This window comes from Haliotis asinina, chromosome 1, assembly GCF_037392515.1.
Source record: "Haliotis asinina isolate JCU_RB_2024 chromosome 1, JCU_Hal_asi_v2, whole genome shotgun sequence".
In the NCBI taxonomy this organism is placed as follows: domain Eukaryota; kingdom Metazoa; phylum Mollusca; class Gastropoda; order Lepetellida; family Haliotidae; genus Haliotis; species Haliotis asinina.
The window spans coordinates 96102786-96174874 of record NC_090280.1 but is presented as its reverse complement, the minus strand read 5'-3'; the positions used below and the strand labels follow the sequence as shown (position 1 = coordinate 96174874).

The 72089-nt window shown below is 39.1% G+C and overlaps 3 protein-coding genes across 3 annotated transcripts; 2 read left to right on the top strand and 1 right to left on the bottom strand.

Moving 5' to 3' along the window:
- The first annotated feature begins 21558 nt into the window (after nt 1-21558).
- Nucleotides 21559-22800, top strand: LOC137277332 (A disintegrin and metalloproteinase with thrombospondin motifs 9-like). The gene has a single exon (XM_067809022.1). The coding sequence runs from the start codon at nt 21559-21561 to the stop codon at nt 22798-22800; it is 1242 nt and encodes a 413-aa protein (XP_067665123.1).
- Nucleotides 22801-41440: 18640 nt separating this feature from the next.
- Nucleotides 41441-55304, bottom strand: LOC137255856 (required for meiotic nuclear division protein 1 homolog). The gene is made up of 12 exons (XM_067793435.1): nt 55204-55304; nt 52491-52900; nt 50367-50478; nt 49619-49691; nt 48916-48955; nt 48213-48313; nt 47650-47759; nt 47132-47196; nt 46224-46300; nt 45569-45689; nt 44047-44163; nt 41441-43207 (listed from the first exon to the last, which is right to left on the bottom strand). The coding sequence occupies exons 2-12, from the start codon at nt 52878-52880 to the stop codon at nt 43109-43111; spliced, it is 1305 nt and encodes a 434-aa protein (XP_067649536.1). The 5' UTR covers nt 52881-52900; nt 55204-55304; the 3' UTR covers nt 41441-43108.
- A 1003-nt stretch (nt 55305-56307) lies between these two features.
- Nucleotides 56308-70453, top strand: LOC137255847 (E3 ubiquitin-protein ligase RNF185-like). Its single transcript, XM_067793423.1, has 5 exons — nt 56308-56557; nt 56919-57050; nt 65319-65373; nt 65880-65997; nt 66493-70453. The coding sequence occupies exons 1-5, from the start codon at nt 56406-56408 to the stop codon at nt 66588-66590; spliced, it is 555 nt and encodes a 184-aa protein (XP_067649524.1). The 5' UTR covers nt 56308-56405; the 3' UTR covers nt 66591-70453.
- Nucleotides 70454-72089: the final 1636 nt, after the last annotated feature.

Genomic DNA, 72089 nt, shown 5'->3' with positions numbered 1-72089 from the left:
TGGACACAAAAAAACCCAGCCCAACCCATTACAACTCACAATCGGGAAACACAAAGATGGGCGAATTACTTCGATCAAAGACTAAGACAACTATACAAAATGAAAGCAACTCCCAAAAACTTAAGATTAAGACAACAACTACTACGTTACAAACAAAGAACCTTGACCTACAAAACAGACGCGAAAAAACAACATTTATGGAACCAATACCATCGTTCGAACTTTCGAATAAATTTACAACAATATCTTGCAGGAAACACGCAACAAGGAACAAACATGTCACAACAAAGCAGCAACACAGTAGCAGGCCTAGGACACGTGCAGGATGACGTCACAGCAGATGACGTAAATGGGTCAGTGCCAGCAAGACAAGAAGTAGGTCAAATAAGAGACAGAACAGACCACTATGAAAGATTCAACACCATCAACGAAACGTACGAAAAAAGTATGTGGGTAATTCTACCAATCTACACCGAAAACGCATGCGAATATTACCGCAACAACCTCCCCAAAAAAGTTTCGGTAACCCGGGGAAACAACAAAGTAGAACAAACCCTAGACTACAGACAAGGATGGGAAGATAAAAAAGCAGACAATTTCATGGGAAACCCCAAAGACTACAAACCAGACAACCTAAACCAAATAAAAATAGAATGGGTCTCACCCTTCTCATTCATACCGTACAACAGATGTGCGGCGAGCATGACCAATGCAGAAATGAAATACTTCGAACAAAGGGCAATAAAATACAGAGTGAAAAGGTTCGGGTTCGAACTCAGCGAAATGCAAGGACATTTCGATGCACCACCAGTGACAGAAAACCAACCGAGAGTGACCATACCACAAGACTTCAGAATATTAGCGAACGTAGACAGCGACCACAGTCTAACACCACTAAACATATCAACAAAAATGAAAGACATAAAAAAGCTCAAAGCACATACGATGGAAGGATAATGGAAAACGTATCCAACAGAGAAACACACAACAAAAACTTCACGCAATCACTACCAACAGACCTCAATGACTGCCTACTGCCAAGACTAATAGTGGGAGGGACATTCCCCAAGGAATGGTTGGAAGAAAACACAGTAACAACCGAAGATGAAAACATGGACTGGAACAAAATAGGAAGAACAGAAATGGATCCAACAATTCTATACGATATCTACAATGACCACGAAACGGTAACAGTGCCATCAAGCACAGAATTCGCATACGAATTCCACAACCAAAGCAAAGAATGGATCCTAAACACAGTGATGTACGAAAGAAGACACAGACCATGCAAAACAGAAAACAACGTACCACTATCACAAAAAACATGGGAACAACTAGGACTACAAGCAGCCGCAACGCAAGAAAACTGGACAAACGACTGGGATCTGTCTAAAGTAAGAAAGCGATACAGAACAGACAACTTTCATGCCACAACAGGATTGAATTACCACTTCCCAGAACAGTCTCCACTAGCGGCACTCAGTATATATCCAATGTTCATCAACAATGGAAAAAGCATACAGCTAGTCAATGGATTCGTACAAGCACGAATCACATATCACGCAGAGGTGGAATTAATGGTACAAAACTACATACCACTATTCCCCAACTTCATGCCTAGGATACAATATCACCTAATGGAAAACCATTACAACAAAGACAAGCTAATACACAGCAACAGACAAGAAGAAGAAGACGAAAGACAAATAACAATGGGACAACACTTCATACCAGGAGACTGGCCATTACAACCAGCTATAGAACCAAGTTCGCTAGACGCAACCAGAAACATAGTATGCGACACAACAGGAAGACCAATAGCGAACCAACTAAAAATGCAAAGCAGAATAGAAAATCCGCAAATACTAAAGGCAAAGGAAGCAACCGACCTAGAAGAACTAAGTTCGGACGAAGGACCAGACAACAAAAAACCCAGAAGAAACTAAAGAGACATTCGCATACAATAAAAAAAAAACTAAGACTAAAAACAACATTCAATGTTCGCCTTACAAGTTATAGTATTACTATAGTATATATAAACCTATATTTCTTTACGGGAAGTTCGCTTCAAATCTAATACTAAATATATGAAGCAAACCCCGAACCCTACCGTTATCTTTCAAATGTAATAAACCAATATTTTTATCGTGAGGTTCGATTCGAGTCCTATGTTAAACACACCACACGAACCGCGAACCTATAAAAAAACATTCGAAATACCCATAAAACCGCAACAAAGGAAAACTATACACGCGGGTTCGAGACCGAACACCAGCGTTCGAACCGCTACTTTGCTTACTCTATTATTAATTTAAACACACGTATCTTTCACCGAAAATTTTTGATTTTGCAACATTGTTTCCTCGAACAATCAACCGGTTGATCTCATTTGGAATTCTTCGCTGCTGCTGTATCCCTCCATGTTTCTATGGTGTGATACTCTGTCGACGTTATGGCTACGGTGATCAGCGTTAGAGTGACGGTTAAAACGAGTGCGGCCGCTTTTATAGCCTTCCTTCGGTCAGAGGTCATCTCCATGGCTCGTCATGGCAACGGGTGACGTCACAGACCTATATCAAACACTGCTAGGAGTACAGGTTGATTTCAACAAGTCAGTAGATCATCAGTATCCAAACCAGCACAACTTGACCCACAAAAAGAATGTCTGTTCAGGTGAATTTTCCTGCCTTTTCTGCAGACAGTAATAAGACTGACACTGATTCTGTGTTTTACGCTGGTCTTACTCTACAAATGTTTCTGTCTTTTAACATTTAACTTATCTTACATCTGTGCTGCAGTCAAACATTAACAAGCCACTGTCAGATCAAACACTACTCACACTTACGAGACTTAGGCTCAGAATTCAGTTTCATGATCTAGGGAGAAAATTTTCAATTTCCAGGCAGTTAGCATGTAAAATATTTGGAGTACGTATCTCATTTTTGCCAGAAAGCTAAAAGATGACATTGTTTGGCTCCCAAGAGATGTTATTAGGTCTGCAATGCCAATGTCCTTTAAGACTTTTTATCCACACACCACCTGGATTATTGATTGTACAGAAATTTTGTTGCAACGTCCATTTTCATTGAAGGTTAGAGCTCAAACCTACAGTACATTTAAAAGTCACAATACTGCCAAAATTCTTGTTGCAATTGCTCCCAATGGGTATATTATGTATATTTCAAGATGCTATGGGGTCGTGCAAGCGATGTGCATATCACCAAGAACTCGGGTTTCCTAAACTATTTGTTACCTCGTGATGAAGTAATGGCAGATAGAGGCTTTACAATAAGCAATGAACTTTATGCTCGAAGAGTGAAACTGAACATTCCTGCTTTCATGAAGGGTCGTAAAAACTGAGTGCTGGAGAGTGTATAGAAACACGAGGAATTGCATCCGTAAGAATACATGAAGAAAGGGCAATTGCCATATTGAAGTCTTACAGAATATTGAATCAGGTTCTACCTCTTAATTCTGTTCAAAAGTTGGATAAGATAGTCAAAGTGTGTGCAGTCCTGTGTAACCTCAGACCAGACCTTATCAAAGACAAAGACTATGTAGTCATGTTTGTTTCAGATGTCCAGTAGGCTGCTTAATCTAATTGGCCTTTGCAAGCTGTTTGTGAGATTGCATGAGTGGTACAATTGTGGGTACAATCTGTAATCAGTTGATTATGATGTTCTGTCAGTTATCTTAGGTTTTGTCTACATTCATTTTGCCTCATAGATCACCTTTATTTTGCTTATTGGAGCAAAATGACATTGATTGGACTCAAAACTTGCATGTATTTCATATGAAGTTGACATAGTTTTGCTTGATGATTTTATGCACGGTTGGAATGGTGACTACGTATTAAATGAAGATGGTGATGTGCTGTTTATAATTTAAGTCTATTTTCTCAGAAAAGAGAAACACAGCATGAAGAAACAAATCATTTTGAACTATTGACATTAGAAATATGTACACTTTGGGGAATTCATATTGTCAATGCCTGTAATGCCAATTGATAGTAATGACTCCTTTACTTGTAATAGCAATAACTAAACAGGCTTGGTGGACTATATAATAGTCTTTGATGTATTTGTTAATGTTTACATTTCCTGTTCCTATCACATGACCTAAATCATCTATCCATATAACATTACCTACAGCTAACTGTGCCTTTGCATGACAGGTGGAACCCATCCTCTGTTTAAGATACTATTGTTTCTTTTTTGAACATTGAACATGATGCAGTTGTTTATAGACATTGATGTTTTGTATTGTGCAGGTGAAGACTTTATTCACTTTACAAAACAGATGCATACACAGAAAGTAAAACCTGTGTGGTTTGATAAAGATTGTTTTGAATTGAAATGTAAATGTGTTTTCATCTGTATTTGTTGAAAAAATACAAATCTAAAGATAATTTAAGATGATATTTAGAAGCAAAAGGCATTATTGAAACGTTTGTAAAGATAAAAATGTATTTTATAAAAATAAAATAGCGCATGAAATTAAGTGTACAACGGATGAAAGAAGTCGTAAAGTATTTTGTTGTGAAAGTGAAGTTTATTGGGTTCTCACGACTGCAACAATATATTTTTCACCTCACCTTGATATTTGTTATCATTGTATTATGTTTAAAGACCATCCTGTAGATTTTCAGTGAATGCAAACTTGTAAATCTCACTTTATACCTTAACCCTTACACTGCCACATTCATAAGATCATATATACAGTGACAGAAAGAACCAGTGTCAAGTGGCCACCACTTTGTCTTTGAACCACTGATATTTAATACAGACATACCAGTTAGTGGCCACAAAAAGTGAGAAGTTTTTATCACTGATAAATCTCCACTTGGGCCACAAGAAACCATCCATCATGCACATAATTATATGCATATGTTGCTCGAAAAGCTTTCATTTCCTTGGAATCAAATGAGTGAGACTTAATTAGGTAGTCAATAATATCTTCATGTCCTATCTGAGGCCAGTTTCAAGTATTATTGCTAACCCACTTTGAACTTCCTTCAGGTAGTGGCTCTGTAACAGAACTACAAAAATAACCATACCCACTCATCACATTTTCACCTTACCTCATTACAGATTGAGATAACTCTCTGACCTAATATTCAAACAGCTGTTACTTCTAGTTGCAAGAGAACACTATTTTTCAAAATCTCTGTGAGATAAATATGAAAATAAAACAAGTACCTTTTCACAACACAAATAGACAAGCTTAATGTTGAGATACAGTCGGCTTAACAGTTTCACGTTAAATGCAACGTCAATAAAAGGCCCTACGTTTTCGTGCAACATTACAAACGCTGAGTTATGATAAAGTGCACATGATATTGACATGACCTGGTCATTTATTTAAGCTTTAGTACTTTTAACATTTCCTACCTGTAATGTTTGTTTTAGACATCAGAAATCCTTAAAACGAGATGTAATTTGCCCAGTAAGAGACGTTTTTCCGCGGCGTAAGCGTTGACTGGGCACCGTCTAGACTTGTTTACAACGTCAAATTTGATTGCCGCGGGGTCACAAATAGCACAGACCAGTTTAATGGCTGCCACAAAATGGCTGCGCCCATGAAATAAACCGTGGAAAGGTCTGTAGTGGGTGTTTTAAGCGAGTCTAAACTTTGGATGGGTAGAAATACTTATTTATAAAAGTGGGTGATGTGGTCCGCATCTCATACCTCCGGAAACCTTTCAGCAAGGAACTCGACCTCAAGTGGATGGAAGAATTGTTCAAAGTGGCTCGACGTTACCGGAAGCAGGGTTTCCTCAGTATAAACTGAAAGATTTTCATGACGAACCCTTGATGGGGTCCGTTTATGGACACGAGTTTCAAAAGATCATCAAATCAGCGGATGTGCTCTGGCAAGTCGAGAAAGTTCTTAAACGTAAAAAGGTGAAGGGGAAGACATACGCTCTAGTGCAGTGGCTTAGCTGGCCAGTGTCTTTCGACTCATACGTGGAAGAAAGTGAGCTGAAAGAAGTCTAAGTGCCAAAAAGCACATGGGAAAAAATGTGTATATCTCAAGAGCTCCGATTCCCAAACGACATCCTTTCAAGATAATAAACATCCACTTTTAATAGAAATTATACTCATCAGCTATGCAGTTCATCAGAAAAGCATTTTATAGCATCAGGAACGTCAATAAACCGTTCGGGTTTAGGTTTTTCAGCACACAATGTTTCGTATAAAGCCCAGTTAGCCTTTTTAAAATTCCGCCTGATGATGGAGGAACATCAGATGGAGTTACAGATTTTTAGTATAGTAGGAAAATGGTCACTTCCACAGAGGTCATCGTGGACTGACCATTCGAATTCATTTAGCAGTTCTGAATTTGTGAGTGACAAGTCGAGAGCAGAATAGGTCCCTGTACCAGGGTGTAAATATGTGTTGGAACCATCATTATAAATACATAAATCATTGTTAGAACAAAAGTCCTCTAACAATTTACCTTTAGTGTTTGTAGTTACACTACCCCAGAGTGGGTTGTGCCCATTTACATCTCCCATTATAATACAGGGATTCTGGAGTTGGTCATATAGAGCTTGAATATCAGTTTTGGCAAACGTCGAAGACGGCGAAATATAGAGAGAGCATAGCGGAAATGCTACATGTAAAGTAATTCTCACTGCAACAGCATGCATATTAGTAATAAGTGGAACAGGGCTTTGAATAACGTTTTGTCTGACAAGAATGGATGATCCGCCAGTGGCCCTATCACCCAGAGGTGAAAAACTATGATATGCATTAAAGTGACGAAGGTCAAATGTATCTGTTTGCTTTAAATATGTCTCTGGGACACATAACGCTGAAGGTGTAAAATCTTGGACTAATAGCTGTAAATTATGTAAATTAGTCCTTTATCCTCTGCAGTTCTACTGTACAATATTATTGGAATAAATCTTTTGGGGGGATTTATTGGGGATCTACCCACAGCTGTTTAGGACCAGGCATCTTAGTTGATACACACAGCGTGGCTGGCTGAGTCAGGAAGGCAGAGAGAGACAAGGCAGTGCGGTTGAACTGTACATTCCTGAGCCCTGATCTAGACCGCACATGCTATATAAAACCTGCACGTGTGTTGCGGGTATTCCCTTTAGGCACTAATATACAATGGAATTTGGTCAAGGTTGTCACATACATCACTGCTATCTACTATTGTTTAAGAAATGTATGTATGTATTGGATTTATTCAGGCAGAAAGCTGACATTCCGTACATTTTCAAAACATTATAATAAGAAGAATCTGTTCATTTTCAAATCACTTTAAGAGGTCTTTGTAGAGATTTTCCTGCAATTCAGTATATATGCACATTGAGTGTGTTATCTAATTCTACCAATACAGTCATGCAGTCATATTCAAGCAGGGTATTTGGCCTCAAAATTATAAGGAATTTGGACTCACTGTTTTGAAACTGATAAATCCATCCACTGCAGTTAATAGCACATTTTCGGCACAGTAATTCCAGTTTTTTAAAAGTGATTTTCACATATTCTTTCCATTTTGAGTACAAATTCCAACGAAAATAACACTTAAACTTGCTCCATATAGAATACACAAAATGCAGCTTCAAACCTTCTCGGAAGTGCTACTAGAATGTTCAACAACCAGCGTACTCTGTCTGCCACACTGTATGAATGAAACCTATGTTTGCGATAGATTCATGTGAAAACAAACCCTGCTTGAATAAACTGTGTTAATTTCATCTGAAAGATGGTAATTGAGGCTTTACGACAGCGTAAACAGTTTCCTGTAGAAAACCCAGATAAGATAATTGTGACACTTCAACTAAACATACTTTTCAGTTTTACAGCATTCCAGACTGGGTTTGTTTACTGTGACCTCCCTTGTCAAGATTTCTACAGACAGTCATTAATCTTCATTTATGGTTTGCCAAAAAGTAAAGTGTTAAGATAACACCAATTATGTTAATACAAACAATGTTAGAGTGGAGAAATAGTGTGAGTTAAGCTTCAGATGGAAAGGGTTGCTAACATGGCCGCCATCTGTAAATGATGATGCCAGCCATAGCAACAGTTAGTACACGCATGCGCAAGCCATGACTGATTACTCTCCTCGCTCTCAGCAGAAGGCAGACTAAAGAGCCTGCCTGGGCCAGATATAAACAGCTGTGTACCCCGCACTCTTTTGGAGGGCGACAATCCATGTGCCCTAGAATGGACGTTTTCAGAAACGTATGTCCTCGAGAGACCTATATTTATTGAACAACTGAATTTTATTTTGTGACCCTTTAGGAGCTCTGTCACTTTGTTGTTTTGAAGCATTAGGCTTAGGCTTACTTTTAACAGTTAGCTGAATATCAGTTGTCGATTGAGACTTTGAGTGTCACTGAGATGATGATGATGATTTGTGATCAGAAGAAGACTTTGATGTACTAGGAAGTGATTCCTCAGTCTGAGATGACATACCAGGGGACAAAAGCTGTGGAGAGTCGCAATTGACCCAAGTCAAGGTACCTTTGCAGCTTGTGGATGATTTTGACGCAGTCATAACTGGACATTGTACGAGCCGTCGTCATTTCTACGTCAAGCATTCTACTAGCCATAACTCACGGAGGCGAATGAACGACACAAATTTAGCGTTAGACTCAACTCCTTTAGCAACTAGCCTCTTCAAATGAAACAATCAGCCAAAGCCATGGCTGAAACAGGCTTTTTATACACGGGCCGATCGGACAAGGTTTCCTATTTCAAGTGTGTGCTTGGCGTACATCGTTGGATACAGAGTGATGACCCGATGGGTGAACAGGTTGACTCCTCATGGTCCTTACATTCACATGGTGTGTGTGACCCGTGAAGGACCCGAGATAGCATAGGCCTTCAGCAACTCATAAAATCCGACAATGCTTGTCGTAAGAGTTGACTAACGGGATCGGGTTGTCAGGCTCGCTGACTTGGTTGACACATGTTATCGGTTCCCAATTGTGCAGTACTGTAAGTCCCTATGGTCCCTAGTATGGTGATCTTCCTTCGGCTGTTAGCAATCAATAGCCCATTTTTATATTGTATTGTCCTCTGTAGATAAATTGTTTTAGGTATTTTGGTACGGTCATCTAGTGCCATGGCTACTGTTAGTCACATATGTGTTGTGCAAGACGAATTTTCAGGTTTATGTGGTTTTTATGGGTGCATATAAATTTGTAAGTATGGTTATAATCTTGTTAATATAACCTACCTACAATGTAAGTAATGTCAGTAAATATTTTGTGAGCATTTCTAAGATTAAGTGCACAAGTAATTTTCGATGTTAAATCCGGAGAAGGGTCTAATATACTTTTTTATTGTAAAATGATGCAGTGTTTACAAGTTACTTATTATTGTGTTTCTTATTGTTTAAGCTTGCACCTATTCAGCTAGGACACCAGTGTACATCTGTCCAACGTCTAATAAGCCGTTATGCAAGTATTTGAAGGACATTCAAGCAATTGTCATGGTCAATAAAACTGAACACCAAGAAGTGTTCACAAAGTAATAAAGGCTGAATTGAGTCGAGGATTTTTTTTTAGTTGTCCCTACTTTGAATCCTACAAAAAAGCAAAACAAGATTACATTCAGTGCTCAGAGGGGTGGGGTATAAAATGAAGGGACATGCACGTCAACGTTTGTCAGACGATGTAATTGTTGAAAATGGGGGTTATTTTGATTTACAAAGACAGTCTTTAAATTTGGTGTTGGGTGGAATACACACATGGTTCTTTTGTTAGACCTAGCTCCTTCAACGTCAAATCAACTCCGAAAAAGTTTTTACCTATTTTCTGGATGAAACTGAGCTGTACAGCAGCTTTTCATTTCAGTCAAATTATTGCGGTAACCTCACCATGACAGTGAACAAAACATTGTTTTGTCTGGATCATAGGAATCGCACTGTCACCAGCCAGAACCTCAATAGCACCAACAGCACTTGTTTGAGTATCAATGAAGTCAAAGATGCTATTGTCAAACTCATACAGGGCGAATCTACCTTGACGACTGAGGCTTTCAAGCGAAAATATCAAGACCTGCATTGATTCATAAGTATCATAAGTTTGTGTATTTGTATTGGTTTATTCTACAAATACAATGTTACTATAATCTTCAACCTAATCTCTCACACTCAGTACAAGTCAGGGGACGGTGCTTTAACGTGTTCCCTTTCATGTGTGAATAAATGAATGAATGCTGTGCGACTATATCAAATTCCAAACTGTTTAGCGGGGAGTTAAGCGGTACAACCTTTGCAGCTTGTGGATGATTTTGACGCAGTCATAACTGGACATTGTACGAGCCGTCGTCATTTCTACGTCAAGCATTCTACTAGCCATAACTCACGGAGGCGAATGAACGACACAAATTTAGCGTTAGACTCAACTCCTTTAGCAACTAGCCTCTTCAAATGAAACAATCAGCCAAAGCCATGGCTGAAACAGGCTTTTTATACACGGGCCGATCGGACAAGGTTTCCTATTTCAAGTGTGTGCTTGGCGTACATCGTTGGATACAGAGTGATGACCCGATGGGTGAACAGGTTGACTCCTCATGGTCCTTACATTCACATGGTGTGTGTGACCCGTGAAGGACCCGAGATAGCATAGGCCTTCAGCAACTCATAAAATCCGACAATGCTTGTCGTAAGAGTTGACTAACGGGATCGGGTTGTCAGGCTCGCTGACTTGGTTGACACATGTTATCGGTTCCCAATTGTGCAGTACTGTAAGTCCCTATGGTCCCTAGTATGGTGATCTTCCTTCGGCTGTTAGCAATCAATAGCCCATTTTTATATTGTATTGTCCTCTGTAGATAAATTGTTTTAGGTATTTTGGTACGGTCATCTAGTGCCATGGCTACTGTTAGTCACATATGTGTTGTGCAAGACGAATTTTCAGGTTTATGTGGTTTTTATGGGTGCATATAAATTTGTAAGTATGGTTATAATCTTGTTAATATAACCTACCTACAATGTAAGTAATGTCAGTAAATATTTTGTGAGCATTTCTAAGATTAAGTGCACAAGTAATTTTCGATGTTAAATCCGGAGAAGGGTCTAATATACTTTTTTATTGTAAAATGATGCAGTGTTTACAAGTTACTTATTATTGTGTTTCTTATTGTTTAAGCTTGCACCTATTCAGCTAGGACACCAGTGTACATCTGTCCAACGTCTAATAAGCCGTTATGCAAGTATTTGAAGGACATTCAAGCAATTGTCATGGTCAATAAAACTGAACACCAAGAAGTGTTCACAAAGTAATAAAGGCTGAATTGAGTCGAGGATTTTTTTTTAGTTGTCCCTACTTTGAATCCTACAAAAAAGCAAAACAAGATTACATTCAGTGCTCAGAGGGGTGGGGTATAAAATGAAGGGACATGCACGTCAACGTTTGTCAGACGATGTAATTGTTGAAAATGGGGGTTATTTTGATTTACAAAGACAGTCTTTAAATTTGGTGTTGGGTGGAATACACACATGGTTCTTTTGTTAGACCTAGCTCCTTCAACGTCAAATCAACTCCGAAAAAGTTTTTACCTATTTTCTGGATGAAACTGAGCTGTACAGCAGCTTTTCATTTCAGTCAAATTATTGCGGTAACCTCACCATGACAGTGAACAAAACATTGTTTTGTCTGGATCATAGGAATCGCACTGTCACCAGCCAGAACCTCAATAGCACCAACAGCACTTGTTTGAGTATCAATGAAGTCAAAGATGCTATTGTCAAACTCATACAGGGCGAATCTACCTTGACGACTGAGGCTTTCAAGCGAAAATATCAAGACCTGCATTGATTCATAAGTATCATAAGTTTGTGTATTTGTATTGGTTTATTCTACAAATACAATGTTACTATAATCTTCAACCTAATCTCTCACACTCAGTACAAGTCAGGGGACGGTGCTTTAACGTGTTCCCTTTCATGTGTGAATAAATGAATGAATGCTGTGCGACTATATCAAATTCCAAACTGTTTAGCGGGGAGTTAAGCGGTACAACCTTTGCAGCTTGTGGATGATTTTGACGCAGTCATAACTGGACATTGTACGAGCCGTCGTCATTTCTACGTCAAGCATTCTACTAGCCATAACTCACGGAGGCGAATGAACGACACAAATTTAGCGTTAGACTCAACTCCTTTAGCAACTAGCCTCTTCAAATGAAACAATCAGCCAAAGCCATGGCTGAAACAGGCTTTTTATACACGGGCCGATCGGACAAGGTTTCCTATTTCAAGTGTGTGCTTGGCGTACATCGTTGGATACAGAGTGATGACCCGATGGGTGAACAGGTTGACTCCTCATGGTCCTTACATTCACATGGTGTGTGTGACCCGTGAAGGACCCGAGATAGCATAGGCCTTCAGCAACTCATAAAATCCGACAATGCTTGTCGTAAGAGTTGACTAACGGGATCGGGTTGTCAGGCTCGCTGACTTGGTTGACACATGTTATCGGTTCCCAATTGTGCAGTACTGTAAGTCCCTATGGTCCCTAGTATGGTGATCTTCCTTCGGCTGTTAGCAATCAATAGCCCATTTTTATATTGTATTGTCCTCTGTAGATAAATTGTTTTAGGTATTTTGGTACGGTCATCTAGTGCCATGGCTACTGTTAGTCACATATGTGTTGTGCAAGACGAATTTTCAGGTTTATGTGGTTTTTATGGGTGCATATAAATTTGTAAGTATGGTTATAATCTTGTTAATATAACCTACCTACAATGTAAGTAATGTCAGTAAATATTTTGTGAGCATTTCTAAGATTAAGTGCACAAGTAATTTTCGATGTTAAATCCGGAGAAGGGTCTAATATACTTTTTTATTGTAAAATGATGCAGTGTTTACAAGTTACTTATTATTGTGTTTCTTATTGTTTAAGCTTGCACCTATTCAGCTAGGACACCAGTGTACATCTGTCCAACGTCTAATAAGCCGTTATGCAAGTATTTGAAGGACATTCAAGCAATTGTCATGGTCAATAAAACTGAACACCAAGAAGTGTTCACAAAGTAATAAAGGCTGAATTGAGTCGAGGATTTTTTTTTAGTTGTCCCTACTTTGAATCCTACAAAAAAGCAAAACAAGATTACATTCAGTGCTCAGAGGGGTGGGGTATAAAATGAAGGGACATGCACGTCAACGTTTGTCAGACGATGTAATTGTTGAAAATGGGGGTTATTTTGATTTACAAAGACAGTCTTTAAATTTGGTGTTGGGTGGAATACACACATGGTTCTTTTGTTAGACCTAGCTCCTTCAACGTCAAATCAACTCCGAAAAAGTTTTTACCTATTTTCTGGATGAAACTGAGCTGTACAGCAGCTTTTCATTTCAGTCAAATTATTGCGGTAACCTCACCATGACAGTGAACAAAACATTGTTTTGTCTGGATCATAGGAATCGCACTGTCACCAGCCAGAACCTCAATAGCACCAACAGCACTTGTTTGAGTATCAATGAAGTCAAAGATGCTATTGTCAAACTCATACAGGGCGAATCTACCTTGACGACTGAGGCTTTCAAGCGAAAATATCAAGACCTGCATTGATTCATAAGTATCATAAGTTTGTGTATTTGTATTGGTTTATTCTACAAATACAATGTTACTATAATCTTCAACCTAATCTCTCACACTCAGTACAAGTCAGGGGACGGTGCTTTAACGTGTTCCCTTTCATGTGTGAATAAATGAATGAATGCTGTGCGACTATATCAAATTCCAAACTGTTTAGCGGGGAGTTAAGCGGTACAACCTTTGCAGCTTGTGGATGATTTTGACGCAGTCATAACTGGACATTGTACGAGCCGTCGTCATTTCTACGTCAAGCATTCTACTAGCCATAACTCACGGAGGCGAATGAACGACACAAATTTAGCGTTAGACTCAACTCCTTTAGCAACTAGCCTCTTCAAATGAAACAATCAGCCAAAGCCATGGCTGAAACAGGCTTTTTATACACGGGCCGATCGGACAAGGTTTCCTATTTCAAGTGTGTGCTTGGCGTACATCGTTGGATACAGAGTGATGACCCGATGGGTGAACAGGTTGACTCCTCATGGTCCTTACATTCACATGGTGTGTGTGACCCGTGAAGGACCCGAGATAGCATAGGCCTTCAGCAACTCATAAAATCCGACAATGCTTGTCGTAAGAGTTGACTAACGGGATCGGGTTGTCAGGCTCGCTGACTTGGTTGACACATGTTATCGGTTCCCAATTGTGCAGTACTGTAAGTCCCTATGGTCCCTAGTATGGTGATCTTCCTTCGGCTGTTAGCAATCAATAGCCCATTTTTATATTGTATTGTCCTCTGTAGATAAATTGTTTTAGGTATTTTGGTACGGTCATCTAGTGCCATGGCTACTGTTAGTCACATATGTGTTGTGCAAGACGAATTTTCAGGTTTATGTGGTTTTTATGGGTGCATATAAATTTGTAAGTATGGTTATAATCTTGTTAATATAACCTACCTACAATGTAAGTAATGTCAGTAAATATTTTGTGAGCATTTCTAAGATTAAGTGCACAAGTAATTTTCGATGTTAAATCCGGAGAAGGGTCTAATATACTTTTTTATTGTAAAATGATGCAGTGTTTACAAGTTACTTATTATTGTGTTTCTTATTGTTTAAGCTTGCACCTATTCAGCTAGGACACCAGTGTACATCTGTCCAACGTCTAATAAGCCGTTATGCAAGTATTTGAAGGACATTCAAGCAATTGTCATGGTCAATAAAACTGAACACCAAGAAGTGTTCACAAAGTAATAAAGGCTGAATTGAGTCGAGGATTTTTTTTTAGTTGTCCCTACTTTGAATCCTACAAAAAAGCAAAACAAGATTACATTCAGTGCTCAGAGGGGTGGGGTATAAAATGAAGGGACATGCACGTCAACGTTTGTCAGACGATGTAATTGTTGAAAATGGGGGTTATTTTGATTTACAAAGACAGTCTTTAAATTTGGTGTTGGGTGGAATACACACATGGTTCTTTTGTTAGACCTAGCTCCTTCAACGTCAAATCAACTCCGAAAAAGTTTTTACCTATTTTCTGGATGAAACTGAGCTGTACAGCAGCTTTTCATTTCAGTCAAATTATTGCGGTAACCTCACCATGACAGTGAACAAAACATTGTTTTGTCTGGATCATAGGAATCGCACTGTCACCAGCCAGAACCTCAATAGCACCAACAGCACTTGTTTGAGTATCAATGAAGTCAAAGATGCTATTGTCAAACTCATACAGGGCGAATCTACCTTGACGACTGAGGCTTTCAAGCGAAAATATCAAGACCTGCATTGATTCATAAGTATCATAAGTTTGTGTATTTGTATTGGTTTATTCTACAAATACAATGTTACTATAATCTTCAACCTAATCTCTCACACTCAGTACAAGTCAGGGGACGGTGCTTTAACGTGTTCCCTTTCATGTGTGAATAAATGAATGAATGCTGTGCGACTATATCAAATTCCAAACTGTTTAGCGGGGAGTTAAGCGGTACAATTCATTCGCTATTACTGGCATAATATTACCTCTTATTAACTATGATGTATGGACAAACCATGTCAAATTTCCATCTGACAGGGAGTATCTCTAACCTGTTGCAAAGTTTGGTTTCTTTTTTTTTCAAGAAAACACCCACTAATGTAAAACGCAACTCAGATCATTTATGTATTGAGATTTTATTCCACTAGTGAACAATATCATACCCAAAGCTCTTGCAAACGAGTTTATCTACACGATAATGTCCACCCTTTATCCCTCCATTCAGTTTGAATGTCTTAGTAACCCGACCATGTTGTCACTGTTTTTTGTGAATGTCTTCACTGGATTACACCAATGCATATTTCAGTAGTGGATAATGTCATACTAAGAATCACATATGCGGCTGTTATAAACATTTACCACAATTTGAAGCGCCTATTATAAGGTCCCTGTGCACCAATGCTCAATATGGTAAGTTCTGACACATTATCATGTCCACTCACAACATCTGAAGATCAACATTTTTTCTGACTTGACACTTGCCGTTGTGCATCAGACTACTCAAAAATGTCTTTAACACCGTCTTACATTCAAAGGTGCCATCATACTGTCTTGGTCCATGAAAGCATACCGGCAAACCACCTTGACAACGTCGGCATTGCCATTTAGGACGGTTGACCATTGCTGATGCCTTTGGCGACTTCTACGGTGATGTCTTTGGTGATGCCTTTGGTGTTGCTGGTGCACGTGATGTTGTAACTGACTTTGATGGCTGCATCGGGACAAGTTCAGCTTCCCGGTTTTCATGATCGGTGAAACAAACTCCTGGAGATGTTGCCGATGGGTCAGTAGATATATCCCATAAATCAAGATCCCAATTCTCAGCTGAATTGGGGAAAAAGACATCTTGGTTTTTTCTGCATTCTGTGCGCCTGTCTGTTGTAAGACACCTAGCTTCTATCACAACTTTATTTATTAAAAAGAGGTTTTATTAAGAAGACTTGGTGACGTCTTAGAAAATGACGATCGTTTGTTAAACAACTTTTTAATTCGGGTGTCCCAAATTATGAGACACATCATCAGAGTTGGTCTGTCGATTTCATGACGCTGTGCAAAATTTGGTTTTGTTGCAATTATTAGATTTTGTGTTAGTGAGCCATTCATCGGTCTCAATTGGAACTGTAGTTGTATTTTGATGCATGATTCCATCTGCGTCAAAGTTTCTTCATCAGTTCGTCTCTTGAAACACTGGTGACCATGGGCTTGAAGCGTTTTGTGTTGCGGTCTTATCAGCAAGTTTCGAAGAACGCTTGAGGGACTCGGACATATTTGTTGGAGTTAGTAACTTCCAAAAAGTGTACGATATGTAAGAGATCGCGCAAATATAGCATTTTGAGAATTTTGAGCCTTTTATACCGTTTTCCCTTGTGCGTCAAGACAGAAAAGTGTAGTTCATGCGGTCACGAAGTCAAGGACACATCCATGTTGATACAATGGGTGACGTCAGAGAACTTATCCGGTTGAGCTGATTTTTTTTCATTTTACTCGGGTGGTGACGAACACGACTTGATGTTAGGGTTAGGAAGTAGATACCCCAAACTGCTACTCAACAATGCTGTTCATACGTTTGAATTTCCTTCATCCAAAGACAAGTTAATGCAAGTAATCATATAGATAATAAAGATTTGAGAAAAAAAGCTTCCGTCTTTGCTACTCTTCTGACAAATAGTCTCCCGGGCTCTACAGACCTAGCCCTCTGGGTGGGTTGTGCTTCTACCGTGTCTTCCATTGTTATGAAAACATGACCCGTGGTTTGTAGCTTTATTACTTTACCACTGCATGGTGTCAAACATCTGTTTGTTATCAACCATCGAATTACTAATAAATGTTATTGGAAGGTTCTTGTTGTATGCATAGTAACATCTTTCTTGTTTTTCGCTCAAAGTAATTAAGAAACCAGTTCGATATATTTCTATCCAAAATACTTACATATAATGCCTGTAACTCAATGAAGTTATTTGGAAAAAAAACCCGAGGAAATGACAAGCTTTTTCAACGTTTTCTCACAGCCTCGACATGAAAAGGATGTCGTAACACATCTCCATGCTGCTCTCGACCGCCCTCTCCCCCCCTCCCACCCACCCCACCCACCCCTTTTCAACAATAAACAATGAGCCATTCCCACATTGCTCACTCTCGACTACATGTCAAGGGAGGGGTCGTCCTAAAGTGTCTTACTCTTTCAGCACGAAAACACACACACTCACTCACTCACTCTCCAAGATATATCACATACCGACATCGTGAGAAACGTGGTGAATTAAACATCGAATGTACTCAATGTTATTCTTGTTCAATTCAGATCACATCTGACCGCTCTCAGCCTCGCGTAGTAGCATATCACCATATATGGAAAACGTACTACTGCAAACTGTGCCTTGGGGTGTAATGACGGATCTCATTTTAACACATATTTTAATGCAGCATTATGTTTCACCACGTGTCGGAAATTTGTGAACCTACTCCGATTCACAGGCTATGGAATGTCATTTGGTTTTTTGGTTTTTAGTTTTTTGTTGTTGTCAATAACGGTTGAAACAGGACAGTGCAAAACAGCTGACTTTTTTCCATTGCGTGTGACTCATGGAATATACAGGACAATTTTAATGGATAGCAACTTCTTGACTTTATTTTCACGACGTTTCTGGGCTTATCCCAGCCCCCTCATCAGGTTGAGCTGAACAGAACAGTAAGGCTTAACTGTTAACTCTGCCCATGACCTCACAATGCTTATGACGTCACAATGCTTTGACAACATGATACCAGTAGCTAACAGGAATGCTATGGCAACATAATAGAATTAGTAGTGAATGGTTACAACTAACAAGACTCATAGAATGAATACATCTTATTCTGTATATATGGTAGTGGTATTTGTTTAGATTAGAAATGACAGATCCTTATTATACCTAATTGTAAGTTTGGGCATGTACAAAGATTTTTTGATAAATGTATTGTATGTATAGCATGTAAAGTAATACTATTAACAGTACATAGAAATTATTTTTCATCCATTAGTGCCCTTGTCGGTCTCTTTACTGCGCTTTTTTGGTGATGCACCAGGCACTAGGGAGGTAAACCCCTAGATCTCTGTTGATCTCCGGTACTAATGTTACAACGAAGAATTGACGTTGGACACCAAGATTTTAGAGTGTTGCCAGTTGATAGAGTGATTTTTATTTTTAACAATGTGTCCTGAGAGTGCAGATTTAAGGTCACATTTTTCATCTGAAGTTTTGTGTTCTTTTAGTCTAATGTTGAAAGGTCAGCAAGTTTGTCCAATGTGGCTGCTTCCACAATCACAGGAAATTTTGTATATACATCCTCTGGAATTGGAGTCATTCTGGTTATTGCCACCAATCCCATTTGCTCTCAGGATGGTTTTTAAAGTTTTATCAGAATAAAATGTCACATCCAAACTTGTAATTCTGAGTACAAATGAGAGAGGTGGCAGCAACCAGCACTCCGTTAAAGAATTGCACAGGTGCAACGTGATTACAGAATGCCCTTTGACCTTTCTGACCAGTGAACTCCTTTCCCCTCTCCACACTGAAGACTCCAGGCATGCCATTCATTAAAAACACTGCCGCCCTATAGTCGCTAGCAGAAATGCCCATATATGGATATGCTTACTATGTCTCGTTTTGATTTAATTAACAATCATACAGTGACTACCTTCACTGCACCTAATTAAGTCATTGTGTTTCATCATTGATGACCTATGGCATCAAGCAAATCATGCCTATCAGTTATACGAGAGCTCATTAATCGCATCCAGCTGTGCACACAGATGGTTCTACGACCGACCATGTGTAGAAACGGACCAATCAGCACTTAGCGCGCGCGTTTTTTGACACCAGGTTTTAATCGCGTGTACTGTTGCCATATATGGGAATGTCACTACGCTACTTACTATACATTGTTTTCCATTACTGAAGGCACTGACCCTTAATTGCATAAGTGCATAAGGTTAATCATTGGTGACCTCACCTTGTTGATCCATGACATCATGCATATATACGTGCATATTAATGAGTTATTGTGCATTTTAATTATCCTGATGACGTCGCACTTCCGGTCACATTACCGCAGCCTCCTCAATGAGGCTCTGAACTTATTAAATTTACCCTACCCTAGTCACGGGTACGTTCATCACTGACCCTTAATACTTTATTTAGTCTCTGAGCGCCTTTGATAAACGATCGCAAGCATTTGGTTGTAACGTTCCCCACACTGGCTTTATTTACAATTACATGCTATTAGATATGTGGGTTGAGTATAACGCCTCCATGGACATTATCCAAGCTGCATTAAGTTTCTACGGTTAATTATAAACTACGGGGCAATAGGACCTTATCATTGATGTCTCTTGACCAAAAGTAAAAACAGAGATTTATGAAAATGAATTTGTACGAACAGAAATAATTTGACTGAAAAGTCACAGCACTTTCATTTACAACAAACTGTGGGTCACAAAAAAATAATTACAGATATCACAGTTCGTTCAAGTGCATAAAAATCACATAATGATTATGGAATCAGAGTACACGTCATCAGTCTCTGTCTAATTAAATGCCTGTATATCTGATTAATACGTTGACGTTGTCTTACTTGCATCTTGTACTCGGTCATGACCCTTACTTCTGTGGGCTGTTAAAGAATTACTGAAGCATGTGTGTTCCCCGCGTGCCGAAAGTGTATTGTCATTTTAATCATCTTGTGACTGAAGGCAAGAATTTTATGGATGTCAACTGCTTTTTCATCAGGTGAATGAAGGAGTAAATTACGACTTCTACACGCCACGCAAAGACTCTATCCTGTGAGAAATTCGCAAATGTCCTGACAATTAACTGCTTCTGACTTGTGTGACGACTGTTTTTCTCCTTTGGTGTTTAGACTAATTAGCCTGACTGGCTCATCGAACAGATATCTGTTTTCAGGTATCGTTGGGAGCAGTTTTGTTTGACAAAAATGGAGTTAGCTACTTGCCTTTGACTTTTCATCCCTGGGTTTTTTCCATTAGTTACCAATTAGTCGCCAATTTTATCACAATCAATCAATTTATTTCGTGAAATTGCCTTAGGCTCGCGTACAAAAACATTATAATAGTATTTTACAACACATAGTTTTGTACTACATATATCGTTTACGTAATGCTATCTTTTACATAATATGCACAAGTGGTAGCAAACTGAAACGTATTACATAGTGTATTGATGAAATAATGCTTATTGATGTACACTGCCTACACATGCCTTAAATCACAATGGTCGCCAATTTTATCCCATTCTCGATATCTGAAATAGCTAATATATCCTTATCGACTTCGTTGTTGCACCATTCTGGGCATAAACTTGTAAATATGTTTTGTGCGCCAAACATCTCCGCATGAATTGAACACCTTACATGATACATCATGAAGCATGGAATTCTAACACTTCATTATAAACACACAAATATTGTTTCTTACAACCAACCATCATAGCAAGAATAAGTATAGCGGGTTGAGTAAATTGAGTTTGTGATAGAGATTTTTTAATTAACCATTTGGTGAAACCCAGCAGCACGGGTTTGATGCGGACAGTGGAAACCTAGAACCCCAAGCAGACAACTAGTCATTGGCCCTCAGACGACTGAAATCCTCTAGAACTATTTTGAGATCCTGGACGTAGAGTGTACATCACAGACCCATCAGCTATCTAGACAGCCAAGCTTGGAGAAATTCCTCAAGTTGAAAGGCGGAATCCTAAGGACTGATAGGTTTTAGTGTCTTCTCTGGTGCCATTAGCTTAAATGCAATAACGCTTCGCAGAAAAAGTGTAGCAGTATATACATTTATAGTTCCGTTAGGCTGTTCTGAATTGTATTGACTGCGTAGTTATTTGTCAAGCATTTCCTGTGGGATGTAAGGCGTGCTTCTGACATTTGCTTACGCATGAAGAGACATCAGGTATTTAAAAGAACATATAAGCGACTGTTTGTCTGTTTGCTATTCGCGTTTCAGGCTAGCCATGTGGTATCATATCACCAGTCGGGTTTGGGTCTTGTGTCGTCTTGTATTACATGGATTTTTGCTTTTGGACTTTCCCCAAACAGCAGAGAAAATATGCACTGACAGTGTACAATTTGTGGAAAAGGGAATAAAAATGTTAAATGCTGAAATCCTGTCAACAAATGCCAGTGGACTGACGATCTGTTCACGCTACTGTCTTGGTAAAAAGTACTGTATGTCATTTAACTATGATCCAAATACACAACAATGTGATCTCAACTATAAGTCGTCTGACAGCACAGACGCAAACATTGGAAGTTGTTCAAGCTGTCTCTTCTCGGACATTCAACACTGGCCACAACGACTGTCTGCTATGTGTTCCAACCATCTGTGTCCTCTCAATACCATTTGCATTCCTGATGGAGACGCTCCAGTTTGTAAGGTGTCTGGTTGTTTAACGACGGATCTGCCTGCCGTTCCCCATGCAGTTCTGAATACCACAGTATCGGCTCGGGAGCTTCCTATAGGAACTGTTGTGAAGTATATGTGTGAAACCGATTTCCACCCAGAAGCCATTGCGTCATGTGGGGTGAGTGGAAATTGGTCCTACACAGGTTGCCGTTTAGCTGTACCATCATCCTGTCTTGAGGTGAAGCAGTGTGGGCCGTCCAGTGCTGATGGGGAATACTGGATTAGGTTGCCTAACTTCGATTTCTATCCAATTCGCATCTACTGTCACAATATGACAAGCGGGAATCCTGAAGAATTCCTGACACTTCACCATGAAAATTATGGTATTTACCCCAGTAAGACTAACCGGCATTGCAAGGGGGAAACATATTTGTATCAGACTTGTGAAGGCCGTCAAGGTGAAGTATGGTACTCGAAAATTAGAGTTGATCCAGTCACGATGTACGTGTCAGTTGATGACACCACGTATGCAAACATTTCACAAACACCTCCTAAGTACGGACACGCGAAAGATTGCTATGGTAGCAACGAAGATTTGAAGGTCAGGCCTTGTGGAACGAAAGGGGAATTCATCATCGATCTGCGAGGAACAGGATGGATCGTGTCAAAAGACCAACAGTGGGTAACTGTAGGCTACAAACCAGCTATAGAGACTCTGACTAGACGTGCTGAGGAAGCTGTTATTCATCTGAAATGTGGTGGATTTGCAGGAGGTTGTATTCCCAAGGGCATGTTGGCATTAGTAACGAATGTGTTAGACAATATCACTGTCAAGTACCAGTGTAACTAACGAATGTGAATGTCATAGACGATGACTTGTCATTAAGACAGACCCTTTCCCTTTACATTAACAGTAGATGTATTTTTTTTTATGTTTATCGATTCTGATCCCTTGATCAATGTAAGTATCGGTTTTAGCAGTGCAACAACCTGTGCAGATTATTACAAAATCTCCAATACTTATCCGTCCCATAAGCGTTGTACATTTCTGTTCTTTGAAAAGAATTCCAATAGTATTTTGTCTTTTTTTCATTGAAAGTTTTGTGCGTTAAGTCAAAGGTGTCTTTCGCAGGTAGAAACATTTGAAAGGACATATACATTTCTTAAAAACGCAAAAACAACCCCAGAGCAATGAAACATGATTCTACAGCCTCTATATTTGTATGTTTATCACTAACTGATAGCATCACCTATGTCTTCACTACAATAAAATTACAAAAAGGTAAATATATGTTCTGTCATTCCTTCCTTCATATGTTTCTTCCTTCACGTGATTGACATTTAACTATGACTGTGTATTTGATATGTGTTTTCGAATAGCATATTTGTGGCATAAATAACACAAACAAAAACAGAAACACGAATTTGTAGTTTGCAATCCTGTATCTGAATACACATAGTCGTGGTAAGCAAGTATAGAGGTGTTGCTCCAGTTCAAGTTTGTGACGCATGACGGTTAAACGCTGTAAGATTTTCCATTGCGCTTTAGTCACGTATAGGATCCTTGAAGGTCTGCGGTATAAAAGACCTTCAGTAACCCATGCTTGCCGTAAAAAGGCGACTATGCTTGTCGTAAGAGGCAACTAACAGGATCGGGTGGTCAGGCTCACTGACTTGGTTGACACATGTCATCATTCCCAAATTATACAGATCGATGCTCATGCTGTTGATCGCTGGATTGTCTGCTCCAGACTCGATTATTTACAGACCACCTCAATATAGCTGCAATACTGCTAAGGGTGGTGTAAAACTACTCACTCAGTCAGTCAGTAAGACATGCATAGAGCCTGCTTCAACGCTGCTCTAACGGCATTAAAACCGATTTAGGAAAGTTCGTCTGTGTTTACCATGAGGTGTGAGTTCCCTTGAGAGAGAGCACATGCGATTCACTGCAGTTTTAGATCAGATCTCAGTCCGTCCATCACGGTGTTTTTTACGGACTCTTCTCCCATGTATAGAGAGAATAAATGTCGTGTTATCACAAAAATTCCATTGGATTGTGGATAATGAAGGATTATGGATCAGCCACAACCGTGAATGTTACTGTATTTATGAAAGTCTAGAGTCCTTTTATATCACTGGATGTCAGATCCATGTGGGAGGAATGCTCGAAGTGCGATTTGTTGGGTTTTTTTTATATATCTAGTCAAGGACATGCCGTGTCCAGTGTGGCTTTAAGGTTTTTCTTTTATAACTACTGTGACTACTGTTATTGTTTTGGTGTATTTTCTATGTTTACCATTGTGTTTATCAAGGGACATACAGGATGTGTCTATACATTCCAATTCAATGATCTGATTTCTTTAAACAGTAATATTTCTCATTAACTCGATGTAAACGGGTGCAGACAGTTAAACCCTTTGGTTTACTTTTTGGTTCACAATGTCGATAAACATCATGATACTGTCGGTTTCAAATGCATTCTGGTGCTTCAGATACTCAATAACACCCGTAAATTGGCCAACACATGATGTTTATCTCCTAATTGTAAACTGATGGACAAAAGAAACGCTGGCAACATTTTTTCTTATGAAATGAAAACGTAAGACAATATATGTAAGCAATTATGACTGTATATCAAAGAGATGGTAACTGGCAACAGGTGTACACGCTCTAACAAAAATATGGTGGATATTTAAGACATTATAATGAATTTTGTTCAACCAGTTGGATTGTCCATAAGTCGATCACACCGAAATCACCCAAAATTAAGAAAATGTCATCAGTATGGAGTGTGTCCACCTCTAGCACGAATGCACGCCCTGACACGACGTCTAACAGATGTAACCAGTCTACTGACAGTTGCTGGAGTGATTTGACGCCACTCCTCTTGCAGGGCTTGCGTTAACGTCTGTCGGTCATGAGGACGTTGTTGACGTTGCTTAAGACGTCTCCCGAGATGATCCCACAGATGTTCTATCGGATTCAAGTCGGGGGATCTGGCTGGCCAAGGAAGAACCTGGATGTTATTAGCGTTCAGAAAGTCCCTTGTAACACGTGCACTGTGTGGAGTGGCGTTATCCTGTTGAAACAGAGTTCTTGGATTATTCTGAATGAAGGGAAGCACGACTGGTCTCAATACCTGGTTGATATATCCTTGAGCATTTAGATTACCATTAATGACAACCAAATCAGTCTTCCTGTCACCACAAATACCGCCCCATATCATCACACTGTCGCCACCATCGGGTTGCACCTCTTGAACACATCAACGTGACGTCCGTTCCCCTCTACGTCTGTACACGCGCACACGGCCGTCAGCATTGAAGAGTTTGATTCTGCTTTCATCCGAAAAAACACTCTGTCCCACTGTCGTCTTTGCCAGAGTTGCACAGTTCGAGCCCACCTCAATCGGTTCCGTCGATGTTGCAGGGTCAAGGTCATTCCTCTGAATGGTCGATAAGCCCTCAGTCCATAATGGCGGAGACGTCGGGCCACGGTCTTCCTGCTGATGGGGTGTTGTAGTGCATCTCTTGCTGATGACGTAACAGTGAGGAATCTGTTACGAAGGTGAAGCAGACGTAAATAGCGGTCTTCATTTTGCGTTGTTACCCGCGGTCTTCCACTCCGTGGTCTGTCTGATGTCTGACCAGTCTGTCTAACACGTTGCACTAGTCTCTCTATCGTGGTTTTATGACAGCCCATGATTGTCGCAACCCTGGACTGGGTTGCACCCATCTCCAGCATTCCTATCGCTCTCTCGCGCTGTACAGATGTTAAATGTGGCATTCTTGTTCATCAAATGTAAACGGTCGAATGTCAGAGAAGAGTTTTAGTCATTATTTATACCCGATCTTTGCACGAAATTTTCGTAAAAGTACTTTTGAAATTATATGCAAAAACGCAGATTTCACCCAAAAATCATGCTGCACGTTCATTACATGTTATCAGCCACGAAGGTTGGGTTTGCAAGAATGTTCCTATATTGCTGTAAACAATGTTTTTGAGTTTGAATCAGTTTTGCAACCAGGTTTGTGAAACCAGCGTTTCTTTTGTCCGTCAGTTTATATGTTTTGGTTATGGAAATAGTTGATCCGTAAGGTCTGTCTGCTTTCGGCATAATTCTATTTGCTTGAATTTCATCTGTGAATCTAAGTTTAAGTATTTTCTTTTTAAAATAAATGTTTACATAACTTGCTTCACGTTATGTTAATGCTGCTTTTTCCCAATCAAACGTTAACAAATCGGGGAAAGTATTATTTTAAGATGCTTATTCACAAGCGGTAACAAAATTGTTTATGTGGGTTGTGATGGTATACTAGTTAAAACATAAATGTTTAAATGTGAAGAATTAAGGAGTGAGTGAGTGAGTGAATTTAGTTTTACGCCGCAATGAGCAACATTCCAGCTTAATGGCGGCGGTCTGTAAATAATCGAGACAATCCAGTGATCAACAACATGAGCTTCGATCTGCGCAATTGGGGACCCGACGACATGTCCCAACCAAGTCAGCAAGCCTTGCCACCCGATCCCGTTAGTCACCTCTTACGAGAAGCATAGTGGCCTTTTATGGCAAGCATGGGTTGCTGAAGGCCTATTCTACCCCGCGACCTTCATGGGTCAAGAATTCAGGAGCATATATAAAATGACTTCAGTGTTTTAATATTCAATTTGAGGGAAACACTGGCCCAACTACCTATAGCCACTAATTCAAGACCTAACACCACCGCATTCATATATCAGTGCAGTATCCAAGGTGAACAAGCAACGGCGTTCTTACACAGATCTACGGCCGCGTTCATATATGCATGCGGTATCCAAGGTAAACAATGGTATAGCAACTGTGTTCATTCAGGAACGCCGTTGGTTTCACTTGCACCTCTACGATGCCAACAAAACATTTCTACAACTTGCGGGATATGAACTCACAATGCACAGCTGGACTGCACAAGTCCGTGCCTTAACTGACTGAACTACACAAGACGGAGAGGAATGATCTTTGTTTACTGGGTCCATCTTGATATTAACATTGTGATTTCACCTCCTCGATGTACATTTAGACAGTTGTTCCACATATAGTATTAACAGTGCAACATGATTCCAGTGCATGATTTGAAAAAGCAAGCAAGTGAACGTGGAGTGCGAGGGTATTCTCGTATGAGAACACGTGAGTTACTAGATTATTACGTTTAAGGTATAAAAAAAACACCTACTGTGAAAGAACCTATAAAGGAAGCTCGTGAATGAGGAATGTGAGGGTATTCCTGTATGAAGAAACCTCAGCTCATCAAATTACTAAAGGAACAACATCCTAATGAATTACAATTCACGCCTACTGAGCTTGCTGTAGGAAAATATTTTCGAGGTTTGAAGATGGAAGTTCAAAGAAATATAGACGTTAGAGATATAAAACAATTGGTATTTCATAAAGTGAACAAAGAACTGAAAGATTTAAGAGGTATTAAATTTCAACTAAGGTTAGAGATGGCACTAGAGAAACAACAGGCGAGTGGAGTAACTGAATACATCAATGTTTACTTCAGAGGTAATCAGGAGGTTACGATGCTATTGGATACTATCGATTCTTCTATTGACAGGTCGTTCGAAAAAATTCGGGAAACACTAGAACGTTACACTAATAGGGGGTCTGGCTGGATTGTTGATAAGATTAACATGGTTTACCTGGATATAGCAAATTATGTACCGCTGAGAGGTGGAAAGTCTATACCTGTCCCTAAATATTTTAAGGATCAACAGGCTATAGTTAACGTTGAAAATGAAGGTGATGATTGTTGGAGGATAGCGGTAAGAGTCTCTAAGTTTCCAACTAAAAAACATTCCAACTGCCTTTCAGTTATCCAAAAGATGACTGGATCAAGGGGGAAGGTGTAGAGGAACCCATCCCCATCTCTCAGTTCAGAAAAGTAGCAAAAACAGAATCCAGATTTGGCTACAAACGTATTCGGGCACGAAAACGTAATAGTGCACAGGATAAGCCTTTTAATATATAAGGAGGGTAGAAAATTGATTAATCTGTTTCTACTGTTGATAAACACCATGCAACATCAGCTTGCCAACATCAGACTGAATCACAAACAATATCTCCTGTTGTGAAAAGCCCTTGTCAAAAAGTAGATTACAGACAAAAATCTGATCGAGTACAAAAGGGATCACGTGATCCTGTGCAAATCTATAACAAGTTTCAACTTTTAGAAGACATGGACGTCTCTCCTCATCCCCGTGTGCGAAATAGAAGCAGTTCGCCTCGGAAGGGGAAAAGTCGGTCCCCAGTACTACCTCCTGCTATTAAATGAACAATAACTCCTTAATCCAATGGAGTTGCAGTGGACTTAGGACCAGTTTTAATGAAGTACAACACTAGCACAGGATTGTAAACCATCAGCATTTAGTTTTCAAGAAACGTACTTGAAACAAAATGATAAGTTCGAATTGCGTAGATACCATTCTTATCATTCTTTTTCACCCCATGGTGACAAAGACACTGGTGGATCTTCCATATTGGTGAGACATGGTATTATTCATAGCCCTGTTCCTCTTAAAACCAATCTTCAGGCTGTTGCTGGTCGTCTTACTTTACATATAACCCTTACTCTTTGTTCCTTGTATATCTCCCCATCTTCCATTCTCCATCAGAATGATCTTCAAGATTTGTATGACCAATTACCAAAACCCTGTATCATAATGGGTGATCCCAATGGCCATAACCCATTATGGGGAAGTCCTGATACCAACAGTAAAGGGAAAGTTCTTGAAGAGTTTATATCTGATAATAATTTATGTATATTCGATGATGGCTCTGACACATATTTACATCCTGCAACGGGAACATGTTCTTCCTTAGACCTGTCACTCACTGATTCAAACGTTTATAATGAGTTTGAATGGTCAGTCCATAATGATCTTTGTGGTAGTGACCATTTTCCAACAGTACTTACAGCAATTAACCCTTCCGATGATCCGCCTGTAACAAGATGGAATTTTTCAAAGGCCAATTGGCCATTATATTAGGCCACCTGCCTTAAACTTAAACCAGATCTTTTCATGGATGTACCTTATCCAGTTAAAATGTTCTCGTACAAACTAAAACATATAGCTGGTGAAACTATTCCTAAGTCCTCTGTAAATCCGCACATCCGTAAACCATGGTTTAATGATGAATGCAAACAGGCTCTGAAAAAGAGGAAGAAAGCAGAAAAATATTTTCGTCTTCATCCCACTGTTCATAACTTAAATAATGTAAAAATCAGTTACGCTAAAGCTCGACGAACGTTTAAACACATTAAACGTCATAATTTGAAAAATTACGTTTCCAAACTAAATTCCTGTACTCCTATGTCAAGGGTATGGAATATGATCCAAAACATTAAAGGCAAGGGCTCCAAATCCAGTAGTATTCAGCATCTCAAAAATGATAACATACTAACTGAAAAATTTGATATTGCAAACAAGTTGGGTGAAACTTTGGCTAAACATTCGTCCTCCTCAAACTATCATCCAAAATTCCAGACTTATGAAACACACCAAGAGAAGAAACCAGTGAATGTTAAATCTGATAATGGTGAAGATTATAATGAGGTATTTTCATTACATGAACTTCAGACTGTGCAATCACAAGCTCACGATACTGCAACAGGACCTGATGATATCCATTACCAACTCTTAAAACACTTGCCTGAATCATGTCCCGAAACGTTACTTGGCATTGTTTACCATATTTGGATAACACAGCACTTTCCCCCTTCGTGGCGAAAAACCATAGTTGTTTCTATTCCAAAGCCTGGGAGGGATCATACAGATCCGTCACTATACCGACCTATTTCCTTAGCTAGCTGCGTTAGCAAAACCATGGAGCAAATGGTAAATAATCACTGAATTTGGTTTTTGGAAACCAACAATCTGATTACTGATTTACAATGTGGTTTCCGTAAAAACCGAAGCACAATTGACCACTTGGTTCGTTTGGAATCATTTATATCAATCTTTTTTGATCTCGAAAAAGCATATGATACTATTTGGCAGAATGGTATTTTAAAAGATTGACATTCTTTTGGGTTGAGAGGTCGCTTGCCTCAGTTTATATCTAATTTTTTAAATGACAGACTGTTTCAAGTACGTGTGGGATCAACCCTCTCAGACTATTTTCATCAAGATCAGGGTGTTCCACAAGGCAGTACTTTGTCTGTGACTCTATTTAGAATTAAAATCAATAGTCTTTCTAAGGTTTTAAGTGATTCAGTAGATGGATCACTATTTGTGGATGATTTTAATGTTTCTTGTAGAGGTAGAAATACGCATACAATAGAGAGGCAATTACAAATTTGTCTCAATAAAATTGAAAAATGGTCACTTGAAAACGGGTTTAAATTTTCTATAACAAAAACAAATTGCTTGCATTTCTGCAGAAAGTATAAACCGCATAAAGATCCAGAATTATTTTTAAATGACACCCCCCATCAAAGTAGTAAAGGAGGACAAGTTCTTGGGTCTTATATTCGACTCACATCTAACTTTTCTACCCCACATTAAATCCCTTAAAACTAAATACCTGAAGGCACTTGATTTGTTAAAAGTTGTTTCCAATTCAAAGTGGGGATGAGACCAAACTACCCTACTCCACTTATACAGATCTCTCATCCGTTCGAAACTTCATTACGGCTCCATCGTTTATGGTGGAGCCTGTAAAAGCAACCTCAAAATACTTGATTCTATCCACCATCAAGGTCTCCTATTGACAGTCTTTATGTCGAGGCCGATGAGCCATGTCTTACTCAACGACGTATAAAACTGTCCTTACAGTATATAACAAAACTATATTCTAATGAGGACAATCCTGCATTTAACTGTTTTTAATTCTCTTTATGAGGACTTATACAATAAAAAGTCTCCTCTTGTTCCGCCTCTGGGACTTAGAGTGAAACCTTTTCTGTCTCCTTGTGGCATTGAGCTAGCCAATATATTTCCTTCCCGTCTACTTTCGTCTCCACCTTGGCAGTTAGTTAGACCCGAAGTTGACCTAATACTGACGAGGTTTAAAAAATCAGAAACAAATGAACTACAATATAAACAAGAATATAATCAATTAAAAAGTAACTATAATACATACAAATCTTTATTTACAGATGGGTCCAAGCATGAAGGCGCAGTGGCTTGTGCCACTGTCATTGGATCCAGAACAATATCTTTCAGATTACCGGATAATAGTTCTATTTTCACAGTGGAAGCAAACGCTATATTAACGTCTCTTAAATATATTGAAAGACATCCTAGACATAAACAGTATATAATCTATTCTGTTTCTCTTTCTTGCCTCCAGGCAATGAAAAACATCCATGTAAACATCCACTTTAAATAGAAATAATTGAATTATATAATAATCTTGCTACTGGCCAATGCGACATCGTCTTTTGTTGGTTACCAAGCCATGTAGGCATTTCTGGCAACACCATGGCCGATCTTGCTGCCAAGGCAGCACTCAAAAATCTGTGACTCCACTTCTTATTTCATACTCTGATGATAAAGCTACAATTAGATCGTATATCCGAGATCTGATGCAAAAGAGGTGGGACACCCAAGTGGATGTAAATAAATTACATGCAATAAAACCTTATATTGGTTATACCCACTTTGGTTGTCAGTCCAGATTTGAGGAGGTCATTATGTGGTGATGTCGTATTGGCCATACGAGATATACTCATGAATACCTTTTGAAAGGTGAGGATCCTCCGTTCGGCATCCCTTGTGATGAAAGAATCACAGTCAAGCATGTCTTGCTTGACTGTGTTGAGAATTCCATCACAAGGGATCAGTATTTTAATTCACAAACTATGAAAGATCTTTTTAGCAATATTAGCCCTCATTTAGTTATTGCGTTTTTAAAGGAATTAGATTTGTTAACTGAACTGTAAATAGATAAATATTTTAAGATTGGAAGATTAAGTTAGTAACTCAAACCGTTAGTGGAAAATTCTAGGGCATTCACAAGAGCTCCACCAACCATCATTACTATCATGGCCATATTATATACATTACTTTAAAATACTTTCAGATATAATACCTTGTTTTAACAGAACGTCCTTGGTGGCCATCGCCTTACCAATGTTTATAGTAAGCATAAAACTATCTTGCAGGTCGAAGTCGAGTTTTATAGTTGGTTGTTTTACTGCTAATCTGGAAACCACTTATATGTGGTATGGTACGTTTTTCCATAAGTATGTGTTAAAAGGCGAAGATCCTCCGGTTTGTATCCTTTGTGATGAGGAAATCACGGTCAAGCATCTCTTGCTTGACTGTATTGATTTTGCCATCACAAGGGATAAATATTTCCGTGTCAAATCAATTAAGGATCTTTTTAATAAAATAAATTATCATTTAATAAATGGTTGTTTAAAAGACATAGAACTGATGTATAAATTTTGAATAATATGTTTTGTACATGGGAAACTGTTATTTCATTAATGGTAGTCTAAATTAGCAAGTGCGATTGTTTGTGGCCGTGCCTTCAAAGTGGGGTTAAAGTACCGTAAAATGATTGTCCTCCTGAGAGGGTACATAAGTCCAAAAGCATTTGAAGTAAATTTAAGTTTTCCAGCTTTTTAATCGTAGAATAGGTGTGTTTTTACTTTATGGCTAGATTTGTCTAAATTGCTAACAGCTGAAGGGATGATGTAAATCCAACTAGGGTCCATGCAGGAAGCAAATGTACTGTAAGTCTACCTTCAGTTGTTGGCAACATGTAGCTCATTTTTATATTGTACTGTCCTCTATAGATACAATGTTTTAGGTCTATTCACTACTTTCACATTCTACTCTGTGAGATCCTAGTTAGTTTTACTGTCCTTCGTTGACAGGGTTTTACAATGTATGTGCTTTTAATTCATTTATATTTTCATAATTACTTTCATGATATGGCTGCAATATAATAGTGTAATTTTCAATCTGTAATAAACACTGGAGGTGTGGATGTATCCCCAACAGGTTATATACTCGAAGTGGACTTAGAATATCCAGAGGAATTGCACACATTGCAAAACAGCTACCCCCACACGTTTGAGGGTTAACCAAGACTTGATGTCCGAGTACCAAATACACTTGATGTATGGGCCGCTGACAAATGTTGAAAAACTGGTACCGAATTTGATGAACAAAACAAAGTATATCATTCACTATCGTAATTTGCAGCTGTATCTGTCGCTGGGTATGAAGCTGACTTAAGTTCATAGTGCGATCAAAGCCGCTGGATGGAACCATACATCAGGATGAACACGGACCTGAGAAAGCTGGCCACCAACAACTTCGAGAAAAAAACCTGTACAAAGTAATGAACAACTCCGTATTTGGCGAAACGATGGAGAATTTAACGTGAGGTTACCTGATGTATGACTTTTACCACAACGAGCTCAAGAAGCAGTACGGTGGCAGGTGTGAAATGTTGTACACGGATACGGCTTCCCTACTGATGGTGAACCGAGGACGTGTACGAGGATATGAAAACAAATCTACATCTATACGACGCCAGTGATTACCAGGGAGACCACTCCATGCATAGCCAAGTCAACAAAAAGATGCTAGGTAAGATGATGGATGAATGTGCGGGCATACAATCACCAAATACATTGGATTGAGACATAAGATATATGCTATCAAAAAGCAGACGACGCTGAAATAAGAAAGGCTAAAGGTATGAAAAAGAACATGTTGAAACGACATATCAAGTATACCCTCTACAAACACGTCCTATTCGAGAAGAAAACATTCAAACACCAGATGAACACATCATAAGATATACGGGTTGACTTTAAATAAGACTTCTCAGACATAGCCAGCTGATACAAGGAAGCCGAACCCTTGACTGAAGGATGGGACTCAAGCAGCCCGCAGACTCGAACGCATATGCAAATGCAGTCCGCAGCAGACGTGGCCCTCGGAGCTGCAAGTCAATCCAGGTCATTCCAGGTCGTGAATTCCTTGTGTCACAACTGCTCACCAAACACAATGTCAAGTTAAGGCTTGGTGCGGCCGGAGAACATTGAAGTCAAGCTATAGTCGAGAGATTCGATCACTCCATAGGCGAATGTTTGTTTGCACTCCAATATTCACGTGATTTAGAATTAGCACACCCCCCACCCCCCCAACCCCGAAACACTGAATGGGTAGTACGACTTCCTCAGGTGGTCTACTCGATATGAGACCAGTCGAAACAATACATATGAAATTCGTTGTATCAGAGGCAGCAGCACCCCATTGTAAAAAAGAAAAAAAATTCCAGATCGCGAGATTGTTAGATGTTTACATCAACCAGGTGAATACGAGGGAGACACCCGTAAACGTGCAACAGATCCTGTCTGGTCTATGAAAACGTACAATATCCATGGAGTGGATATTAAAAATGGGGAATCTAACCTATACTTTTTGGAAAATGGGCCACGTAGAGGGCTCATACGTGAGGAACTACAAATCATACCTTGATCTTTAACAAGCGTTTAACTTCGCGGATGTAGTTTGTTTTTGTTTCTCGTAAATAAGCTGAAATCGTTTTTTATCCGCGCCATGGGCTTTACATAAGTGGTAATGACCTTTCACTCCTATACCATTCGCCGACCACATATAGTTAGTATAACCTTTACGGTGAAAACAACAATAACCCTCATTGTGGCCCTTTTTACCACAAATTTCAGTTTTCCCCATAAGTACCCATTGCAAATATACGATACTGTTCTCATTTTTTTAGGTATAATAATAATTTGTGTAATCAGTCTAATTGCTTAACAATTAACTCTGTCGCTGCAAAACCAAGTGCCACAAAGACCAACTCCCAATCTTTCTGAAGCTCTGAAGGAGTGTAATACTGAGACATCGTTGGTGCATTACCTAATGGTTCCAGTTGTTTACCGGTTAAGACGTAGTATTCTTTCATAGCTTCATCGACGTCCTTGAAAGTTCTAACGGAATGATTTCGCGTTGGAGTTGATGATTGATAAAATCTAGTCTCTTCATTTGTCTCAGAGCGTATTCAGCCTGTGTGGCCTGTAGTTTTTCTACAGCTATATTGTGTCATTTTTGTTCCACTTCTACTTCAGCCACGTTTGACTCTCTTAATTGAGAAAAAAGAAAATTACTCCCGGAAAATTCTAGGGCATTCACAAGAGCTCCACCAACCATCATTACTATCATGGCCATATTATATACATTACTTTAAAATACTTTCAGATATAATACCTTGTTTTAACAGAACGTCCTTGGTGGCCATCGCCATACCAATGTTTATAGTAAGCATAAAACTATCTTGCAGGTCGAAGTCGAGTTTTATAGTTGGTTGTTTTACTGCTAATCTGGAAACCACTTATATGTGGTATGGTACGTTTTTCCCTCAGACATAATATGTTGATGAAAATGTAATTTTGATTATAACATGATATGAGGGTCGATCTCCTGGGTTGGTGGCTGTGGTTGGGGGTAAGGCTCCCACTTTGGTTTCAATAACATTATATAAGAAAACAGCGGCTACTACACGACCTACGGTCACCCATGTCTGGTACCTCCGCATGTAATTATTGTTTGTGTGCTAAGACGTTCTTTTACCAGCATCAGCTCTTTTTTGGTTCTTCTTATTGGTGACATACGTCACTGGCTCTTGGGCGTGCAGCTGGCTGTCCGCACACCGGGGGTGTTGGGGTAACCCTGACAGCTCCGGTGTTTTCTCCTTGGTTATCTCTTCCTGGGCAGCATCTATCTTGTATAATATTATTTGTTTTATTAAATTTACAATGCTTTGCCATGATGATCGCTGCCGTCATCGGGACTAGATACATACCGTATTTGTGATATAAAGCACAACTGATATAGCTCAAGGCATTATTGGTGAACAGGTCCTTCTCTAAGTCCTCCCACAAATAATCTCTAAGTCGACGTTCTGGTGGGATTGGTAAAAAGTGCGACGCTTAGCCGGTGTAACTCCGGGTAATAGTAAAACCTATGACTTTTGTCATCTCAGCCCTGAGTTGTGTCTCTTACCTAACGTATAATTCATTTCTTTCCGCATTTGACATTTTCTGAATTTTATCAGCAGTTATATTTTCGCCTAGATATCGTTTTGCCCTACCACCCACAACTAGTGTTATCAGTCTGTCTCGCTTGTGTTGTCCTTTTGTTCCTCAGCAACTAACATCTGTTTCAACAATTCATCGCACTCCATTTTATAATATAGTAATCTGTTTTTTATTTTTAGAAAATAGTAATTATAGTACCCCTCCAACAAATCCAATATGAAAACGGTCTTGCCACAGCCCGTCTGCGCACAGTAGGCGACTATAACGAAATATGTTCCATCCATAAGCTTGATACTGCCCTTGAACAAGCTCACGATACTGCAACAGGAGCTGATAACATACAATTACTCCAGAAACACTTACCTAACTCCTGTTTAGAGACACTATTGAATATTTTCGATGAAATTTGGACATCTCATAATTTGGACATCTTTCCTTCCTCTTGGCGTGATGCTATAGTTGTGCCCATACCTAAACCTGGATAGGATCATACAGATCCATCCAACTACAGACCCATTTCCTTGACAAGCTGCGTTTGCAAAACCATGGAACGCATGGTCAATAACAGATTAACTTGGTACCTAGAATCACAAATATTCAATGTGGTTTTCGTTAAAATCGCAGTACCATTGACCATTTAGTCCGATTGGAGTCATTTGTTAAAATGCCCTTCTTAACAAGGATTAATGTCGATATACTTTTAATTAGAAAAAGCCTATGACACAACATGGAAGCACGGCATTTTAAAAGATTTACATGATTTGGGTTTACGGGGCCCTTTGCCTGAGTTTATATCTGAGTTTTTACTCCCACAAAGCAGTATTTTGTCTGTCACTTTATTTAGCATTAAAATACATAGTCTTGTCGTGGCAAAAATATGCGAACTACTGAGAGACAGTGACAAATCTGTCTGAACAAAATTCATAAATGGTGCCTTGACATTGGGTTTAAATTTTCTCAATCTAAAACAAACTGAATTCACTTCTGCCGCAAATATAAACCTCATACAGACCCTGACTCATATTTGAATGGTCAAGCTAGGTTCCTTGGTCTCACCTTTGACTCACACTTAACCTTTCTGCCACATATTAAATACCTGAAAACCAAATGCCTGAAGGCGTTTGATTTGTTTGAAAGTCGTTTCAAATTGAAACCAATTGAGGACCAATCACCTCTCCAACATTTATACAGGTCACTCATCCGGTCTAAACTGGATTACGGCTCCATTGTCTATGGTGGAGCCTGTGAAAGCAACCTCAAGATACTTGATTCGATCCATCACCAACGTCTAAGACTTTGTCTCGGATCTTTCCGAACTTCTCCTGTTGAACGTCTATACGTTGAAGCAGATGAACCTTCACTTGATCACTGCCGTATTAAATTATCTTTGCAGTAACTCACTAAACTGTATTCAAACAAGTCCAACCCTGCATATGATTGTGTCTTCAATAACCCGTGTGGGAATTTATATAATTATATAATTGTGTCACTGTCATTGGATCCAGAACAATATCTTCCAGATTACCAGACAGCAGTTCCATTTTCACAGCAGAAGCACATGCCATATTAACAGCCCTAAACTATATTAAACACACCTTAATTATGAACAATATATCATTTATTCAGACTCTCTTTCATGCATCCAGGCTATTAAAAATGTATCTTCTCAACATCTACTTTTAACTGATATTGCTGAATTGTATAATAATCTTACTACTGGCCAATACGACATCCTCTTTTGTTGGTTACCCAATCATTTTGGAATCTCTGGTAACACAATGGCTGACCTTGTTGCAAAGGCAGCACTCACCAAATCTAAAACAGCACTTCTGATTGCATACTCTGATTATAAAGCTGTTATTAGATCTTATATCCATGACCAAGAAGTGGGACACCCAAGTAGGTATCAATAAATTACACCTAATTAAGCCAGCTATCGGTTATACTTACTTGGGTTGTCAGTCCAGATTTAAAGAGGTCAGTATGCGACGATGTCGGATTGGTCATGCAAGATACACTCATAAGTATGTGTTAAAAGGCGAAGATCCTCCGGTTTGTATCCTTTGTGATGAGGAAATCACGGTCAAGCATTGTCTTGCTTGACTGTATTGATTTTGCCATCACAAGGGATAAATATTTCCGTGTCAAATCAATTAAGGATCTTTTTAATAAAATAAATTATCATTTAATAAATGGTTGTTTAAAAGACATAGGACTGATGTATAAATTTTGAATAATATGTTTTGTAAATAGGAAACTGTTATTTCATTAATGGTAGTCTAAATTAGCAAGTGCGATTGTTTGTGGCCGTGCCTTCAAAGTGGGGTTAAAGTATTGTAAAATTATTGTCCCCCTGAGAGGGTACGTAAGTCCCAGACCTTTCAAAGTAACATTTTCACGTACCAAGTTTTTAATCGTAGTATTTTTGTTATTTTAAATTTTGGCTAAATTGTCGTTCAATCGCCAACGGTTGAAGGGCTGGTGTAAATCCGGCTAGGCTCCATGCAGGTAGCAAAAGTACTGTTAGTCCCCACGGTTCCTAGTATGGTGATCTACCCTCAGTTGTTGGGTGTTTTATATTGTATTGTGTTCTCTCATTACAGTGTTTTAGTTGTATATGCTAGTTTTATGTACATACCTGTGATAGTCTGGCAATTTTACTGTCCATTTTCGACAGGTTTTACTCTTCCAGATGTTTTCATTTTCTTAAGTGAATTGTTCTCGTCATAAAAGAATTGTTCTCGTCACGATATGGCTGTAATATTGTCGATGTGACGGTAAATATTAACTCACTCACTCACTCATTTGAACTCATCACAGATCATCAGTTGGAGAAGAGGACTGTCTTGAACATAACGGAATTAAATACAATATCAGCACACAATAATGGCCTCAAGCCAATGGATAAGTGAAAAAACAGAACAATTCTCAGACGAATCTGACTAGTGCATGTGGAAGGGAAGAATTTGAAGACAGAAATAGTTTCTTACGATCTACATTCCTTATGATGTGCCTCACATAAAAATGTAATGGACGAGTGTGCTGGAAGTTGTGTTTTATTGCAGTTTAAAGGCCTTACTGTACCCATGAGTACATGGAATGGCTGTTAACAGCCTGTACGTAAACACTATAAGATTACTATAAAAGTAAGCATTTGGTGTTGTGTAACCATAACAAATGTCTAACTACAATGAATGCTATTAAAAACGAATGTTAACAAATAGCCTGTGACCTTTAGGATTTCATTTAGAATATCGATTGTGCAGTCACGTGCAAACTTTGCTTATCAACATCATTTCGATGCCATTCTTCTATTGAGTATACCGTTTTGGAACATCACACAAGGACTATTCGCTATTGAATTGTAGGGGCCTTTTGAGACAAGAATAGACTGATGACTCCAATAACAAACTGTCATAAAGATACAAACAAACTGACGTGGAGAACGTTTAAAAATGATATCCGATGCAGGTCCATGTCGATTTGAGCCATAAGTTCCAACAAAAGTTCAGGTGAAGAAAACATGTTCAGTGAACTCAAAAGAATGAAAGAACTGTGGGATGTGAAGTGGAACTTTTTTCATCTGTGTGACAGCCTGACAGAACGTATAAAAATAAGGATAGAATTTGACACATATGTTTAAATTACTCGTCCATATAATACATCTTCTTAAAAAGTGGTGGGGTAAATTATTGGTTAAAGCGTTCGTTCGTCACGACGAAATGTCAAGTTGGATTCCTCGCATGGGAGCAATGTGTGAAGCCCATACCTGGTGTTCTGATAATGCTGGAATATTGCTAAAGGCCGCGTGCAACTAAACTCACTCAGAAGTTAAATACATCCGAGGTATTTAGCAGGTTACGATTTTAACATTATATCGATACAACACTAATGCTGTATTCATCTCTTAGGGGATATTATTAGAAATTTCATTTCCAGCATACATCAACAGCCGAGCAAAGAATCGGTGAGTTAAAGGTTTACATCGCATGGGCAGCATTGCAGTCATATATCGATGTGAATATGTTGACTAAAGTTAAATGCCTGTAGACAAAGGACGGTAAAACTGCATGTTGAGTACATGTTGAGTATCACAGTTAGCATATAAATCAAACCAATATTTAAAATGTTACTTACTCGGAATATCAAATTAACGCAGCTACAGTGTCTTAGTGAGTGAGTGAGTGAGAGAGAGAGTTTAGTTTCACGTGGTTCTTAGCATTATTCCAGGTACATGGTGGCGGTCTGTTATGAATATAGTCAACCAAACAATTGCGTATTTAATGATGACAAGAGGTTTTGACAGAGGCAGTAGTGACAATCACACTTGTCGGCGATCTAATCAAGATTAACGTGTTTAATCAGTTGTGAATGGTCTCGTGACTGATAGGTATACAGAGAAACCAAAATACTCGGGGATTTAAGCTTAACACCCTTTTTCAGAATATTTGATCAAACCGATTTTAGAAATGAACTGGTTTGTCAAATACTCTATAGCTACCTGGTACGAGATTGTTCAGAAAATCAGAAGATTAACAACTTGCCTGATGATGTGTGGCGTCATTATATGTGGAGTGATGTCACGTGTGAATTATCGAATTTGAACTACCTATGAATATTTGATCAAACAAATGAATGTATGATTATCACACTATACATTATTACCACATACTGATACTAAATACTAGATACTGATAATAAAACAAAGTAAGTATATATTAATTAGTCTGTGAGTTCTTATTTGAATTTTATCTCCATCCTTTTTTACTTGAATCTACTGCAATGTTGACTTTCTATTGCCCCTTTCAACTTTTCTTTGGCAGTTTTGACTACAAAAGCATTAGCATTCATGACTGTATATTACAAGTTTTAATACTAACCCTTTGCGCCATTTCTTTGTATTGTATGGTGTTGTCATCCATTCGTCTGGTCTCAGTGTGTTTCATACCGTCTGAGCCCTCATGAGAGCGGCCTGCCCGAAAATGAAATCATTATCTTGATCTACAAAACTGATTTTCCAACCCATGCTTGTCATAAGACCTGATCTCATGGGATTTGGTGGAAAGGCTTGTGACAATGGCAACTGTCATTGTATCCCATTTGCGCAGATCGATGCTCATACTGATTGTCTGGTTCAGACTTGATTATTTAAAGACCGCTGTCATATAGCTTGAATAGCAGAGTGGCGAGTTAAACAACAGACGAACAAAACAAAACAAAACAAATCACACTCTTATCAATACTGTAAGCTATGCACGATATGGCTGCAATACCGCCGATGCGACGATAAATATTAACTCACTCACTCACTGTAAGCTATGCAGTTATTTTACTAACTCATGATTTAAAAGATGGTTGATTCTAAAGTGTGCAGATTTGGTGCTTTTTAACTTTGTCTAAGAAATCTTAGTACATATGCCAGGGTGTAACTGGGTGAATTTATTACTCAAATATTCCCAGGCCGCTGCTTCAGACATCGGATGTGGAAAAGATATATAAATTACAACAGGTTGAACATATCCAGAATACCTCTTTCACATGCAGATCTAAATCTTACCGCATCTGAATATACATAGTATACCTACTCTGATTCGTATTTGAGCCACTTTCAACAGAAACGCAAACAAACACGTTATGAATATTTCCTATATGTTGCTGATGATACATGATGGCTGTGACTGAATTTAGACACAGCAATACACAGCAGCCATAACTCACATCTCAAGGCACAAACAGTGGTATATCATTTACACATCTAGGGACATTAGACACAGCAATGTAGAAAGTCAGCTCAATAATTGATAATAATATTGTGTACTTCTATAGCGTCAAATTCCATACACCACAATGCATGCTTAAAGAACATATTGGGGCAGTCTCATGTCTTCCTGGATAACCCAAGCTGCCTGTAATGCACTAGGAGGATATAGTCACAAGTCTTATCCCACCAGGTACCCATTTTCTGCTGGGTGAACAGAGGCATGTTTGAACAAACTCACTTGCCTGATGTGAGACCATATCTGTATCACATGTGCTTTATTGTGAGGTAGGACTGAAGTCCTAGAAACTCTCAGGGGTCAAGCTACGAATCATGGTCATCCATCAGAGAACTCTTCGCACCCAACAGTGCACATTTAGGGAGATCAGACACTGTGTGACATCACGTGAAAGGGATGGGATTGAAGGATTGACATTGAGATTACTTGCAAGGTCATAAAAATATTACACAGCATAAGAAAAGTAACCCAAAAATTATCACAAGCATGCTGACGGTGTTCAGGTGGCTGTTATACAAACGATCTTAGTGCAAGGGGATCAAAACTCCTATACCTTAACATAGACTTACGACTGTAGTGCTAAGGTTGCTTTCTACAAAGGCAGCCAGGAAAAAACGTCACAGTTCAACTTTTTCAAATAAATGTAACAAATTTAAACACTACATGTTGGTAATTAATATTGGGAGAGCACAGTCATAGAAATATGTAAATATACTACATAATATATAATATAGCACCATCTACTCAACCCTACTTCTACCCTATGAAACATGACTATTTCCTTACCAAAGTTTAAGGTGTTGTTACAGATCAAGAAAAACAGGCCCATCTTCAAACATGGGTCACATACACTAAATACATTACATAAATATATCATTATTCCATGTTACATATCAATGTGCACTATATTATTTTCTATAGCACAAGAATATTTTCCTAGCATGTTTTAAGAAATATGTCACAATTCTTGAATTAAGAGCCTAGGTAATACATGAATTGACTTAAATAAAGCAGCATGACACATATGCAACAGTCAAACATTTATTTTTCAGTTTTGCTTAACCTGCTTCCCCTCGGAAAAATGCTCTAGTCATAAGTTAAATCACATCAAGAAATCTTCAGCTATGAAGCCATGTTTAATGTGACATAGCTCTAACCTTACTTCACAAAAGCATTCATGTCATGTACAATGCGGTCTGGATAACATAAGCAATATACTAAATGGCATGTGCTTGAAATGATATCTGCACCAGACTTATGAACTTTGTTATGTTTAACCTCTGGGTAATGACAGAAAACATATCCATCACCCAGTTCATGAAGATGGTTGACTTTCTTGTACAATGGTGTCCTGTGGATATTGTTCCTTAGCAGACAGGTAACGCTCTATGTAGTGCACAATCTCAAACACAACCTGCAACAAAGAGACATAAATACAGATCTGTGGCAGTAATGATCTTTGAGGTGTATGATCCTGAACACTACAAAGACTCACGAGTGTAAATGTAGCCACTTACTCAAATCAACTGTTCTAAACCAAATTTTGCAAAATATTTCATGCTGTTTACATGAACTGTTTAACATGATGTATTGTAAAAGCAATTTGTATTGTTGAAAAGATTATTGTTGACATTGGCAAATTCTTAACAAAACTTTACACCCAAATGCAGCAGTTCACGTGCACAACATTTGCACATGCCTTTCATCAGTCTGAAGAATTATCCTTGTGCATCTGCATACAGTTTGCTGTTGATTCCCCAGAGAAATGCATCTTTGATGTAACCATATATGTTTACATAACATATAGTGAATGCTTTAAGTGAGTCTAAACTTCTAAAAATCTGTAAAACAATAAATAAAATTGGTCTGGCTTGATGCTGTATCCCCTGCTTTGCACTAAACCTGCGGCACTGAACACAAATAGTCCAAAGCAACCCATCCTTGTCCCAAGAGGCAGCCAATGGGTTGACATGGTCAGGATCACCAACTTGGTTGATATATGCCATCATACCCCAGTTGTGTAGATCAATAATAAATGATGTCTGTCACTGGATTGTCTGGTCAAGGCTTGATTGTTTACAGACTGACATCACATTTACAAGTGTGACACTAAGCCACAAAGAAAACATTCAACCAAGTCCAGTGTGACGTCATGATCTATTAATTTGCCTCCTATAACAAGCATAGGTAGGAATGACATATACAAACCCAGAATGGTTGATCACAGAATTACTATGACTGGGACATCCTTACCTCCACCAGGATGAGGATGATGATCATCCACTCCAGCCGTGTGTGGTGTGTGTCATTCAGGTGAGTGCTCAGTAGCTCCATCAGCTCACACAGATGACTCAGTCTCTCATTCATCACCTTCAAACATACACAGTGTCTGATTATAGTTCTATGGTTCTATGAAGCTTTTGGGCTATGTGGTAGCCTAATGGTTAATTTGTCCACTTCATCACACTGAAGACCCCGGCTCAATTTCCTACATGGGTACAATGTGTGAAGCCCCTTTCTGGTGTTCCCAACATAACATTGCTGGAATATTGGTGAAAGCGACTAAACCCGAACTCACTCACTCACAGCTTTTCGCAATACTCCCATAATGACATGTCAAGGTGATGACTGGGAATCAGAACCAGGATAAGTCAAAGCTTTAACCACTAGGCTACTGAACTGACCCTAAAATGTCTTCAATTCGTATGAAAAATGGGGTGAATTTCAACCAACAATTTTATCGTTGAGACCCGTGGAGCGTCGGAGTTCAGTGGTGGTCAGAGACCCCCACAGAACTTAAGTGGATTTTTGAGCTCCACACGTTCAGTCCGCAAGGTTTCAATGATAAAATTGTTGGTTGAAATTTACCCCATTTTTCATACCAATTTTTGTCTCTTTCTGAGAATTTTCAACCACAAATCCATGGACAAATCTGGGGCGACCTCAAACTCATCTTTGTAATGTCAGGTCCAATACCAGCCAGGTGTCTATATTGTGACGTCACTCCAAGACCGCCAACACCGGAACGTCTATGACGTCATAATCCATGACATCAGACTACTACTCGTTTATACTAGACACGGTTGTTGGTCCAGTCACCACCGTTCACTATGGCTGACACCCACTACATGTGCACCGTCTGCAACGCAAAGCTTTCGTGCAAAGATGCATTATTGAGGTTTAACAGGACTAATCACGGAGATACGGCCTTCCAATGCAAGATCTGCTACAAGTCGTACCACCATCAGGACGACTGCCAGTAACACATTTTGAGCAAACACCAGTAACTTGTTCATCCAGCGTACCTCTCACCTAAGACGGCACAACCTGCCCGTCACCCCTGCGGAAACTTTCTTCATTGTGGCTGATAGCTTCATACAGTTCGTAACGAAGACCATCCCCGATTAATGTGGGATGAAAGGAGACCAGGACTGTGACTTTCACCAATTTAGTGAAATCCATGACATAGTGCCAACAAACCCAGGAACATTGAAACATGAACAGGAGGAAACTGGGATTCGAACCCACTATCGTGGGCTCTTGCCTGCCCAAGGGACACAATTACTGTACATAATGATCTACTTATCAGGGTCATATTTTCATGTGCTTGGAGAATGAACTGGGTGGGTCTTCAGAGATGTGACTGTGCCAGCGATGGGGCTGAGGGTGGGGCTGTGGGAATGTGACTGTGCCAGCAGTGGGGCTGTCGGTGGGGCTGTGGGAGTGGCTGTGGGAAAGTGACTGGGCCAGTAGGTGGAGATGTGGGGGTGCCTACCCTGGTTCTTCTGCTGATGTTGAGGTGGTTGCAGGCCTTCTGGTACAAAGATTCTAGCGCGTCCCTGTCCCAGTAGAAGTCTGGTGTATCCAGCAGGTCAGAACTCAGATTTATCACATGCCTGAACAAAGCAATGAACTTGAATGCAAAAATCCTTGTGGACATTGTACTTTTATTTTAATCTGTCACTGAGCAATATTCAAGCTATTTTACTACAGTGTGTATATAACATCAAGTCTACAAATGCAATACAATGACATGTAACCTGAAAACCACTGACATTTTACCATGTGTCTGGTTTTTCAAAAATATAAATTTTACAAGTCATGACAATCAACAAGTAGTGTTCAGAATTACTGACTTCTTGTGACTGTGTAAAGATTTTGATTTTTCTTGTTTGTGTTTTTACACTTTTACACTCTTGATGAGGATATGTTGCCTTTCATGCTTAGACTTGGACATTTCAACAAGAATATGGCATATATTAGATGCATTGTTTTAAAATGCTAGTGAATGTAGCTGGGTATTTATCATTATGGAATATTGGAATATCAAACATTGAATTATCAAGGATGGTGCCTAAGCCACAGTGTCATCTTTTGATTCATTTTCAACGTTTAGAGAACTTAAAAAATTAAGTTTGAATAAATGGTACCGTAAAGAAAACAGCTCTCCTGTCCTTCGCAGGACTTCACGTCTTGACATGCGGATCTTTTTCCCATCCCTCAAGTCCTGTGATGTAAATGTTACATTCATTGATTCACTGGAAGTATCAGTGGATGTATTCACATGTGTACTCATGAATGTATCCATGGATACATAGCAATATATTTAAGTATGTATTCTCAGATGTATTCAAAGATGTCTTCATGGACGCACACAATTATATTATCTAATTTGTGCACACATGTGAAATTTTCATTGTGTAAAAGAATTTGACACCTTGAAAACATTCAGGTTGCAGTTTCCAACAGTTGTCATAAACATGTAATGCTTACATGCAAAACTGAGATACTAAAGTTATGGTGACATGTATACTGTCTGATGAAAATACAAAATGTAAGTAACATTTGTTTCTTGTTAAATGATGCTTGCAGCAATATTCCAGCTAAACAATGGCAGTCTGTTGATAATCTTGTCTGGAGCAAACAATCCACTGATCAACATCAAGAGCATTTATCTACTTATTTGGGATAATGACATATGTTAACAAAAGCAGAGTGCTGGTTGCCTTGATCAGGCCTTCATCAATGAAGATGAAGAAGGAGGGAGAAAAACTTATACAGTCAGTTCCAAATACTATTAAGTAAGGTATGCACCAATATCTTGTTATATACTCCATGTCACTTGCATCAGGTGTTTATTTGGATGTGTGTCAATTGCATCTACAGTCAAAATTTATGGCAGGAATATATGTGTTTTGTCTGTTCGCTTTTTCTTTAAATCAATGGCAAGGTAGAGAGGTACCATATACAAGTAGTAGAAGATCTCACTATTAGGAGATTAGATACTGAAATGGACAAGTCAAATCAATGATGTAAGTGTTGCCAGGGAAAGACTCACCTCTGTGACTGGCTCTATGAGGTCCACAAACTTCTCCAGAGTCGCCTCCCACACACCCAGGTTCACTAGAGGAACAGAATATCTAATACTAATACCACTTGAAGTAGTCACAGCCTAACAGAAACTAACTCCTAAGTTTACTATCCACTTCTCTGACTTGAGGAACATCCGAAGTGATGCAGATCTCACATGTTTACCACTTTGGTGAAAGCCATGAGCATGGACAATGTGCTGACAAACCTAGAAACATAAACTAGGATTCAAACCCACAAGGTGGGGTGGCCTAGTAATTAAAACGTTTGCTTGTCACATGTGTAATGCTCATTTCTGGTGTGAGGTCTGATAATACTGGAATACTGCCAAAAGCGGCCTAAAACTAAACTCACACACTCGAGCTAAAAAATCCAATGTTTACTTCAGGACAAAGGCAAACAACTCCACACAAGGAATGACGATAACGGTACCAGTTTTGCAGAGGTGGAGTTGCACCAGTTGTGATATGACTGACATCTTCTTACCAGCTTGTGACAGGGCATTGGAGAAGGTGTACTTCTCCAGAATCTGATGGCCCTCTTCTTCTTCCTTCTCCTGTATCTTGATCAAGTCACCAACCAGGTTTGTTGTCTCGCTGAAAAAATATAAATATATTTTTCTACCATGAATCTACAAACTTACTCAATTTTAACTTAAATCATGGATTCTGACTCATTCAGGTTTCAAATCCCATTAACAACCTGTGTAGCAAGCTGACTTGGTTGACACATCACTATATCTAAATTGAGTAGATTGATGCTCATGATGTTGTTCACTGGATTGTCTGGTCCAGACTCGATTATTTACAGACAGTCACCATATAGCAGGACTACTGGTGAGTGCAGTGTCAAACACACAAACAACTAACAAATTATGGAAAAATTTAAACATTTTAAAGTCCTTTTCAATTGAAGTCCTCAAATGCTCCTAGACAGTTTTCTCTTTGACAGGCAGTTTGTTCATAGCTGATGAACCATGATCATTCAATGGTCAGTGGTCACTGATCGAAAGTGTCTAAGACCAACTACATGACTAGTCCATTACCAACCTTGTCATGATAAACGGCATGTCCTCCATTTCATGCATGACAATACTCCGGTCGTAGGGAGCCTCACAGTGTCTCCTGAGAAACTTCAATACTTCACTTCTCTGCAACAGTACAATGAGGTCTTACAGAGATATCATGAAAACCTGACCACAACCAATCAGGTGGCATCAGTCATAGTGTCCTATCACCACTTCAGGATAAAAGCTTTAAGACTCAATGTCCCTTCATTCAAAGACAACAAAAGAAAACTCCAGATTCCCATTGCACAAATCTTATCTCTAAGAATGCCTTAAGGTTATGTAGTGTCTGTGCTGAAGTATGAGTGTTACAATCCTCTTTGTGCAAGTGGGTATTGTGACCCAGTAGTTCCCTCAATTTCATGCGAACTAACTGTACTCTAATGATACACTTGCTGGACATCACACATACCTTGACAGTATGATACAAACTGGTGCATGAAAATTCTACATCTGTCTTAACTGAGATATTTGGTAATAAAATTAAATGACGTCTCACGACAAATGCCCAAGAGGCCTCTGAAAGGCATTGTGTATTCATGTTATATTATTGATATGACATGACCTCACATGCCCTGACATGATCTGGTATGACCTAACATGACCTGGTATGACCTGACAGGGGATACTAAAGAGTCTCTACCAAGGCTGATATTATCATTTACTGTGATTATACAACTACTTACCTCAACTTCTGGAGTATTCCAAAACACCACAGATCCTTCCCTGAAGAAAACAAAACTTTGACTTCTCACATTTCATAGTCTTCAGCACACTGGTTTAATACCCTACATGGTTAAGTTCAATAACTTTTGATAAATTTATAATGCATTTCATGTGATCCTACAGACAGAATATTGGTATGATTCTGCTTAAATATCAATGGTAAACAGTATAGTTTAAGCCATATTTTACAAGGAGGGTTAGAAAGTTTGTGCAGGGTAAGACACTGAATATGGCAGGGTACACAAGTGAAACATTTCACACATTTTGAAAATGAAATAGTTGGCATTAGGAGCAAACACCTTGATGAATATTGAGGCTATTGTCCATTGTACTTTTTGAATGCAAGGGGGTAGGAATGTTCCCTTACAGTTCTGTGCACCCAAATATAATCCTCGGGGTAAAAATAATCAAACTGGTTTTTATAAAAAACAACAATGACAATGAATAAACTTATTCCAGTTTTGTTTGGGCACTTAACAAAATAACATAACTAGCTTAGAATAGGCTGCTGACAGCATTTTTCATGACATAAATCTGTTTGATTACAGATCCTGTAGTTGGTATGTGATGTTGAATGGATATACTTGTTAGATAATAGCAACTTCTTCTTAAATTGCAAGACTTTTTTGTCATTGATCTAGTAATGGAGAAACGGAAACTTACTTGAAGAAAAACATTTCTCTAAGTTCTTCATCCACTTTGTACTTGGCCTTTGCATATAGGCCTCCTGTCACATCTTTGGACAAGAAGAAAAAGCCAGTAATCAAAACAGAAGCTAAGTTGAGAAGATAGAGAAAATGAAATGATTTTTGTACTGGTGCATAAGCTGCTTCTTTGGAGAGTAATGTTTCTTCAGAATACAGAATGCTATTTAGAAAATGGTCACACATAACAATTATAAATCTAATCTTGTCAGATGGATAAACAAACTAATGAGCAAGATTACCAGTTGTCTGTCCATTTTTTTGTGGAAGCTGTGGTGGCCTAGTGGGCTAGATCGTTGATTTTGTGTGCTGCTATTAGGAACCTGACTTTGACAATGTGGGTTCTAATCTCAGGTGGCGTTAAAGCCAAAAAGTACTAGAATCTGTACTTTAATCCCAAATATAACATATGTTATAATAATCCAAATTCAAGAGGCTCTTCAGCAATCCTTCGAAAAAAGATTTAGGTGACTCTTTTGTTCGCAATTTAAGCTAGATTCAGTGCAAGAATCTCCATCTGAACATTGCATTTGTGCAAGAGGTTGTTATCCATAATTATACCCTTTGTAATTTACTCATCAACTTCAGAATGCTGATTAAACACGTATCACGTTTATCAGGAGCAAATATCGAGATAGAAGCATCAATATTGCTAATTAACAGTTTTAGGGGAGTTGTAAATATATGAATCTCTAAAGGTGTCTCACCGACAGGGAGCTCGTGTATGACATACAATCCCTGAGCTTCTAGTGCTTTCCTCAGCTGTCCTAAGTTCAACTCTTCAGCCATGGCATATGCTGTCACCATCATCCTGCCATCCTATAACATAGATGATCACATTAAAAAATTCTGTGAGTGAATATTATCATGAGGTTGTTTATAAACTAGGTTAATTTTAAAAATATCTTTATGTGAGTGATTATCTTTTTCATAAAACAACACACAGTAAACTTTTGGACAATGTAATGGCTTCTAATCCCAGAATTGTTCTGAGGTTGATACTCATTATCCTAGAAAACCCAGTGCCCCTGCATAATCGTCAGTGCTGGACAAAAGAGAAAATAAAATGATCCAGAGATTGTTCAATAGACTGTTTATTACCAATGCTTAAGACAAAAAAAACAACTTACAAATAAGGCACTTTGGACTCTCCTTCCTCATGGAAATGACAGAGTACAATTGTACCCTGCTTGTAACAATATCAGGGAACACCCAGTCTAAGTAAACTTAGTCTCAGTACTTTTCATTACACTCCTCTACTTAGTTTAACAAAACCTAGTAGGAGGTCCCATCGAAAATCTGCATAAAACATGGGTATTTGACCTGTAGTATATATGCTGAGGGCTTTCGTTTGACATGGTTACCATTCACTAAAATTTCTGCAAGCTGACATCCTTGAATATTGACAAAAATGCTATTTTCAGCGACTGTTTACTCACTGTTGACTGTATTGTAGCGTGTTGCATGTGCATTACCCAGTAGTGATCATATGGAAAATAGCATTCACAATTGTTCGGGCACAAACCTTTCTGAGGTTCAAAAGGTATGTGCAAATGTCCACTTTCGCTATTTGGTAAGCTGTGTTCTGATTGGTCAATCTCAAAGGTTACCTGATGTGACCTCCTGCTATGTCTTGTTAGACTCAGCAGTTGAGTGTAACGAAAAGTACTGAGACTACATTTACATAGACTGGGGAACACCAGAAATCATCCTCGATATCTCCAGGGTATATGTTCCGATAAGTCTCCACCATACCCTGGATGCATCTACGGCTCGGTCCAAAAATTGTATTACCTCTCTTTGCTGGCTCCGTATTCTCACAGTAGCCAATCACATAAGCCGTCATTACAACTGAGCTTGCCAGTGTCAACAATGGTAGTGGTCGCAGCTGAGAAGGTTTGTTTACAGTGTGACTCAGACACATTGATTGGACTTGTTCTGCCTATTTCAGAGAACATGTGCATGATTTGTGTAGCCAGTTTTCATTGGTTAGATAATTTAAAAAGTGATAGTGAGTTGTGATTGGTTTATTCACCTTCCCAACGTATACACTTGATTGGATGAAAAGCAAGCCAAGGGAGGTAATAAATTTAACGGGCTTAGCTGTAGATGCATCAAGGGCATAGTGGAGATTCATCGGAATGTTTTCCCTGGAGATATCAAGGATGACCAGAAATGGGCTTCAGTACTTTACACATTGTTTCCTGTTGGGAATGGAACCAGTGCCTTATGCATGAGAAGTAAACGAGTGAAAGATTTAACAAGCTTACCACACCACAAAACATAAACCGACAACCAACTAAACTACAGCTGAAAGCATGAATCAAGTTCACATCCTCACTTGACAAGATATCACTTAAATGATTAATCCTTGCGTATGTTTATCAGTTATACATACTTGACTCCCAAGATTTGAAGACACAACAGTCAAAATATGTGGTTTGTTGTGAAAAAACAATACAGTGAAACCAGTCAACACTAGCACCTATCTAATCAGCCTTGTCTGATCCGTGACTTTCTGCTCCCAACCAGCAATTTTAATTGTAATTAACACTTGTCTAAACTGGCATGGGAAATGGCCTGTTCAATCAAGGTCCCTTAATCCAAATTATTTTAATATGTTGCACAATTACAAAAGATCAGAGGCATTATAAAGATAAAGTGATTAGTGATTGACTAGTGTAAATTGCAGCCATGTTGGAAAATGATCATCACTGAGTAATCGAACACACTGTCTAAACTGGCATTTTTAAGGGGGGTTCCATGGGGTGGTGGTTTAGGAAGGCTTCACTGTACCTCAAGAAAAGTTCAAAACCCATAAACATATTTACCTTGGCTTCTTTAGAAGGCGTTACTTTTTTTCTTGCTGGTCTCTTGGCAACCAGGCCAGTTACAGATTTTTGAATGCCCACACTTGTAACATAAGAACGAGTCAGGCTTGTTGACAGACTCATCGGTAAGATGCCATTGGAAAAATTAGGATGTGGAGTTTTTCTGGAAATCTTGCCAGTTGTAAGGAGACTTTGAAGAAGTCTGGTCTTTGAAGAAACATGGATCACTTGTATTTGGTGAATGGATGTGGGTGGATAAAGCTTGTTGGATGATGAATTGCAGCAGTATCTCATGAAAGATATACTCTTCCAAGATTCTCTCAAGCACCTTGGGCACATCCTTCCAAAGGTTAATAATTGAGTCCCTTTTCCAAACACTGGTGACAGCATCTTGTGTCTGGTGTTGTAAACTGAAATATCTCACACACAATATACTCATAAACAATATATAGACACATGGAATGATTCATTTGTTATCATAGTCTTGTATTACATGTTGTTGATCACTTACTTTGATCTAAAACTCTGACTATAAAAATAACAATGGATGTATTCACAAATATTATAATGAATAGTTGCTGCACTTGAACAGACAAAACTTTAACTCATTGTTCATTTACTAATCTTGAGAATATGGTTGATACTGAGCCAAGTTCTTTTGAATTTGCCATTGTGTAGTTGATACTTTAATACATTCTGCGAAGTAGAAACCATTGGAATCTATTTATTTTGGAATTTTGTGACTCACTGGATCAAACACATGAAGTGGAGATGACGCCCTAAAGAGTTGCCTGCTATGTGTGGAAAATAGTGACTACTGTGAAATTGTTACATCATCTCAGTGTGGTTAAAATATAAGTTAAACCATCAGATTTATCACCAAGATAGTCGTGAAGATCCTTGCTGAACTGGTCTTCAGCAACCCAAATGTAGTCGTCATAAGAGTAAACTAATGGGCTAATCAGGTTGGCCATCTTGGTTGGCACAAGTCATCATATCCCAGGTGGGTAAATCGATGCTCATGCTGTTGATCACTGGATTGTCTAGTCCAGACAAGGTATGTCCATACCATTTTGGGGGATCACTCCCAGCCCAGATACGAGGGGATATCAAAATGTTTTGAGCCTTGCATATTTAAACTTGACAAATAGTAATGGGCAGGGAACCTAACGCATATTAGTGTCCCAGCTACATATTCCCGGTACGATCACATAGCTGGATGCATTTCTTCAATGGCAGTGCCTTGTAGAAGAGATATACCCTCTAGTGAATGTGAAAAATGGACAAGGTTGAATATAGAGCAGTAATAAAGTTTCTTGTCCTGGAGGGCAACACGGCCAAGCAGATTGAAGAGCGACTCACTGCTGTTTACAAGGAGTCTTCCCCTTCTGCTGCAACCATCAAAAGTTGGGTAAAAGAGTTTCAGCGAGGAAGAGAGAGCTTAGATGATGACCCCCGTCCAGGACGTCCCTCAAACAGTACCGCCCAAGCAAACTTTGACACTGTGCATCAGCTAGTGATGGGAAATCATTGTATCACCCTGCACGAATAAGAAGATGCAACCGGGCTCTCATATGGATCCATTCACAGCATACTCCATGCCAATCTCCACATGTCCAAGGTGTGTGCAAGATGGGTCTCAAGAATGATTTCTGATGACATGAAGCTTTTCGGGTCAACATCAGTGGCGCGATGCTGACTCGTTACCATGCCAACCCAGGAGATTTTAACTTTAGAACTGTAATGTGTGATGAAACCTGGCTTCATCATTATGACCCTGACAGCAAGCAGGAGTCAATGGAATGGAAATATGTCACCTCTAGAAGGACAAAAAAGTTCAAATCGACCAGGTCCCTAAAGAAGGTTATGGCAACTATTTCTGGGGACAGTAGAGGTGTTATCCACATCGACTACTTGCCTCATGGTACGACAATGAATGGAGAGTACTATGCTAACCTTCTGAATCAGGTACGCCAGTCGATTAAAGAGAAGTGGTGAGGAAAGATCCAGCGATGGATTCTTCTTCACCAGGACAATGCACAAGTCCACACCAGTCGAGCTGCAATGGAGCAACTGCGTGCGAGTGTGGGTACGAAATTTTACCTTACCCTCCCTATTCACCAGACCTAGCCCCTAGCGACTTCCACCTCTTTCCTTGACTGAAAAAACACATCTAAGGCCAGAAATTTCTGGATGATGATGAGCTTATCGCTGCTGCTGAGGGTTTTTTTAGGGGACCAAGATGTGGAGTTCTTCACATCAGGAATCAGTAATTGGCAAACCAGATGGGAGAAGTGTGTGAAGTTGGAAGGGGACCATGTTGAAAAATAAAGCAGTATGAATTCCAAAATCTTGCTTTTTCAGGGTGAGGCTCAAAACTTTTTGATATCCCCTCGTACACATCATCACATGAATCAATATTACTCTGGGCTGTATTTCCATCCGAACATATTGACTCAACTGATTCAAAGATAACGAACATGTGAAACATACGGCAGTGCTGCTGTGGTATTTGGCCAGTACTGACTGCATGATAATTTCGGAAATCTTATTTACTATTAGACACCTGATAGCGAAAGTGGCGGTGAGTGACACTGGCTAATTGACAGGGGTTGCATGAATTGCAAGACATGTCGACTTTGTCGGTAAGAGATTTAACTGTAAAAGCTGAAATGTGTACACAGATAAACAGAAACCTTCCAATTAAATTCACCCGCGTGGATCCCAACGTTCGAGAAGCTGCCAGAAAGACAGGAGCAGATGTTGCAATCACAACATGCATCGTCTGCTGTAAGCTGACATCTTGGTTCATCAATTTTTAGAAGTGTAAAACAAATGAATACAGATTTTAGGTTTCCTCCCGAAGCTATTTTTAGTTTGCTTTTGCCTTGTTTTCTTTAGGCAAAGTATGCACAGTATACACAAACACAGTATATACCTTTGCCCACATGTGTCGATGAACTGTCAGTTGGAGTATTTAAAAAGGTATCAAGAATGACATGCTAGTAATTAATGTAACTGCCACAACGTGTAAAGCTTCGATATTCACTTTAAGAAGCTGTGGACTTTGGAATGTCATGATCTTTGTTCCTTGCAGTGCTTTGTCCTTATTAAAAAGTTAATACATGTGCAAGCATTGTGTCCAAGACCAATTAACCTTGCGTGAATATAAAATTGTAGAATCCCAGAAATAGCTTTAGAAAGTAGGCATGTCTTCAAGATATCTCTATGCAAACAAAGGCACACTTTATTGCCGGTTAATTTTCGGGTAAATTTCCGTTTGGACGATAAAGATATACCTTATCTTTCTTACCTATGTTCTCTATGCATTAGACCAGAATAAATACTAAATCATTTATTGGACGCGTCCTCTGTACTCCGATCTCAGAAGGAAATATTTACCAGTTCATTTTTACAGATATCCAAACGCTATTAAATTCATTTCATTACTGTCAGGTACAACCAGTATAATACTTCAGAACTTATCAATGTTTATATACCATGCATCATTGCAAAGAAAGAAACAGAATAAAATCTGAAAATGTAAACATTATCACTCGGGAGAACATTTATGTATGAATGTTTTATGTACTCCAGACCTGTGGCCTCTTCAGTTGGTTGACTATTGGAAGCGTGTAGTGGATAGACCTCAATAAACAACCGCCACTTGAATTGTAATATTTATCAGTCTACTCATATGATATTTAAAACTTAACATGTTAACGCATAGAGTGTCAATTATTTACAAACAAGTATACTGATTTCAGGTTGTATTTCGTTTCATATGCCCAATACATGTTTTGTAGTTGCCCTTTCGCGCATGCGTAAGACACATCACTAATTCCGCTTCCTATAGCAGAAGCCGTGACAAATGTTGTTGATGATGTAGATTATTGTAGAATTTACCGGTTAACAATGAGTGGCACAACTGAAACACCAAACTCAGGAGGTGGTGGCGCAGGCTCATCTAATCAAAATGGAGATAATGATGGTTCCGTTTACGAGTGCAACATATGCCTGGACACTGCCCACGACCCAGTTGTCAGTCTGTGCGGTCATTTATTTTGGTACGTATGTTGAACATCTTCCGTTAAACAAACTAAAAGTATGGAATGATATGTCCTGTTGTTACGACATGAGTAGCGTCAGACCCTAAAATGTTTAATCTCGAGTGCCTTATTTTGTAGCTCAAGTGAACCAAGACGCCAGATCTCAGCTTGTCAGAGATAGCTAAAATGCCACATATATTCATTCAACTTCAATAGCTTATTGCCTATATTTTTTTCATTCATAATGTAATGATGTAATATATGTATCAATCAGGTGTCTAAATATATCATATCCTTGGCGAAATGTTTATGATCACATGGAGAAGTCCTCACCTGCTTTTTTATTGAAGTGACACTGACTTATTGATTTTTTCCCCAGTTGGGCGTGTCTCCACCAGTGGATAGAAACACGCCCGAACCGGCAGACCTGTCCTGTTTGTAAGGCAGGAATAAGCAAAGACAAAGTTATTCCTATTTATGGAAGGGGAAACCCAAATCCACAGGATCCCAGGTATGAAGCATGTTTGATTTGGTGAAGTCAAAGGATTACTCTGAACATTGATAATGATCATGATGATACCATGTGAAGGGTCTTTATGTTATAGATATGTGGGCATGGCTAAAATTTTAAGGACCTGTCTGCATTATGTATATACTAGTGGCAAGACCATGGGAAAAAGTTCCTCACATTCCTCGACTTTTTTCTCTTCCGCAGATAAACAGAGGTAACACATGGTTAAACCTTATATATTGTAATTAATTTTGGGGAACACCTTTAGAATTCAGCACCACAATTTCTCGTGAGGACGTTCCCAGCCGTAGGTCACATGTTAGTGAGTCAGGCAACCAGTTTGTGAGAATCCGTTGGACGCAAACCCGCGACCTTCGGATTGTTAGCCCGACAGCTAACCGACTAATCTACGTCCACATTGTTGCACAGTGTGCAAATTTAGCTAGTCATTCCTGTGACGTCATGGAAATGAATGGAAAGAATCAAATTGGTTGCGGACAATTACAAAGGTTATTGGTAGACATGGTGCCTTGTGCTTTCAATCTACTAAGGGTTGCCAAATGGTCCCGATATCATTTGGCACGATCGTCCTATTTCATAATCTAAAAGGATATCTAGCCGATATGGTTCGAACTGAAAACGGTTGTTGACGTCAGGCGTCAGACGTTGATTTCACAGTGCATGCATGAATGACGTGCTTGTATAAAAATCATTGTGTGCTTTGTGACAGAAAAAGTTGTAGGGAACCCAGTAAGGATAAGGTGGATCGCGCTAAGGAATGTGTGAGACATGGGCATATTTGGTGACGGCACGAGGGTGAGTTAGACTTCAAATCAGTATTGAAAATGTGTAGATCTAGATGTGAAATTGCTGGAGGTTGATTTCCATCAGCCCTAAATTTCAACATTAAAGCATTTCATTGTTTATTTAACTTTTGACGTTTTTGGTCTCCCGTTTTTCTTTGTGAACAAAATATTAAAAGTGGAAAAGGAAAACAATGGGTACTCATGCATTTACCTACTATATTGGATTAGGTCCCTTACCCTAACCCTAAACCCTAAACCTAAAATTAAACCTGACCCTTATAAGCCTTGGAATAATTCTAATAAACAGAATACATTCCCAGAACCAGCACGAACATGGCTGACAAATCCAGTGTAATGAATTCTTACGGCTTCAAAAAATAAATATTTCCTTGTAATGGTGCAAATTACTGAATGACAAAGATATGTATGTATATTAGTTTACAGTTATAATTCCTTTGATCCAAATAGTTACGTTTGAAACCGAAATATAGAATATGTTTAGATTATTTTAATGGACCAAAACTGCAAATAATAAAACATGGCGCAATGTGACCAGTGTAAGTCATTCTTACTAAATTTAAAAATACAAAATATATAAATACACTAAATATAACACCTCAGCACCTCTTAATACAAAGAAATATGCGCATATTAGTCAAAAAAGAGAAAATATTTAAAACTGGTGCTTGCGAAAAATTGCGCCTCCGCCCCGAACTACTACTGGAAACTCGCAACATCGTTGGGTTTCTGTAATGACATGGCTGGTAGAGATGAAACATCAGTGAGCGGAGCTTATACACACTTGCTGAGCTTGACAGCCTTGTTGCTATGCCGGCGTCATAGGGCATTGTTTCAAGAACATGCTTTTGAACAAAATCACTTGCAATTACGTAGAATAGTATTATGACGTGTCTTTAAAGTTTGTGGTGCTGTATTCTAAAGGTAGGCCAATTTTCGGCTTTTAGTTATTTTTGTGAATCGTCAAGTATTAAACTTGAAGAAATTGTTGTGTTAGATTTTGTTTTATATTAATTTTATATATTTGAAAGGGGGAAAGGGGAACTCTTTCCTCAGTGCCTGGCTATAAAACTAATTGGCTCCATATTGCTCGGGTTTGCTCTGACTTCGCACTTGCATGAGTTGGTATCATGCTTGAAATGTATATCAGCTTTGTTGGACTAGATAAGACAGGGAAAGAAAACTTTCAGAACTTTCTTCTAGAGCAATGGACCAGTGAGTAAACAATAATTATAATATCCTCTTTGTACAGCACTTATCCAAAATACCATTCATTGATTTACTTAACTATCAATGCAAAATTCACTGGTCATCAGGATGAATGCAAACTTATTATTTAGTAGTCCTAATGAATTTTTACTGACCAAGGACTACAGGACTTGCATAAATTTCACACACTGTAAAAGCAATACTGTCTTTAGCCATTGTATCCTGCTGTAAATCAAGTATGGTGTACACTTTAATGATCATTAGGGATACATACCACTTCCAAATCCAATCCAAAGGTTACAAGTTATGGTTATCTCTCTTGGGTATTATAAAGAATGCTTCCAAATGTAATCTTAGATTTATCCATATGCTTGAAAATTTTGGTTGATTGTGGAAGAAAGTACTTCTATGCTTGTATGCCCCAACATGAATGCTTCACTCACCATGATCACAGGGTAAACACCATAAACCAGCTAACTATTATTTATAAATATTCAGGCTGCAGTGATTCAATTCATCAAAAATTGAATCTGGAATCTTTGTTTCGCTTTCCAATAACCATTATCTCTATTTCAATTTTGCAACATCTGTTTTAATTGTTTCCACACAGCAAAAACGTAAGTTTCAATCTAACTTTAGCAGATTTGAGGACGGAAGCGAAATGTGATTTTTTGAAGCTGGGCTAACAATCCAGTGAGCTTTGTTGTTAGTAGACATCACCAAGTTGATGATGCATTTTATGCTAAAAAGGCGACTCACTTGAACACTTAAGACTTAAGTGACATCTGACGTTTTACTTGTGTGAAGAATCAAATTGAAAATTATCAAATCCTGGGGTCAAAAGTCGAATTGAGGCCTGAATGAATCATTGCAGCCCTAATACATGTGTAGCACTCTTGGTCCTGTGGTAAAGCATTGGCAATTAACTTTCAACATGTTTCAAGTCAAGTTTGTATGAATTGGCCAAATAACTGCATTCCACCATTACCCATGTACAGCTAAACTGGAATGTTTGTAAAGGTAATATAAACATTTCGAGTGCAATACACAGCCCTGTGCACTTAAAAGAACCCATGATCCCCAAGGAGTTGAGATTGAAAATACCATGTAGTGTTGAGTGTAGATGGGATGGACTATATTCGCTGTATAGATATACATATATAAATAATATTATATGGCAAAAACAGATCAGTTATCCTTCATGTTTGATTTCATTCATTATTCAAGGTTTCAGATGAATTTGGTTCTGTGACAGTATCATTTTTACAAAATGCATTTTTAATAGTATATCTTGAAGCCTTTCCAGAATTGGTACAGTTATGTAAATATACTTGCATTGCTATTATTTTTTAATCTTTCCATTATCAATGATTTTGATGTTAATCATGTTTACTATAGCCTTTAAATTTTTCCTTATCCTGACTCATGCTTAACTGCTTACTCTCCTCTTCCTAGCGAAGGTAGTGGAACACCTGAATTCCTTTGAAGTTCCCTTCTAAAAGAAGTGGACGTAAAATTACACTCACCCAAGAATTACCTCCCTTTTCCCGCGCACATGGTCAGCTGACCGTCATGCTACTTCACTCTCTCCTGTAATTGCCCGACGAGGGCAGCCGGAGGCAACTGAGGTCCTGTACACGGCGATAAGTCTTTCATTCTGTAAAATTTTTTAGCTAAATTTGTGCTGTGTATGGTTTTTGGCTTGTATATATTTGTTATTAATAATATTATTATTATACAATTTTGTAATTATTGTGTCTATTTCTAACATGTATTTCATTAACTGAGACTTAGTTTGAGTTGATGAAATCATGTTTTCAGTGCAGATTACCGCTGTTGGCGGTTGACCTGCACATACTTTGCCCAGCGTGTAAATGTTTATGTTCTGCTCACATTCGTTGTGTCTTTTGTATTAAATTGTCTGAAGCAGAATTCTTATTATTTTTATGGTCTGTTTCTAGACGTATTAGAGACAAGCAACGTCGGCTCGCGTTATCCATGTCTAAATCTAAAGAGATAAAGTTTGGTAACCGTTTAATTGTTGATGCTGGGATTCATTCCTGCGAGAAGCCAGCTGTTTTTCCAAGGTCGTGTCCAGGGTCGGGCGAGTCCCCTCCCAAGACTCAGAAGAGATCATCCGTTGAGACAGGACCGTCTCAGACTAAGAAAATTAAGAAGTTGAGATCTTCGCAGAATCATCCCTCGCTGATGAAGAAGTCATTCGGGGAGCAGATAGTCCCTTAGAAGAACGTCAATATTTTGACGAGTCTCCGTTAATGATATGGAGTGAAGACACCCTGCGTCAGACATCGGCAACCAAATCAACACCTCAGAACACAACACCTACAACAGACATTGTAGATGTCGACTGCATTCATGGACATCATAGACAACTCTTCAACACAGTCGTTATTGATCGCACCGCCCTCACATGAGTAGCTATACTCGCATGAGTGACGTCACACGCTCGCATGAGTGCACTCGTGGATGGACTCATTAGCGGAGAAGGTCTCCTTCAGTCTCCCCTATTTATAGAAGACGTTGTATGCAGTCATCCTCCCCTTCGGACTCAGACTCATGCAGTCGGGACCTTCGGCGATCTATGAATTCATCTTTCTCTGGGAAGAATGACGTTAGACATCAGCATGAATTGTCACCGGAGGAAGTCTTATTTTCGGACTTGGAAATCACATCGTGCATCACAGACAGTTTAAACCTGGCTTCCCCATTAAGGATACCAAGGAGCTCAACACATACATGATGAAGACTGACGACATTGATACGTTAACATTTCCACCGATACCTCCTGTATCTACAATTCATGAGACTGTCTACAGCGTTCAAGACAGCAACATCTGCCGCCTTTTAACACACGTCGTTTCCCTCTTCATAACATGGAGCCATTCATCAGAGCGCCTGAGGTCGATGAAGGCTATAAAGTCATCAACCCAGCTCGTAATAGGTTTTACAAGGTGGAAGACAAAAGATTGGCGCAACTGAACACTACTACAAGACACACCTTTTTTGGATTAGCTTGGTCAAGAGCTATCAACGAGACTGTCATCGCTAAGTTTAGCAATTTAGTAAATGAGGAAGGGAGGATGATCCTGTCGGCACTTGTTACACAGAGGAAGGATCAGCAGTTTATGTCTGAACATTTGGCTTCTACCGCTGCGGGAATTAATCTACTTCGTAGGCAGGGGCTCCTGTCCACCACCTCATGGAGTGAGAACTTCACAAAGCCCTTGTATGAAGCCCAAAGGTCTGCACCTACGGTATTTGACGGAAGGATTGAAGGGGCAGTAAGATCAGTTACTCAAGATTCAAGGGAAGTTATGATGATAAAATCCATCGCCACTTTGACTTCTGTCCTTAATCAACCTCACACTAGCAACTTTTCCAGGGACATTTCAACAATTGAGAGAAGAAATCGTCTTCTTCATTTCGTCGCCCCTATGGAGGAAGTGAACGTTATCAGACGTAAGGGAGATCGTCAGATCATCACGACTGGAGTCTTCCACCTCTAGCCATTCCGATGCAACTGTCTCAAGTGGGTGGACATCTACTGGGAAAATTGGGGAATCCTCAACGACAACTATGTCATATATATTCTACGAGATGACTACAAGATTCCGCTGGAGGATACACCATCGCTCACAAAACAACCAACTCCCATCATCTATGCAAACAATCAACCAGACATGTTGACCAATGCTATATCAACACTGTTGCAGGGAGCAGTAGAAGTAATACAGCCACAGAATCTAACGGCCGGATTTTACTCTCCAATTTTCCTAGTACTGAAGAAGAATTCCAGAGAGAAATTCTGTCTCATTTACAACATTATCTAGCCAGTATGGGTCTGCAAGATGCATTCTTGCATATCCCGATTTATCGAGAATCCAGAAAATATCTGTATTTCCTTTCCAACGGTCAGCATTATCTATGGACACTCCTACCGTTTGGAATATCTTCGGCCCCCATGGCTATTTACACAGACAACCAAGCCCATCGTCAATTATTTACACCTCAGGGGGCTACGCAGTTCTCTTTATCTGGATGATGGGATACAAGTGCATCAACGGAAAAGTCAACTCAGACTACAATTAGACTTCACGATCATGGCTACTAACACAACTGGGTTGGTTAGTAAATCACCTAATGTTGGAATTGGAACGTCAACAAGATATCAAATTCCTAGGGATTCGTTTCATCACTATGTTGAATCAGATTGTAGTTCTGGAGGACCGATGGGTCAAGATTCAAGAAATGAAAATGCAAGTTCTACTCTCTCTGCTAACACTTTGACAATGGCAGTGTCTACTAGGTCTCCTCACGTCAGCACAAGATATGATCAGAAGAAGGAGATTGCAGTTGCGTCCTTTACGATTCTTAAATCTTCATCTCAACAACAGAGGACAGAATCCACTTGCGAAGACGCATCTCTACAAGGATGCATGGGAGCTCATCTGGGAGAGGAGGTAGCAGAGAGGAACAAGCTCTTCATATAAACCAGTTGGAAATGAAAGTGGTCATTCATGCCATCCACCACTGGACGACAGCATTGAGAAACAAGTTATTAATGATCCACACCGACAACTCAACAGTAGCGTTTTACATAAACAAACAAGGATCAACAAGATCACTATCTCTGCTACGCCTAACATTTCAACTGTTCAACCTAGTCGACAGTCTGAATCTTCAAGTAAAAGCATGTCACGTACCAGGAGCCTGCAACGTCATGGCAGACGCCTTATCTCATCCCCTACGTCCATCTCCAACAGAATGGATGCTGCATCGTTAAGAGTTTCAGCTGATCAGTCAAACTTTCAGATTACCGCAAAGAGACCTATTTGCAACGAGATTCAACAAATGGACAACCTTTGTGTCGCCAGTACCAGATCCCCTAGCCTTGGCAATGGACGCTCAGCATTCCATAGGAAGGACGGAAAGTGTACGCGTTTCCCCTTCCAGTATTGTTACCAAAAGTCGTCTAGAAAATCAGACAAAAAAAGAGGTTACAACTGATTTTGGTCACGCCTTACTGGCCAACGAGAGATTGGTTTCCAACACTTATAGAAGAGCTAAGACAACCAACACTACAGTTACCAATGGAAGAATCTACTCATTCATCCCCACACAAAACAAATGCACGGCCAACCATCAGTATTCTGTCTTCACATAAGGACCGTATTAAGACTTGTCTGAAATGAGCCTCTAACCCACATGAAGTCAGAGCTCTAGCCTCTACACTAGCGCTACATGGTAAATTGCTTGCTATCTACTATTATGGAAGGCTGCTTTTGGAAGTCAAATACAGTATTTGCCAACCATTATCTGCGAGACATAGCCACGGAGGACGTCACTGACATTCATCAGTTTGGACCACTTGCTCAGCAACTAACAGTTCCCCGACGCTGAACAGACTGGCATAAGTGATTATGACCTTTCATTCATTATGAAGATAATTAAACGTGAAGAAAGGTCGCAACTAGCTTCGATATTAGTGTCATCACATACCAGTCAACAAACCTTTTTTTGACTGGATGTGATTCCCCCCCAAATCTACAACGAATATGAGAAGAATAAGACTGAATTATCGCTGTTACAAGTTCCCGTTTGGGGGGGAAATTATTGGACGTAATTTTGATAAGCCAGCAGAATCCAGCATGGCCTGATCCACCGCCGTTTCCATCAGATTCTGTAAGCAATTAAGCATGAGTCAGGATAAGGAAAAATATGTAATGTTCTGAATAAAATTGATATTTTATCCTTATCCTGACTCATGGCGAGAGCCCTCCTAGCCGCCCCTCACAGACACGCTGAATTCTCGCATTCTCGTGTCGGGCGATTACAGGAGAGAGTGAAGTAGAATGGCAGCCAGCTGACCATGTGCGTGGGAAAAGGGAGGTAATGCTTGGGTGAGTGTGATTTTACGTCCGCTTCAAGGGATTTCAGCTGCTCCTCTACCTAGAGTAAGCAATTATGCATGAGTCAGGATAAGTATAAAATATCAATTTTATTCAGAAAATTACACTTTTTCAAATCAAGCATTGAAGTCTAGGAATCCTTGCCATGCACTTGTCATGCTTAAAGAATGAGACTGGTTAGGATACAAGTTAAAAACATGAAGTCCCTGAGGTGCTTGTTAAATTCAAACACTGCTTATTTTTCATCATCTCATTTTTAGTGCTCTTATGTATGTATGAATAAGTTGAACTATGACTAATTACAGGGAGAAGCTTCCCCCACGCCCACCTGGTCAGCGGTCAGAACCAGAAGGATCAGGGGTAGGTTTGTTTGGTTGTTGTTTAATACAGTGGTCTGCCAATAGAGCGGACAGTCCTGTGATCAACAGCATGAGCAAATGGGATACAATAATCTAGCAAACTGTCATATATGTATATATATTTGAATGACTAAGAATGAATATATAAAGATTGAAATCTATAAAGCTAAAAGAAATGAATTGGTTAAAAGATGTGCTACTTCCTGTGTGTAATAGTATGGTGATGTATGTTCTCTCTGGGTATGGGCAGGATTTTACCTTTATCTTCACAAGTTCAGGGGTAGGAAGTTACTTAACACGTCATAGTGATTTTGAAAATTTGTAGGGGTCCTTAGGAATCAAACACCTAAATTGTAGGGCTTTCAAGCTAGCTTATATCAAATTTTTGGAATATTGCGAAAATGGTATGAAAGTACATGCTCACTCACAGACATCATGTACCTGGTGCCTCCAGTATAACCTTTGCTTGGCTTGTCTGTAATATGTTCTCCTATTCTTTTGTTGCAGGGATTTGGTGGCTTTGGCCTCGGTGATGGAGGATTTCAGTTCTCATTTGGTATTGGTGCCTTTCCCTTTGGCATTTTTGCCTCAACCTTTAACTTCAATGATGGCCGACCTGGTCCACGTGAGTATTACCATTATGTATAGATATTGCAAGCAAGTGTTTGTGTCCATTTGTATAGCTAGGGCCAGTTTGTTTTAATTATTCTGCAATGCATCTTCTGTATGTTGGGAACCGCGTCAAATAAGGAGGAGCTGTTTGTCAGGCAGAGTTTAACTAAAACATGTAGATATTCCGGGTTCGAATTGGTCCCGAGTGGAGCTTTGACACGACATAGTCAATGACTCAATTGCATGTCATCTTACCCCAACATTGTGAATTGTTCTTTACAATAAGGATCACTTGTATATCTGGTGAGGTATTCTATGCACAGGCCGCCTTCAGTAGGAGTTTTACTGTGTAGCATTAGACAACAAATACCAGTAAACCCCAACCCATGGTGATGAAAATGTGTAGATGAAATAAATACGCTGTCTAGAATATTAATTAGTCACAAGACTGTCCCGATTTATTCTCAAATATCAGCTTCTTTCTTAAGCTGTGTATGTTTCTTTTCAGCAACAGCCAACTCCCCACAGCATGCAGAAGAACAGTTCCTGTCGAGAGTTTTCCTGTGGGTTGCCATTGTGTTTATTGTGTGGCTCTTGCTGGCTTGATTTTGAAAGGGTCACACAAAACTGAGTGTAAATTGAAATATTCACCCATCACCAAATGTGGAACATTGTTAGAAGGAACATTTAACTGTGAAAATGGTGAAGGCATTGATAAATGACATAAGGCCCTTCAAGCATTATTATTGCAATTATAGTTGAAGGATCTGTCACATCCTCTGAATCTCAGGGGACACATTCCAGCAATCCAAAAATACCCCAAGATCCATTCCCTTGGATTCTTGTGACTTCAGATCACCTGCCTTGAATTTCTTTATCCACTTTGATTTGATACAGCACTCAATCAATCAGAGTACAAGATACCGACCAGACTAAATGTTCGGATCATGGTATCTACAACATGGTGCCCAGTCCCATTAATCATCATAGAGTTTGGAATGTTTAACATTGACAAACAGACTGACACACAACAGAAGGCGATCCAAAAATTTAAAGGGATAGGATGTCTACAAGTCCATTATAAAATGCAGTGACTAGACTTCCTTTGCTAGATGTTCATTTCCGTTCCCCGTAGACTGATTGGTTATGAAATGTTTTTTGAAATTCGTGGCATGTGAATTTTCATCACATGAACTGGAGAAATGGATCCTGAGGTTTGTGTAGGTTTATTGACATGCAAGCCCTGAGATAATGAGGATGGATTTTTGGGAAATATTTGTCTGTGATTGAAGAACAAAGTCTGAAGTTGTACGATAAACAGATTGTTTGGTGATGGCTAAACTGCAACCTGTTTCTTAGTTTCCATGTGGAAAACACATTGTTGTGGTAAGATGTTTTATCAACAGTATAATCATGCATTTATGTAAAATCTGTTGATAAATAATGACAATATCTCATGCATAATTTAAAACCAGCTCATGGATGTTGATGTGGTTGAGTATCTGCAAGTTCTGAGTGTGTGTGTATATGTGACATAAGGTTGACTGAGAGAAGTTTGTTTGATACATTTTCTGTATAAAACAAACACATTTCTTCCAATTTATGGGATACATTAATAACAGTGTTCTTATCTATTGTGAATTGTATATAGGTACTGATAAGTTATATTCTCAGCAGATTCACCAAAATTATGTTGCTGTAGTTACTGTTATTACTTGTCTTGTCTTGTTTATCTATCACTTCAATAATTTGATGGAATTGTGTTATTTTCTGTGGAGCCAGGGCCTGTTTGGATGCTTGAGTTAAGGTTCACATTTCCAAAGACAGTGATTTTATTATTATTATGTTTTACAGAGTAAGATAGATATGCAGCAGAGAGGGTTCGGGTGATCCTGGCACAGTCAGGCCAGTAAGGCTCATCATCAGCTCAGGACCCTCGCCCCCTCTACATGCAGTACAGACAGTGAATGGGACTTCTCCCAGGAAAGACTGCCAAGAACTTTCCGGAGAATATGAAGGTTCCCCAACACTGCAGCCTTCTGCATTACCCAGATTGTCAGAAGGGCTGTGCTCCCGGTGGAGAGCCCGGGCACTCTCCTGATCTGCGCCAAGAGATGATAAGGTGCCAAACCAAGGGCACAGAGAACAATGGGGAGCCTGATGACAGTGTACTTGGGATGCAAGCGAGACTTTTCAAAGGCAAGTTCTGCATATTTATCATGCTTTTCCTGAATCTTACCAATCACATTGCTGTCAAAAGGGACAGAAAATTCAATGATATAGATAATTTCATTGGCTTTATCAAAAAGGACAAGATCAGGTTTGTTGGCTGGAATTCGTCTCAGGCTGTATATTGGCCTAGTCCAGAGAAGTTCGAGAGCATCATTTTCCAGGACGCCCTGGACATGTTCAGGGTCGTACCATGGATGGACCTCTGGATCAAAGCCATAGGCATGGCGGAGACGATAGTAAAAGCAGTAAGCCATGCCATCATATCTTTTAAGATACGCTATTTGTACCAAGGAAGGGCATCCACTTACAAGGTGTTGGACAGTCTCTGTAAATTCATTGCAAAGATGACATTTCATGTTCACATTTTGGTTTAGAATCACATTCTGGCGATTGCGAGTGTGAAGTGACTGGTCCTTAGCTGCAAAAAGGAAGCCCTCAGTTTCACATCTGAGACCAGCTGACTTTAGCCAGGCAAAGGAGTCGGCTGGATTGCTGTTCTGTTCCACACACTGCATGTACACATGATGCAATGGCTTCTCAGGAAGCTTCTCCACAAAGGACCGACTATGGGCAGACTTGGTAAAGGACTTCACCTGGTTTACTCCCAACTTCAAATTTCAGATTGTGTCCAACAACCTTGGCACGCTTAAAATAGCTGTGGACTTCCTTGCTTTTATGATGAGTCTTGACGTGCATAAGAGTATTACATTTGTCATAAGAGTATTACATTTGTCGAGTCCAAGTGTCATGCCAATATCATTAGAAAAGGACTCTACAAGGAGAACTTGTTCTTTCAAATTGGTATCTCCTTTGGCAAGGAGCTTGATGTCATCCATGTAGAGGAGATGAGTAAGTGGTGTTGGGGATCTGTGCTGAGGAGGTCTGGGATGATAACCCTCCTCCCTATTGAGCAGAAAACTGAAGGGATTTAGAGACAGACAAAAAGGCAAAGGACTGAAGGAGTCCCCCTGAAATATTATTATTATAGTTATTATTATTAAGCCAGACCAATTGTATTTCTTGTTTTACAGGTCCACCTGCTGTATTCTTTTAAGAATTAGAAAAAAAATAAAAGTGAATTTTCTCTGCTCAAAAAATAAAATCCTAATGTTTTCATTGGCCATAAATATCTTTTTGCAAGTATTTTATGTCAGATAAGACCAGACCAATTTTATTTCTTGTTTTACAGATCTGCCTTTCATATTTTTTTAAGAATAAGAAAAAGAATTTAATTGTTCCTTCACATATCATAAAAGCCAACTGTTTTTATTGGCAAAAAAACATGTAAACTTACAAGAAAAACTTTTAGATTGTTTTTTTAGTTTTTTGCCCTGTATGTACACTTCATAGATTTCCTAAAGTAAGATACTTTGTGTATTTAGAAGGAATATTTCTTTGACTGGGGAATGTATTTTATGTTTTTTTCCCTCCTGCCTTCGGGGTTTCTAGGGACAAAAATCCATAAAACAAGAAATATAATTGTTCTGGCCTAATAGAAAATTCTTTCTAAAGTTTCCAAACAAGCACTGCATCGTCTGTATCTATTAGCCGTTGTGTCAGAGATGCTACTGCCCAACTTTAGCCACCTGAAGAATCATGTTAATGCATATGCAATTAGAACTTGATGAGAATACTTTTTGAACTAGGTTTTAATTATGACATTAAGAGCAAATGAACACATGCTTATGTGTTTTTTGTTTGCTTTGGATTGTTTTTTGTTGTTTTGCATTCTAAACTTGACATCACTTGCAAGATAGCTTCTGTGGGCTGTATCAATTTCAATGAAAGTGTGGGTGAAAATTTTGTAGTGCCATATCTGTATGAAGTCCTATTTCCAGTTCGCTGGTGATGTTCTGATTAATTGATGTCTGGTTGGTCACAGCGACCAAATGACTTAGGAGACAATAAAACCTGAAATATTACAAATAAACTAAATGATATTTTGTTGCCAAATCTGTTCTACGATTAGGTGGAATTTCAGGATAAATGTGCAAGTCATGGTGATGACAGCAGTGTGCTCTATAGGCTTGATGGAGTATCATATTGTTGTTATTTGCATATTGAACTGTAAACAGAACATGCAATTATGTATTTAGACATGAACAGACAAAGAAAAATACATAGCCCATAAATTCATGATTGAGAGGTAATCCCAATTTTGAGTGTCAATAAGCTGTCTTTGTAATGTTACTCAAGATTGTATTGTTTTGTAAATAAAATTGCTACTCCTGGAACAACAGTTTCTCCACAACTTACTTGATATTTGACAGTTTGGCTCTACACTGTGACGAACAGGTTCCAGTTGCATCACAGTGTATCAACTTCATGTCAGCGGAAAGTGAGTGAATTTAGTGTTACACCTTACTCAGTTATATTCCACCTATAATTAATTGAGTCTGGAAAGACAATCAACACAATCATAACATTGGTGTACTTAATGGGAACTGATGATGTGTCAACCAAGTCAGAAAGTCTGACAACCTGGTCCTATTAGAAGCCTCTTACGACAAACATTGGTTACTGAAAATTAATTCTAACCTAGATCTTCACAGGTGTCAGAGGAAATCATAAAGCGATGAATGTGTTTGGATGTTTACCACTTTGCTGAAAGTCATGGGATTCTGGTGTGCCCAAGGGATGTAACTCTCCATGGCACAGTACTCTAATTGTGACCATGAACTTGAATAACCTGTTCCCCTGAATCACAATAGCATCCTGAAGCAGTCAAAAGCCAGTAATTCTGCATCAGTGTCAAGTGTGTATAAAATTATTTAAGCCTTTAGTGCAATTCATCTTCTGTAACTGATATATTAAGATGGTGTGCAGGATGTATGGTTGGCATCATCTCCAGAGCTTTTAATATTACTCCAGTAACACATAGAGATTACTAAGCGAGTCTGTTTCGCTTCTCAACGTCATGAGTGAATTTGATAACATTGGAATTGGCCGGGGCTGGTAGTGGATCTATCGAAAGAATCATCATCTTTGTCAGTGAAACCTGTCATCTTTATCAATTCATCAAAGAAACAGTGAGGCAAATCAGTCTCAAACTGGACAGGCACCGATGTTATCGTGTCAGGTAGTATTGCAAGATGATACATGACACTAGTCGCATCTCTTCAGTAAAAGTACCAGTGTTGTGCATTTTAAATATTTGAAGGGAACCCCAGGTTTTATCGCTAGCAGCGATTTTCTCATTATGTTTACACAAGTATCACTGACTGTTCTGGCCATTTAGAATTCATGACTTATGTCAAGAGTTTACATAAATGGAATTAGAAAATAACTTGATTCATGTTATATTTATTTTATATGTGTGTAGAAAGACCTGTTTATGTTGCTATCATGAAAACAGCAGGGTGAAAGGTGTTTCTGTTCAACTGACGCATAAGTAAATTATCCATGAATTTTAATCAGGAAAGTAGTCCATCATTGCTTGACCTTTGTGGCCGATCACAGGATCAGAAATCGATCTCACTCGTGTGATAATTTTCTCACATGGGTTTCTCATCTCTTCCAGATAAGAGGGTGCGGGTGGGGTAGACTAGTGGTTAAATCTTTCACTAGTCATGCTGAAGACCTGGGTTCATTTTCTCACATGGGTACAATGTGTAAAGCCCATTTCTGGTGTCACCAGTCATGAAATTCCTGGAATATTGCAAAAAGCAACATAAAACTAGACTCACTTACACACACTTCCAGATTATACTGGTGCTGCTAGTTGAGATGGTCCTTGGATCCAGTGGTCGGGATCCGGCTTTGTATCATTGCAGAACAAGTTCTGATGTTGGTCATATTATCAATAACCTGTTTGCTTAAATTGAGTGTCATAGCTAGAATAATGCGGACTCGTGTAAACTGTTCAAAGTTCCA

Coding starts and splice junctions, on each gene's coding strand:
- LOC137277332 (XM_067809022.1), top strand. CDS start 21,559: ATGTGGTATCATATCACCAGTCGGGTTTGGGTCTTGTGTCGTCTTGTA.
- LOC137255856 (XM_067793435.1), bottom strand. CDS start 52,880: ATGCTGTCACCAGTGTTTGGAAAAGGGACTCAATTATTAACCTTTGGA. Junction 50,479..52,490: donor CGCCTTCTAAAGAAGCCAAG/GTAAATATGTTT, acceptor TCTATGTTATAG/GATGGCAGGATGATGGTGAC. Junction 48,314..48,915: donor GGAATACTCCAGAAGTTGAG/GTAAGTAGTTGT, acceptor GTACTGTTGCAG/AGAAGTGAAGTATTGAAGTT.
- LOC137255847 (XM_067793423.1), top strand. CDS start 56,406: ATGAGTGGCACAACTGAAACACCAAACTCAGGAGGTGGTGGCGCAGGC. Junction 57,051..65,318: donor CCAAATCCACAGGATCCCAG/GTATGAAGCATG, acceptor GACTAATTACAG/GGAGAAGCTTCCCCCACGCC. Junction 65,374..65,879: donor CAGAACCAGAAGGATCAGGG/GTAGGTTTGTTT, acceptor CTTTTGTTGCAG/GGATTTGGTGGCTTTGGCCT.